The 72,089-nt window shown below is 38.1% G+C and overlaps 3 protein-coding genes across 6 annotated transcripts in view; 2 read left to right on the top strand and 1 right to left on the bottom strand.

Annotated features, from left to right (window-relative positions):
* Positions 1-15,898: 15,898 nt before the first annotated feature.
* NHLRC3 (NHL repeat containing 3) lies at positions 15,899-27,342 on the bottom strand. The gene is made up of 7 exons (XM_007960198.3): positions 26,943-27,342; positions 26,370-26,522; positions 25,943-26,090; positions 23,697-23,897; positions 21,527-21,618; positions 18,858-18,970; positions 15,899-18,335 (listed from the first exon to the last, which is right to left on the bottom strand). Exons 1-7 carry the CDS (start codon positions 27,024-27,026, stop codon positions 18,083-18,085), a joined length of 1,044 nt encoding a protein of 347 aa, XP_007958389.3. The 5' UTR covers positions 27,027-27,342; the 3' UTR covers positions 15,899-18,082.
* Positions 27,343-27,567: 225 nt separating this feature from the next.
* Positions 27,568-55,501, top strand: PROSER1 (proline and serine rich 1). 3 transcript variants are annotated; one of them, XM_007960200.3, is made up of 13 exons: positions 27,568-28,469; positions 31,450-31,515; positions 33,919-33,987; positions 36,195-36,289; positions 37,269-37,362; positions 39,191-39,301; positions 41,023-41,106; positions 42,448-42,526; positions 43,155-43,205; positions 47,807-47,851; positions 51,194-52,964; positions 53,414-53,564; positions 54,151-55,501. In XM_007960200.3, exons 1-13 carry the CDS (start codon positions 28,425-28,427, stop codon positions 54,271-54,273), a joined length of 2,784 nt encoding a protein of 927 aa, XP_007958391.3. In that variant the 5' UTR covers positions 27,568-28,424; the 3' UTR covers positions 54,274-55,501. The 3 variants fall into 3 exon arrangements, with proteins under 3 accessions (XP_007958391.3, XP_072869647.1, XP_007958393.3); XM_073013546.1 differs by having other exon boundaries at positions 43,155-43,250; XM_007960202.3 differs by lacking the exons at positions 27,568-28,469; positions 31,450-31,515; positions 33,919-33,987 and adding an exon at positions 35,101-35,122 and having other exon boundaries at positions 43,155-43,250.
* Positions 55,502-68,688: 13,187 nt separating this feature from the next.
* The window catches only part of STOML3 (stomatin like 3), a 23,928-nt gene continuing 20,527 nt past the window's right edge, over positions 68,689-72,089 (top strand). For both annotated transcript variants that reach the window (XM_037986778.2, XM_037986779.2), the window contains exon 1: positions 68,689-68,850. In XM_037986778.2, the coding sequence (XP_037842706.2) occupies positions 68,799-68,850 (52 nt within the window). In that variant the 5' untranslated portion in view covers positions 68,689-68,798. The remainder of the gene's footprint in view (positions 68,851-72,089) is intronic.

Below are 72,089 nucleotides of genomic sequence, written 5' to 3'. Positions count from 1 at the left end.
TTTCGTTGTGTAGAGACAAGTTTTCAACTGATATTATTTTCTTTCAGCCTAAAGATCTTTCTTTAATATTTTTTATAGTATAGGTTTGATGGGAATGAATATTCTCAGCTTTTGTTTGAAATGTCTTTATTTTCCTTCACTTAAAAAAAGTTTGCTGGATATAAATTTCTAGGTTGACCAATTTATTCTTCTTTCAGCAAATTTCAGACATTATTATACTGTCTTATGATTTGCAGGGAAGATTCCATTCCTTGCCTCTTCCAGCTATTGGTAGCTGCCGGCATTCTGTAGCTTTTCACAGTCAAGTTGACTTCTCTGCTGTCCTGGTTTAGGAAGTGAATATCTTGTAAAGCCATTATTTAGATTACAACAACTACCTATTTCTTTTTTTTTTTTTTTTTTTTTTTTTTTGAGACGGAGTCTCTCTCTGTCGCCCAGGCTGGAGTGCAGTGGCGCAATCTCGGCTCACTGCAAGCTCCGCCTCCCGGGTTCACGCCATTCTCCTGCCTCAGCCTCCCGAGTAGCTGGGACTACAGGCGCCCGCCACTGTGCCCGGCTAATTTTTTTCTATTTTTTAGTAGAGACGGGGTTTCACCATGGTCTCGATCTCCTGACCTTGTGATCCGCCCGCCTCGGCCCCCCAAAGTGCTGGGATTACAGGCGTGAGCCACCGCGCCCGGCCAACAACTACCTATTTCTTTTCTTCAAGTAAAATATTTCCCGTCCTTTCAGCTTCACAGAATGTCAGTTGGACACACAAAACTCAGAAGTTAGAAAACAGCTTCATCCCCAAGGTGATTTATGGGCACAAACAGTAGGAAAGAAAGTTGGAGATAGCTGTGTAAAACGTAATGTAGGATACAGAATATATTTGAAGTTGCTTTGAAAACTCAATGTTTCAATATGAGAAAGGATTCTTGAATATATTTAGATGAAGAGAAAGTGAGAGGTAGCATGAAAATCATACATTCACAAAGAAAAATGCAACACAAAAAAAGAAGGCAATGCTGAAAGTCACCATATGCATCTGGATATCACAGTGAAGCCTAGGATACTGCAAAAAGAAACAAACCTAGAAATGGGAAAGAAGAGGGTAAAATAGTGATGGGTGAAGAAAGGCAATAAGAAAGGAAAAAAGAAGAAAGGAACTAGGTCTCAAGAAAGCAGGCTAGGACTAGTGCAGGCTGGTGGGTGGATCCTGCACACAAGTCTGAAATAGAATCTAAGCTGATAAATTACTAGAGATCATTTGACCTGAGAAGTTTAAATTGAATTGATTAAATGATATAGTGAACTATTAAAAGACATGAAACTCAACAAAGAAACTAAGCTATGACACAAGGTAATGAGATTCATTCACTTAGTCACATGTGACAAGTACTGACTGACCACCTACTATGTGCCAGGCACTGCAGTACTGAACAAAGCAAACTCATCTTGCCCTCACAAAGCTTATATTCCATTGAGGGAAATAGGTGATACAGAAATAAAAAAACAAATGAGCAGTGTTAGAAAATTATGAGATATAACAAAAATACGGCAGAATAAGAGAAGACAGAATGACAGGAGTCAAAATTTATTTATCAATAGAGCAAATGTTCAAGGTGCACCTCTTTGATGAGCTTTATCTGAGCAGAACCTGAAAGAATAGAGCCATCCTCAGTATCTGCAGGGGACTGGTTTTAGGAACTCCCTTAGGCACCAAAATCCATGTCAAGTCTCTGATATAAAACAGCATAGTATTTGCATGTAACCTATGCACATCTCTGATGCTCAAGTCTCTTGTTATAAAATGGCAAAGTATTTGCATGTACATATATGTACATATATGCACATCCTCCTGTATACTTTAAATCTTATCTAGATTGCTTATACCTAATACAATGCAAATGCTATGTAAATAGTTGCTATAGTGTATTTTTTATTTGTATCCATTTTTGTTGTATTATTTTTCCTCTCAAATATTTTCAATTTGCAGATACAGAACCCATGAATATGGAGAGCCACCTGTATGTGGACTGAGTCACAAAGATTTGGAGCAAAGGTGTTCCAGGTAGAGAGAAGAGCAGCTAGGTAAATAAATGGTGGTACTATTTTGAGGTGAGGAAAAGAGATCAAATATCTATTTTGCACATGTTATGTTTGAAATAACGATTACATGTGCAAGTGGAAATGTCAAGGAGGTAATTGTCTATCCAAGTCCATAACCCTAAAGAGCACTTTGGATCACAAGTGTTAGTTTGGGAGTCATTTACATTTGGATGGTAATCCATTTCATCAGACTGATGTGGTGGGATGAGTACAGATAGAGGGCAGGAACAAGCACTGAGTCCTGAGGCACTCCACCATTTAAAAGTCAGGATGAAAGAAGCAACTAAAAACAAAGACACTAGGAAAGATTCTGTGAGGTAAGAAGAAGTCCAAAGAATGTGAAACCCTGGAAGCCATGTGAAAAGTGTGTTTCAGGGACATGTAATTCGGAAAACCAGTGTCCTAACTTTATAGTCAATTTTGTAATTTTTACCAGTGAAACTCTCATATTCAAAATAATTCTATTCTGAATTATTATGGAGTGCTAAGATGTAGTGGCTTTCAGAGAGGCATGGGAAAGGAAAAAGGAGAAGTTGAGGGAAGTAGCCAGTATTAGTTCATTCTTACACTGCTATAAAGACATACACAAGACTGGGCAATCTATAAAGGAAAGAGGTTTAATTGACTTACAGTTCCACAAGGCTGGGAAGGCCTCAGGAACCTTAATATCATGGCATAAGGTGAAAGAGAAGCAAAGACACATCTTACATGGTGGCAGGTGACAGACAGCGAGCGAGTGAAGGGGGAAGAGCCCCTTATAAAACCATCAGGTCTCATGAGAACTCATTCACAATCCCGAGAACAGCATGGGAAAAACCACCCCTAAGATCCGATCACCCCCACCATGTCTCTCTCTTGACACATGGGAATTACAATTCAAGATGAGATTTGGATGGGAACACACAGCCAAACCATATCATAACCCAAACAAATGTGCCTGGAAGGGTTCCATTCTAGAAGGGTAATTTCCCCCTTCTGCTTTATTGAGTGTGATTGCAAATGAGGTCAAAATCCTTTTGGGGTACATAGGATGATACCTCTCTCCTGTGATTCTGCCATACAAACAGTACCATTATTATCATTTTGATCTCTCCTGGAATTTGTTGGTGCGATGAATAGAACTTTAGTTCTACATGTACACTCTGAAGCTAGATTGCCTGATTTCAAATCCTTGCTCTTCATTTACTGTTGTTAGACTTTGACCTTAGTCTATCTGTAGCCCAATTCCTTCAGATGTAAAATGAGAATAACGATGACAACTACTCACAGGATAATTTCTCTATGATAATTAAGTAATACACAATGCTTAGAACAGCACCTAGTTCAGAGGAAGTACTATGTACATTGTTATTTAGTTATAACCATATTAACATAATGGACATCTTATAGTCTTACATTGATTACTACAAGTCTTTCGCATTTCATGTTGTCATAATCATTTTCCGAGTGGTTTAATACTCTTCATAATCATTTTTAAAGCCCACACACATAAGGGTCAATGTAGAATAAACAGACCATACATTATTCATTGCTGTCTTGTAACACCATGACTTCTAAATTTTTGCTACTTAATTAACAAATATCACAGTTTGAGATATTCCTTAATATAGTCACGTTTGTGCACATATCCCTCTGAGAGAAGCAGACTAGCATCATGGTTGAAGCACAGGCATTACAAACAGACCACAGGTGGTATGACTCCCAACTCCCCTGTTTACCAGCTGGGGCAAGTTGTTTTCCTTGCTGTGATGCAGTTTTCTTGTCTAATAATGCTTACTTACCTCGAGGCCATGGTGAGGATTTAGCTAATACATGTTAAATGCTTACAGCAGTGCCTGCCAAGTAGAAAGTACCTATTCAATAAATGCCACCTATTATTTCACTTGAAATATTTCTCAAAGCAGATCACTTTGTTGAAGTACAATTATTAGCTCAGAAGTTATTAAATGTTTATAGCTTTTAATACATTACTAAACTAAATCATTAAAAGATGGTATTAATTTATACTAACAATATTATATAAGAGTACCATTTCAACACATCTTAATCAGCATTCACCACCCAAATTACATTAAAAATAATAATTTAACAATAATTCCTTGTGGATTTTTTTGCATGCACTTTATTATGCAAAAAATTTAATTACATTTAACTGCCAGTGCCTTATTTTTCTAATCCTTTATTTGCATTTCCAAAATAGTTACTTGATGCTAGTATGTCATTTCATCCTTTGCTTGTCTTAATTCAAGACCCATTTTACTCAACTTTCATTTTTCTACATCTTGAGGTAGCCTTCTTTCATATACATATATGATCATTTTATTCAGATTTAGGTATGTTTCAAAATATACAAAGTGCTTGGGTACAGTGCAACTCTCTAAAAGATAATGAAAACCTACTTAAGTTCTACACCTACTCTGTGTAAAAAAAGATTGCCCAGAACAGGAAGAAATGTGATATATATGATTAATCATTCATGGATCGCAATCAGTACAATCTGGTTTTTTTTTTGAGACAGAGTCTCACTCTATTGCCCAGGCTGGACTGCAGTGGTGTAATCTCAGCTCACTGTGACCTCTGGCTCCCAGATTCAAATGATTCTCCTACCTCAGCCTACCAAGTAGCTGGGATTATCGGCGTGCACCACCCACCTGGCTAATTTTTTTGTATTTTTAGTAGAAAAGGGGTTTCATCATGTTGACCAGGCTGACCTCAGGTGATCCGCCTGCCTTGGCCTCCCAAAGTGCTGAGATTATAGGTGTAAACCACTATGCCTGGCCTACATAATCTTTTAATCAGGAAAAGTATCACTGAACAAGGTAGTAGGGATGAGAGACCACCTGAAGTGACAGAACACTGCTGAAGGGATAGATCTGGGCTCTACTCTCAGCTTACTCACTAACTCTTGCCTCTCACATTGCTTATCTGAAAAATAAAGGGGGTTAAACAAAATAAGAGGTATCTTAAAGACTTCTGCTTGGCTTCATGCTCTTCTTCAAAAGTCCAAATTCCACTTATCATTCCATATTGAACTCAGATGTCCCCTTATGTATGAAGCCTTTCAATATTCTCCACATTCTCATATTTCTTTTTCTTTGTTCTAATATTCTCAGCCCATACCTCTACCTAAGCACTGCTCAACACTGAAACAGAAATATTTGTCCTCCCTTAAATCACCAAAGGTCCTGAGGGAAGGTACCATATCAGTGCCTGCTATTAAATATGGTACTGGAAGTCCTAGTCAGAGCAATTAGGCAAGAAAAAAATAATAAAAGGTATCCATATTAAAAGGAAGAACTAAAATTATCTCTGTTCACAGATGACATAATCTTACATGTAGAAAACCCTAAAGATTACACACACACACACACACACACACACACACACACAGAATAAACAAATTCAGCAAAGTTGCAGGATACAAAATCAACACAAAAAATTCAGTTGTGCTTCTGTATACTAACAACAAACAATCTGAGATGGAAATTAAGAAAACAATCTCATTCACAATAGCATCAAAAAGAATAAAATACTTCGGAATAAACTCAATAAAGAAGGCAAAAAACTTTAACTATATAACATTGCTACATGGAAACACATTCCATGTTAATTGACTGGAAGACCTAATACTGTTAAAATGTGTGTACTACCCAAAGCAATCTACAGATTCAATGCAATTCCTATCAAAAGCCCAATGGCACTTTTTTTTTTTTTTTTTGCAGAAATAGAAACAAAATATTTTAACATTCTTATGGACTCTCAAGAAACCCTGTGTTGCCTATACAACCTTAAAAAAGGTTGAAGATTTTGTACTTCTTAATTTCAAAACATTACTAAGCTATAGTAATCAAAACAATGTGGTATGTCCAAGCACAGTGGCTCACACCTGTAATCCCAACACTTTGGGAGGCCAAGATGGGTGGATCACTTGAGGTCAGGAGTTTCAGACCAGCCTGGCCAACATGGTGAAACTCCATTTCTACTAAAATACAAAAATTAGCCAGGTATGGTGGTGCTCACCGGTAGTCCCCCCTACTCAGGAGGCTAAGGCAGGAGAATTGCTTGCACCTGGGAGGCAGAGATTACAGTAAGCTGAGATCGCACCACTGCACTCCAGCCTGGGTGATAGAGCTAGACTCCCATCTCAAAAAACATAAAAAACAAACAAACAAACAAAAAACAATGTGGTACTAGTATAAAGACAGACAAATAGACCAATGGAAAAGAACACTGAGTACAGAAATAAACCTTCACATATACAGCCAAATAATCTTCAACAAGGGTGCCATGAATACACAGTGGGGAAAAGGACAGCTTCACTGACAAATGGTGCTGAGAAACTGTATCTCCACATGCAAAAATAAATAAATAAAACTGGACCTTTACCTTACACTATACAAAAATTAACTCAAAATGGATTAAAAATATAAACATGAAGACCTAAAACCAGGCCAGGCACAGTGGCTCACACCTGTAATCCCACCACTCTGGGAGCTAAGGCAGGCGGATCACTTGAGCTCACAAGTTTGAGACTAGCCTGGGCAACATGGCAAAACACGGTCTCTACAAAAAAATACAAAAGAAAAAAAAATTAGCCAGGCATAGTTGCATGTGCCTGTAGTCCCAGCTACTGGTAGGGTTGCTGAGGTGGGAGGATCACCTATGTCTGGAAGGCAGAGGTTATAGTGAACCTAGATCATATCACTACACTCCAGCCTGGGCAACAGAGCCAGACCCTGTCTCAAAACAAAACAAAAAACAAAAAAAGGCCTAAAACCATAAAACTGCAGAAGAACACACAGGAGAAAAGCTTTATGACATTGGTTTCACAATGATTTTCTGGATATGACACCAAAAGCACAGGCAATGAAAGCAAAAGTAGACAGAAGGTATGGCATCAAATGTAAAAACTTCTGCACATCAAAGGAAACAATTAACAGAATAAAAATAGGCAACCTATGGAATTAGAGAAACTAATGGCAAATCATGTATCTGATGATAAGCAGTGAATATCCGGAATATACAAAGAACTTTCACAACTGACTAACAAAAAAACAAGTAACCTAATTACAAAGTAGACAAAGGACCTTTATAGATATTTCTCCCAAGAAGACATACAAATGGCCAACAAGCACATGAAAAATACTCAACATTACAAATTATTAGAAAAATGTGAAGCAAAACCACAGTGAGATATCAAGTCATACCCATTAGGATGGCCACTGTCAAAACCCAGAAAATAATAAATGTTGATGACAATGCAGAGAACCCTTGTGCACTACTGGTGAGATTTTAAAACAATGGAGCAGCTGCTGTGGAAAACAGGATGGTGGTTCTTCAGAAACTTAAACATAGAATCACCATGTGATCCAGCAATCCCACTTCTGGGGTATAAATCCGAAAGAAGTGAAAGCAGAATCTTGAAGAAATATTTGCACACCCATGTTCACTGCAGCATTATTCACAATAGCCAAGAGGCAAAAGCAGCCCAAATGTCCGTCGACAGATGAATGGATGGCATGCATGTACAGTATATTATTCTTTTTAAAATAAGAAAATCCTGTTATATTCTACAACATGGATGAAACTTGTATGCTAAGTGAAATAAGTCAGTCACAAAAGGACAAATACTGTATGATTACACTTATATGTAATATCTAGAGTAGTCAAAATCATGGAAAGAGTAGAATTGTGGCTGACAGGGAAGGCAGGGAGGGGGAATAGGGAGTTGTTCCATGAATATGGAGTTTCAGTTTTTAAAGATGAAAGAGTTCTAGCTATCTGCTATACAACAGTGTGAATACTGTTAACATTACTGACCTGTATATTTAAAAATGGTTAAGATGGTAAACTATGTATTATTTGGTTTTTGCTAAAATTAAAAATGAAAAATAAAGCCAAAAAATCTCACTGCCTGGCATGGGGCATCTGTTAACAAAAAACATAAAAGGAATAAACTCTCTCCTCCGCAAGGCTGATAACATGGCTTTACAATCAGATATAAGAAGCGACTACAGAAACAAATAAATGTTTTGTAATTACTCAGGAATAAGGAGTCCAATACTAATCATGCCAAAACAAAAACTACCGAAAAAGAGGGAGATTTTTTTCTAAAGTTCAAATAAAAAAAAAAAAATACTGAATAACTCATTCATAGGCCGATTTGTTCAGTTACCTACATTTTTGTAGCTAACTTAGTCTGGGTGTTACTCAAAATTAGGTCACCTTGTAAAAGCAAAGTGTGTAGAAGACACCACCTTCTCCTAATTTTTTTCTTGGTTAAAATTACCTCCATAAGGACTGAGTAGGTAAAGATTTGTGCTGTTTATAGTCTGGCATGTTAGTTCAGAAACTCAGTTTGGTCTGGATCCAAAATGACTTTTTAGAAATTACTGATCTTCTCCATCTGCTGCCATCCCCTTGGGCTCATAGCCACACACACACAAATGTAAAATCCAAACACCCCCCACAACTCCAAATTTCTAAGCATGAAGGTCACATTGGATAATATGTTATATTAAGGGGCTGGCAGAAGGCAAATTACACAAATGAACAGGGGAATTCAGTGAAAACAAATGATTTATCATCATTACGAAAATCTAGTAACCTACTAAGCTATCCAATATAGTAGCCAATAGCCACATGAGACAATTTAATTAGAAATATGGTAGAAAATTCAGTTCTTCAGACACACAGCTACATTTCAAGTGTCCAAAAACCACATGAGCTAGAGCCTACCCTACTGAACAGCAGAGATATAGCATATGACATATATGTATAAGATATGAAATATAATATTATCATCACCACTTCTATTGGATAGTGCTGAAAACTAGGCATCCCGTCTGTGGTGTGTGTGCCAAATATGAATGCTTACTGAGTTACTGATTTAAAGACCTCTTCCCCTTTTCATGTCATTCTTGACTTTTCATCACATAAAAAAATGAACATTTCTTTCTGTTATATTACATTTTTGTTTAAGATGTGTTGTTTTGTTTCACTGACAAGGATCCATGCAATGAAAATAGAAAATATTTTGTGGAGGGAGAGGGACAAGATGTCTGACTTGATGCAACTGGGAAGTGCCTCTCCCACCAAGAGAAACCAAAATATCAGGTAAACCATCGTGATCTCTTGAGTGGAAAAACGGAGGGCTGATAGAAGGGTGATATAGACATTGAGGCGGAAGAGGAAGTTGGGAACCCTGCATGGAGTTGCCAAGCACTGGGACCAGCTCCAGGCCTTAAATAGGTCGTGAGGAAGGGGTGAGCGAAGGAACTGCAAGGCAACACTCTCCTGCTGTCGACCTACAAGATGCTAGCTACAAGAGCTCCCACCACCCTCACAGATATTCGGATTGGCAAGGGGAGCTGCCCAGAGAGTAGACAGAGGCAGAGTTTGAGCCTGCATAGAGCCCAGAAGGTTTTGCACGGGGGACAGCTGCAGCAAAACACGACCATCCACAACCATTTCCCTGTGGCTCTAACCTCTGCCGACCACCAAGGCCAGTAGAGAGCAGGGCTATCTTTCCCATGAGACCAGGGTGACTCTAATCTGCCACGCCCCTTTCTCTGCCGGCCCCTCCCAAGTCTTCTGGCTGGCTGCTCCCATAAAAGCATACACATAGCACAGCTTCCACTGCCCCTCCTGAGTGCTTTGCTGGTGGCCTAGGAGCACTTCAGCCCCCCTGCACAGCCTGTGCTCAACCCCAGGAGGTCAGAGGACAAAGCCATAGGTCTGGTCCCAATCCCCCAGAGTTCGGACACACAGCTGGGAAATATCCAACCGAGATCTGTGGCCAGAGCTAGATTGGGGTAAGAGCCCCTACTCTCCAAACACTGAGAAGTATAAGGTGTGGGTTCGTGGGCTGGAGCAGGAGCAGAACATGCTTCCGTCTGCAAGACCAGCCAGGGAAAGGTGTAGCCGGTTGGTCAGCCATAGCCTCTGCCAGAAGGAGCCCCACAACCCAGAAGAACCAACAGCCCAGCAATCTGGGTGCAGACGGAATGGGACAAAACTAGCTGGTCAGGCCAGCTACTAGGATAGACACTGTAAGGAGATCCCATTGTGGGAGCACAAGTGGAATGGTCCCCACAGCCATCTGCTAGGGGAAAAAAACCCAGGCTGCAGTCACCACAACAGCGGCACACCCACAGCAACACTGCCCTGCCCAGGGATCCTCACCCTTGACCTACTGCATCAAAGGGCCACCTGTTGACATATCCCACAACCTGCTCTGACTCTGCCAAGCACAGAGGACCAGTGGGTCCCCAGGGACCTGTGGGTCTCCTGGTAACCTAAACTTTGGCTTGGGTGACACTAAGGGAAGGGAGAACACAACCTACCAGCACCCCACTTTGGGACTAAGAAAACATGAGCATGGCACCAGTGATTGGAGGGGGCTCTCCAAGACCCAGGAATGGATTTGGTGAGGAGGTTATCTCTTGCCCACCCCGTCTAACTCACCCCAGAGTACTGCTGTGAATGCACCAAAATATGAGAGGCATATGACTGACAGCCTATCTACCAGCCCTTACTCTTTTTTAAAAATTATTTTTTTTATTTATCAGCCTACATCATGCTTTTTCTTTTTTAACGATTTTTTTAAATTAAAAATTCTTTCTCTTTGCCCTTACTCTTAAGAGCCACGTACTAGATCACAGCCTTAATTAAACCACCAAACATAAATTCTTTCACCATACATCACCAGTGAAACCCAATGCAGGTATCTAACCACAAAGAAAGATCCCGCACAGAGCCTTGACCCTCTGAAAGCACTCAGGAATGAAGTCAATAGACTATAGGCAGCATACTCCAGTCAAACCCTCAAGGGAAATAAAGAATATAAAAACAAAAAGCCCCATCCAAACAACAGCCATTTCAAAATGATAAGGCAACACCAGCCCTCTCATATGAGAAAGCATCAGCGCAAAAACTCTGATGATTAAAAAAGTCAGTGTCTCCTTACCTCTAAATAATTGCACTAGCTCCCCAGCAATGTCTGGTTCCTAACCAGATTGAAATGGCTGAGAGAGATGACAGACATAGAATTCAGAATCTGTATGGCAAAAAAGCTCAATGAGATATAGGAGAAAGTTTAAACTCAATCCAAGGAAGCCAGTAAAATGGTCCTGGAGAGATGACATAGTAATTTTTAAAGACAGAAACAAACTGAACTTCTGGATTTTAAAAATTCACTACAAAATTTCATAGTACAGTTGGAAACCTAAAGAACAGAATAGACCATGCTGAGAAAAGAATCTCTGAGCTCGAAGACCAGTCCTTCAAATCAACCCAGTCAGATAAAAATTTTAAAAAAAAATTTTTTTTAATGAACAAAACCTGAGAGAAACATGAGATTATGTATCAGGGGAAACACCCCCACAATATTTTAACATAGGTTCTTTTCTATTTCCCTAAGTGTCAGCCGGTCTAAGAAACAAAGGGAAAGAGTACAAAAGAGAGAAATTTTAAAGCTGGGTGTCTGGGGGAGACATCATATGTTGGCAGGTTCCGTGATGGCTCCTGAGCCGTAAAACCAGCAAGTTTTCAACAGTAATTTTCAAAGGGGAGGGAGTGTACGAATAGGGTGTGGGTCACAGAAATTACATGCTTCAAGGGCAACAAGAGATCACAAGGCAGAAGGTCAGGGTGAGATCACAAGGTCAGGGCAAAACTAGAATTGCTAAGGAAGGTCCATGTCCTGCTGGGCACACATGGTCACTGACAAACATCTTAACAGGGTTCAAGAGCAGAGAACAGGTCTGACTACAATTCGCCAGGCTGGAATTTCCTAATCCTATCAAGCCTGGAGGTGCTGCGGGCCAGGGTGTGTTTCATCCCTTATCTGCAACTGCATAAGGCAGACACCCCAGAGCAGCCATTTCAGAGGCCCCCCCCCCCCCGGGAATGCATTCTTTTCCCAGGGCTATTAATTATTAATATTCCTTAATGGGGAAAGAATTCAGTGATATTTCTCTTAGCTGCTTTTCGGTAATAAGAGAAATATGGCTCTGTCCTGTCCAGCCCACAGGCAGCCAGACTTTAAGGTTATCTCCCTTGTTTCCTGAAAATCGCTGTTATCCTATTCTTAAGGTGCCCAGATTTCATATTGTTCAAACACACATGCTTTACGAACAATTTGTGCAGTTAACGCAGTCATCACAGGGTCCTGAGGCAAGATACATCCTCAGCTTCTGAAGATGACGGGATTAAGAGATTAAAGTAAAGACAAGCATAGGAAATTATAAGAGTATTGATTGGGGAAGTGATAAATGTCCATGAAATCTTCACAATTTATGTTCTTCTGTCACGGCTTCAGCAGGTCCCTCCGTTTGGGGTCCTGGACTTCCCACAACATCTATATAAAGAGACCAAACCTACAACTCATCGGCATTCCTGAGAGAGGAAAAGAGAGAGTAAGCAACTTGGAAAACATATTTGAGGATACAGTCCACAGAAATTTCCCCAATCTCACTAGAGAGGTAGACATGCAAATTCCAGAAATCTAGAGAACATCTGCAAGATATTATACAAGACAACCATCCCAAAGACACATAGTCATCAGATTCTCCAAAGTCAACAGGAAAAAAAAAAAACATAAAGGTGGTTAGGGAAAAAGGCCAAGTCACTTACAAAGGGAACCCCATCAGGCTAACAGCAGAGTTCTCAGCAGAAACTTTACAAGCCAGGAGAGACTGAGGATGTATATTCAGCATCCTTAAAGAAAAGAAATTACAACCAAGAATTTTATATCTTGCCAAATTATGCTTCACATGGAAAGGAGAAATGAAATCCTTTCCAAACATGCAAACACTAAGGGAATTCATTACCACTAGACCTGCCTTACAAGAAGTACTTAAGGAGAGAGTTCTAAATGTGGAAAGGAAAGAACAATATCTGATACCACAAAAACACACTTAAGTACATAAGCTACAGATCCTACAAAGCAATTACATAATTGAGTCTACAAAACAACCAGTTAATAACAAAATGACAGGATCAAATCCTTACATATCAATATTAACCTTGAACATAAATAGTCTAAATGCCCCATTTAAATGGAACAGGCTGGCAAGACCCAACCATCTATCTTCAAGAGACCCATCTCACATATAACACCCATAGTCTCAAAATAAAGAAATGGAGAAAAGTCTATCACGCAAACAGAAAGCAAAAGACAGCAAGGTAACTATTCTTACGTAAGACAAAATAAGCTTTAAACAACACAGTCAAAAAGGATAAAGAAGGGCATTACATAATGATAAAAGGTTCAATTCAGTACTACTTAACTATCCTAAATAAATATGTACCCAACACTGGAGAATTCAGATTGATAAAACAAGTACTTCCAGAAAGATATCAAATTAATAATAAAACATTGCCCCCAGAGGAAGTAGAAAAACAAGAACCTCAATGCTAGCAGAAGAAAACTAAAATCAGAGCAGAACTGAATGAAGTTGAGATGCAAAAATACATACGAAAGATCAATGAAACCAAAAGTTGGTTTTTTGAAAGCATAAACAAGATACCCTGCTATCTAGATTAATAAAAAGAGTAACAATACAAATAAGTAGAATCAGAAAAGACAGACATTACAGCTGATCCCACAGAAATACAAAAGATCCTAAGAGACTAACTACTAAAACATCTCCATGCACTCAAACTAGAAAATCTAGAAGACAGCCTGTGCAACACAGTGAGAACCCATCTTGACAAAATATTAGAAAGTTAGCCTGTCATGGTGGCATGCACCTATAATCCCAGCTACTCAGGAGGCTGATGCAGGAGAATCACTTGAACCTAGGAGGCGGAGGTTGCAATGACCCGAGATTGTGCTGCTGTACTCTAGTCTGAGTGACAGAGCGAGGTTCTGTTTCAAAATAAATAAATAAATAAATGAAAGAAAAGGAAGGAGGGTAGGGAGGAAGGGAGGGAAAGAAGGAGAGAGAGAAAGAAAGAAAGGGAGAGAGAAAGAAAGAGAGAAAGGAAAGGAAGAAAGGAAAAGAAAAAAATCTGGAAGCAATGGATAAATTTTTCATCGCTCAAGTTCTATTCAATTCTTATACACAAAAGGAGCATCTACATGTCATTTAGTGTTTAGAGGATTAATTTATAAACTCATGGATTCCACAGAGTAGTTGATGAAGAAATGACTTAAGAGCCTTTATAAAAAACTTATTCTTCTTATTTGTAAAATAGCAACCACAAGGTGAAATTGTTTTATTTTTTTAAAAAATAACAATGACGACAACAAAAAACACCTACTAGGGAAAAAAAAGAATTCCCCACTAATACAAATTCATTCTCTATTGTACTAAACTTACACATTCAGATTATAGTTTCACCTTCGTTTAAAATAATTCACTTCTGGCTGTTAGTTTGAATTACTGAAAAGGTTTAAACTTTTCTTTTTAATTGTGGACAAGTCCAATTAACCAGTAAAAAATTTCCAACAATGCTTGGAAAATGTTTCACCCATAAACCAATTTCCTCAAGATGTAAGCAAGTTGTGGAAAAAAGAAAAACAATGAAAGTATGGTGAACATGGTAGCTTCAAAAAAAAAAAAAATCAAACTATGAAGCTTAGCTATTTGATTTCAAGAAATGCTTATAAGCAGAACACTACTGACCTCTTGTGTATCAAGAATGTAACATAATGCAAGTGCCAAAAATGGTACCTCCTAAAACTACTGAAAGACAAGGTTTAAGTAGCTTGTTTTCCCAACCAGGTAGGGAACTATTAGAGCAGAGGATACCTGCCTGAGTGCCTTTATATGTTTGTTGTCTCAAAACTTTTTACTGAATCAATAAAGCTGATTAATTTGATTTTTTTATTGTTGCTGAAAATATATAGCAGATAATACAACAAATTAAAGTAATACATTTAGGACTTTTAAAAACTCTCATTTATTTTGGTGAGCCTAAAAAGCAAAACTTGGAGAGTTTCCATTTTAGTGCTGACCATCCAATCTGTCCTGTCTTCAAATGCAGAAGTGCTTAAAACCAGCAAAGGCAAAACAAGTTAGGACTTTACTGCCTTAGCCTTGCACTACATTGCTGGAAGCAGTCTTTTAATCTGTTAAGTGACCTAAGAACATAATCCCAGCAGTTTGGGAGGCTGAGGCGGACGGATCATGAGGTCAGGAGATCGAGACCATCCTGGCTAACACGGTGAAACCCCGTCTCTACTAAAAATAAAAAATAAAAAAAAATTAGGTGGGGGTGGTGGCGGGCACCTATAGTCCCAGCTACTCGGGAGGCTGAGGCAGGAGAATGGCGTGAACCCGGGAGGCGAAGCTTGCAGTGAGATCATGCCACTGCACTCCAGCCTGGGCGAGACTCTATCTCAAAATAATAATAATGATAATAATAATCGTTTATGGTAAATCTTTGTTGGCCATCAGATTTCATCCAAGTTTTCTCTGCTTGATAAATATTCCACTTGAAAGACCGAATCTGATGGTACAGGTAAGGAAAGATATAGCTAAGTCTATAGTCTTTGGTTTTCTGGTTTAGAACACTTTCTCCCCTCCCCTAACTCCAAGAATAGACCTAAAAAGTAGAAGTATAAAGATGTTCCACTTTTAATGCAGAAATGTAGACAATTAGCTAGTTAGTACTGTCAGTTGTACCCGCCCACCACCTAAAACAAGCTACATTCTTTAAATGTTGTAAGCAACTTCTAGTCATATTTATGCATATCAGCTTACACCCTAATGTGTGAAAAGCAGGATATTCTTTCAGCATCAACTTGTGATTTCATAATTGTTGAAATTCTTTAAATGAATAAAGAGTTATAGACTGCTTTTGTGACAATAAAATCAAACTTTAATTGTGGAGCCAGATAATATTGCCTTTTCTTGCCAAAATTTTAATTTATACTTTTTAGTAGAAAACATAACACATTTCTCATTCATTTAACTAATTAATCCAAATGAAAAAAGTGAAGTATTATAATCACAGGTATACTAATAAACACTTTTACAAAGATATTCAGAAACATTTGCAGCAGGTTTTATAAGACTCTGATATAAAACAAAGTAAAATAAAACATTTTGAATTGGCAAAATCAGTTTACCTAGCCCAAACTGCTTCAAAGAGGCATTTGCACTTCTTGTCCTGGCTTCATTAAACAAAGTAAAATAAAACATTTTGAAATTTCAAAATCAGTTTACCTAGCCTAAATTACTTCAAAGAGGCATTTGCACTTCTTGTCCTGGCTTAAAAACAAACCCCGAAATTACTTTCTTTTATCCAAATCAATTGACCATATTAGCTAATCTGCATAAAGTCTATGAGGATATGTTTTGATAAATGCTATAAACACAAAATTAAGACAAATCTGATAGCTATTGTCAGATATATAGCACATTTAGAAGGGCCTTTGTTAATAAAATGCCTCTAATGTATCCAGAGGTATAGAGTTCAAAGGGTATCTGTTGCACATCTGATTCTCACAGCATTCATGAAAGAGGAGACAATGATGTTCCCATTTCACTGAAAACTAAAGTGACTTGTTTAAGGTCATATAGTCCGATCAGTGGCACAAAGACATTTATCGAAGGCCTTAGAATACAGAGTACAGGGCTTCCTGTTGGTAGATTTACCTTCTTAACCACACGGAGATGTGATCCAAGCATCAAAACAAGTGTGGGTCCCTTCAGGTCTGGAAAATACTCCAGCCGTAACAGGTGAAGAGCAAAGTCAGCTCAAGATCTGTCATATGCTACACAATTTACAGTAAAACACTGGGAAAAGAGGAAGCTGATGCGAGGAAGAGGGAAGAATGATTTGAAAGATTATAAAATGGCAAAGTTCCTCCAAAACCTATAATAAGCTAAAACAAACTGAAAAAAAAAGGTCTTAGTTGGGAAGCCAATATTCAGACCAAAGGAGGGGGTGGGAGGAGAAGATGTAGAAGGAGGAAAGCAGGAAATTATCCATCTTAACAGCTCAAAGGATTTGGCACATATCTATGTTATCTGAATAATCTTGAAATTTCTTTGAGGTAGACAAATGTTAGGAATAAGTTGAGTTCATGTAAAACAAAAAAGAAAGAAAGAAAAAGAAAAAAAAAAAGAGAAGGAAGCTCTACAATCCTTGGTTATCTGTAAAAACCTCTTTTAGTAAAGTGCTTAGATGCCAGCCATTTTATTCCAACATTTAAAGGCTGATTGACGTTAAGTATCTTATAGGTAATGGACAAAAGCCAAGTTGGGCTTTAAAAAAAGCTTAAAGCCTACCAAACTTTACAGTACGTTTCTAACTTTTTATACCTTCTTTACATGGAAATTATTGTTTTCTCCTCCTTGTTCCTTGGTAAGCTCTTCCTGTTTTCAAGTCTGAGCTCAAATTCACTTCTCCTGCGAAGTATCCATGATTCCTCAGTCAAATGCAGCGCTCCTACTCCAAAAGTCCCACTATGCTCCAAGGTCGCTTTTGCTGTGTTGTGACTGTTTGCCCACTTGTCTCCCCACTGGACTGGAAGCTACTCAAAAGGCAACCCTGCTTCTTCATCTTTACATGGTCAAGACACAGCACTCTGTGGGTACTCAAATTAATCAATAGTTCATCCTATTTACAATCTCTCAAGCAGCTCATTTTATGTTAGTTGCACAATCTGGAGGTCTGGAGTTCTTCACATGAAATTTAATAAATTATCCTGCAAGCTCATTTTTATTCCCATTTTTTTTACCCAGGGACAATCAGTCTACCCGGGCAAATAATGAGGTTGCGACCTTAGTCCCTATTCCCAACCTCATTTTTTAGTTACATTCCTTTCATTAACATGTCCTTATACACTTACAAATAAAACTAAGTCCCAAGAGGGCAACAAAATGTATGATTCTTAATGATATAAAAACTAATCTTTCTGATACTAGATCTTTTATACTAGAAAAGTAAATTCTTGTGCTTGAACAACATTTTTAAGCACTTAGTGAATTTGAGAATCTGAACTGCCACTTGAAATATTCGCAGGAAAGAAACATTATGAACCAAATGCAGGAACATAGCTATTCAAAGGGACATATTTTTGTACTTGTTTTGCTCCAATTTCTGCTACATAGACCGCTCCAGTCTTTCTGTCGACTTCCAGGAGATGTGGCAAAACTTGATCTGCTAGTTGGATTGTGCTGATCACAGAACACTCCCCAATGCTTCCCACCGGGGGTGCTGCTACAACTGAGAGCCTGCTAAGATTCAGCTGGGCCACAATCAAGTACTTCCCATCAGGAGTAAATCTAAGGAGAAAGACATTTAACATAATAAATGTCTGTGAAATAAACATAAGGGGTTATTTTTTTTCAACATTTTAATCCCCTACTGTGCCAAACAACAGTAGGCATCTACTTGCTGAATGATTCTTTTAAGGAGAATTTTAATTTGATCTAATTCTGTTTATGAGGGAATAAGATGTCCATGATGGTAAGCAAAGCCAAAGATTAGCTTAAAGTTTTTAAAAGTATCAATATCATAGTCCACAAAATGAAACTAATGAAGAACTGACATTAGGCTGGGTTTGATTTTTGTCCTGTGTTTAAAAATTTACTAAGTAAAGGCTAGAGGAGAGGTCTAGCATGTTATTTCTTGTGTTCACTTTATCTGGGATCTGAAAATCTCAGATATCAACTTTCTCTGTATATTTCTATTTTCCCCTGATTCAAAATTAACAATAACATTTTAAACTTTCAGCTAGCTATTCAGAGAAGTGAGATATGTACACTAACTAAAACAAGCATTTGGCAATAAAATGAAACAATTACCTGACTGAAGAAGGTCCCTCTTCTGTGAAACAATTATTCCATGCTCCTAACCACTCCCCAGTGTCTTTATCAAATACTTGGATTCTTTTATTTCCTCGGTCAGCAACCCACACCTGAGAAACACACAAAAAAAGTCAATTGAAAAATATCCATAATATGAGAAAAAGAAAGGGAAAAGAACATTTATTTTCATTAGTTTCACGTACAATATCTCACTTAAGAGGATTCCAAAGAAGGTAGTGTAAGTCCCATTTTCAGATGAGGAAAAACTAAAGTTCAGAAAGGTTACCTTCTCTGAAGTGAGCTTACAAGTGGGAGAGGCACAACCCAAAGTTGTCTTAACCCAAAGCTTGTAATACTCTGTCTACTGTTCTAAATGTGTGAATAACTAAAAAGCTGGAGTACTCTACCATAATGCACGGGATCAGTAGATAATGAAAAGTGACAACATCCATTCATTCCTTTAACAAGCATTCATTTTTCAATGCGTGCTACTGGCTTGTCAGCTCCTGGGCCAGGCAATGTGACACACAAAGGCAGCCTTACTTCTCGAGAGCTCAAGATAGCAGGATGTGAGGTATTCATTCATATTGCAGTATCATTAAACCCATACCTGCTATTACCAAGGTATGTACAGAGTGCTGAACCAACTAAAGAAGCTTGAGATATTTTAGCAACACATAAAGAACGGTAATAGGTTTAATTTAGGTTTGTTATACACCGTAATGGGTTATTAAGGAACTTGTTATAAGACAAGAAGTGAGACGCATTCTAAATGATATTTCATGGCTACATGCATGCAACTTAAAGCATAAAGGGAAATGGTTTTTGATGACTTATGGCCAGGGTTGTAGAGAGGTATGAAATAATGCACTGGGAGTGGGTCAGTCCCATTTACTTCTACCTCCCTGCTTTTGGTCCTTTGGATTTCTTGGGTTTATGGATTGAGATATTATTTCTTCACCAGTAACCCTGACTACAACTTCATCAATGTGTGTGAATTTTGGTAGCCATTGAATTCATCTCCAATCAGAAACAAATCAAAACTCACTACACCATTTAAGCAACTTTATTAATGCCAAAATAAAGCAATTTCTCAAGGTCTTTTCCTGATCTATGATCTTTTACTAAGGATGGGTTTTCTTAAAGATTTTGAGATTAGTATCCCAGACAAATGACCAAGGAAGAAGTACAGTTTACACCCTAGGATGGAATGATACTTTACATTGTAGTATTATCTTTCCTGCTCAACGCTCAGTGAATTTTGATTATGGGAACTCCTGTTTAACACATAACAAGAAGTCTGGAACTGACTAATCCTTCATATAGAGTCATGGTGATGATTAAATGAGTTAATTATGTAAAATAACTCAGAATAGAATTGCTATTGTTATAAAACAATTGTGTATAATTGACACTCTTTATCACTCAGGAATGCCAGAGTACCCCCATCAGATGATAACCAAGGCCTTTTAGGAGGGTGTTCCTCACCATGATGAATTTACCTGGGTCAAGGTTTCCCAGGCTCTGAAATTTGATTTTTTTTTCTTAGCACACAATGAGTCACCCAAGCTCAGAAGGATAATGTGCAAAAGTTTAATTTAAACTTTCCAGTTCCCAATTTACATACAAAGTTCACATGGTTGATTAACATCTTATGGCAGATCAGAAGATTTAATGATCAAAACATTCTCATTTTTGTCAATCAATTATGATTAGGAAGCCAAGTCATCATTAGAAGTTTGTTTGCTGATCACTGAATCGGAAGTAGAAATGGATTAAATGCCTAATGGTATGAAGGCAAGCAGCCTAATGTATCCATTGTGTGTCAAGACATTTAGTCATTTAATAAATAAATATGACTACGATGTACTAGGCACTAAGAAATAAAGCAAAAGAGATTCAGTAAGCACTCTCAACAGCCTAACATCTATTAGGGGAGACAGACAAATGATTATAATATAGCATGATAGTTACTATGATAGGAAGTACAGGCTGCTATGGGAAAAGGAGGAGAAACTAATATACAAAATTTTTGGTGGGGGTTTTGTTGTGAAAAGGTAACCTCAGAGAAGTCAGATCTATGCTTAGAAGTTGAGTAAAGGCAAAAGAGATAGTAGTGAGTAGGGCAGAAAAGAGAGAAATTGATTGAAATTTGTTGGCTAAAGCTTTCTGTTCCCTAAACAAAGTGGAGCTAGTGAGAACAAGAGTTTGCCTAGGTGACTCTTTTTCAAACATCCAAGATTAACCTCTCCCACTCCACTTTAGATCAGCACTTTTTTTCTTGAGAAGTGAAAAGATATTCAAACACTTTTAGTGGAGTTTTCCCAGTAAGCAGGCAACTTTTTCTTTCAGGCAACTTTATGTTCAGATCCATTATTTGTTCCTTCTATCCTTTTAAATGGTATAGGAAATCCATTTTGCTCATTTCTAAATATTTGGGGAACCCCCTCACTATATGACTCAAACATTTGTACAGAAGTATGTGTGCACACCCAGCCCCAGAGTAATTACCCAGACATACCCACTAACATACGTCTGCACATGCCCAGACACACATGTATACCACAATCTATATATACATGCCCAGACACACACACACACAGACACACACACGCACAAACATATTCAGACGCAGAGTCCCAGATACAATGACACTGTATTTTTACCCGACCAGCTGAATCAAGTGTAACACTGTGAGGTATGTTGAACTTAGCAGGCCCTGTCCCATTTTCTCCATGCAGCCAAAGGATCATGAAATCTATAAATGGTAAAAATACATAGTCAGAGCAACATATAGAATGTCTCAAGGATTTGCATATTTTGTGAAACAGGTTACAAAGAACTATTTAATTACACCGCTGGTTCACTTGACTATGCTTTCTCAGCTTTCCTGTCTATATGGCCACTTGCCCATCTCTTACAATTAATTTTTTTAAAGTTCCTTCTCTGCTTTAGGCAATTAATCTACTTCTTTAATTATTATCTCCACTAGAATTTTTCATGACTGCTTCAAAATCATTATTTAGGGTTTATGCCATCCTCTCCCTAAAACTGGTTCCCCTTCCCAACTTATCTGTTACTTGATATTAGTATTCCACAGACCTTAGAAATTCACATTATGGGCCGGGCGCGGTGGCTCACGCCTGTAATCCCAGCACTTTGGGAGGCCGAGGTGGGCGGATCACGAGGTCAGGAGATCGAGACCATCCTGGCTAACACGGTGAAACCCCATCTCTACTAAAAAAATTCAAAAAATTAGCCGGGCGTGGTGGCGTCGCCTGTAGTCCCAGCTACTCAGGAGGCTGAGGCAGGAGAATGGCCTGAACCTGGGAGGCGGAGCTTGCAGTTAGCTGAGATCATGCCACTGCACTCCAGCCTGGGCAGCAGACAGAGACTCCCTCTCAAAAAAAAAAAAATTCACATTATGATTTTACCGTCTATCTCCTTTATTATCCACTATGGTGGGTTCAACTGTGGTCCTTTAAAAAGATGTCCAAGTCCTAACTCCTGATACCTGGGAATGTGATGCTATTTGGAAATAGTTTTTGCACATAAAATTAAATTAGGGATCTCATGAGATCACCCTAGATTTAGGGTGGTCCCTAAATCCTTATTAAGAGAAAGAAGGGAAAGACTGGAGGCACAAAACCACACAGAGAAGAAGGGGCTGCCATGTGAATATGGAGACAGACATCAGAGTAGTTATGCTGCCACAAGCCAAGGAATGCTTGGGCCACCAGAAACTAGAAGCGGCAAGGCAGGGCCTTTAGACTAAAATGAGCACGGCCTACCAGATTTCTGACTTCCGGATTCCAAAACTGTGAAAAGAAATTTATGTTGTTTAAAGCCATGCAGTTTGTGGCAATTTGCTATGGCAACCACAGAAAACTAATACACCCATATTCAATCTGTCTCCTAGATTTTGTTGTTTCTTTCATTGAAATTTTTGGATTCTTGCTTTAACCTTACCCTATACGTCCCTTTTAACTGTTATCAACCAAATTCAGTTACTAAATGATAAATTGACTACATAGCCTCCAAACGAGAGCTCACTTGGAATAGATCCTAAAAGAATGTCTTATAAAACCTGCTGCTGTAACATTATTTTCCTACTAAGAAAACCTCAATAACTTTATAGGCAAAAACATTGGCTTTAATAATCCTTAAATAAGACTTCAAAAGCATCCCAAATTGTATTTTATGCTGCTGAAAAAGTGCATCTTCACCTTCTTTCCTGTTAATAACAGCCTGTAGACTATGTATGATAAACCCTCCATGAATGTTCCATCCATCCTCCCTTCTCTTCCCACCAAAACCAGTTTAGTTCAACAACTACTTCCTTCATGACATCTGGTTCTATTTCTCCAGGCCATTTAGTTTCTCCTCCTAAGTCAATTTTGCTTTAAGAATCAATACCATAGACTACATTGCATTGTTTCATACATAACAGATCTGCACCTCCTGATACTAGAGAGGACAGAGAAAGGGCACTCAGTAAAATGCTTGCAGATTAATCAGCCTGTAGGATACCTGACTCTGGACTTCTAGGTTTCTAATTTCTACACACTTATCTCCTGAGCCCACTAGAAATTCTCATACTGTTGCCAGGTACTTTTGGAGGAATCTCCTGGCCTTTGGTGAAGAAAGTCGGCCTGTTATCAGGATCATTTATTGTGGGCAATCATACTCATCTGTTTTTCAGTTTTCTGGCAGTAATGCACTTAGCTCTTTACACATCGCTTCACACACAACACTGAAAACATTATACCAAGTATCAAACAAATTCAATCCAATTTATAATATTTTTATAATACCATAAACAATTAAGTCATGTACCTTGGGACAGTTTGATCAATCTGTTATTCAATCCTCCATCTCCATCCACAATGTAAATATCTCCTGTGTCCTCTACATATAATTCTGCTGGGTTATCAAACTGCAGAGGATTCAAACCAGTGCCTTTTTTGCCTGGAGTACCCAAGACTTGAACAAGATCACCAAAAGAACTGTATTTTTTAACAGTATGACCAAAGAATCCTATAAAGATAGATATGTACATCTCACAAATAAAACCACTATACAAACATTCAGATTTTTCAAGTAAGCTAAGAGCAAAAATTTGATAGAATTAAACAGTAATAAATAGTTGACAGACTTAGGAAATTACATGTAACTAACAAGCACTATAGCTTCTTTGTAAATTATAGCCAAATTTGATCATGAATTAAAATCTCCATTAGCACAAAATAAGCGGATTCTAAATTCAAATAAATAACATCCCCATAATTGACTCATTATACAGGAAACTCAGAATGTTAACAAAGTATTGGGGCACCATTTTCTTTTTTAATCTTTTGACCTTGAATAAGCATTGCTTATGAAAGGAAATCAAAAGGGAACAACTTATATTTGAAACTGTTACTTTAATCATTCACATACAGATCTTAAATTTCAGTCAGTCAACAAAAACGTTCTCTATGGTACAGATTTTTTTTTTTTTTAACTGCATTTTCACCTTGTGGAGACATTCAAAATGCAACCCCTCAACTTTTCTTTGCTAAGAAAATAATCTCTGTAAATTATGAGTATCTTATTTTCTCACGTTAAAATTTCTTTAAGTTAAAATTAACAAGCAAGAGCATAAAGCAGACTATTAATAAGGGAATATCATAAAGCAGTTAACAGAAATCAGTTTGAAGGTACATATACCCAATTAATTGATAGGTATTCAAAAGACACACTGGATACATTGAGCTTACCAGAAAGAAAGTGAATCAGCTTGCATTACAATTCTATGTTAAATTATTTATTTATTATTATACTTTTGGACAGTTGAGCTAAAGTTTATAGCAATAAAAAACATAAGCCTCCAAGTTTCTAACAACTAGCAAAAAAGACTACCAATAAAAAATTCTTTTTACAAAAAGGCTAATTTGTAGCCATATTTTTCATTAGAGGAAATTTATTGCTTTGGGAAATAGGAACATAAAACTGTCTTCAGATATCTGGGTAGAAAATTAGCTGTAATGGAAAAAATGAAGAGATCATCTGTGCTCTTTTTATTTCTGGGAATCAATGAAGTCTTATTTTTAAAAATCACATGAATAAAATGAACTAAAAGTAATGGTCTTTAACAGTGGATCTTCAGGAAAAAAGTGAAAATAGACTCTCATTACAGTATTACAATTCACTCAGTGATAATCTATAGATTTTTTTTTTGGTTGAACCAGAATCTTACTATGTAAAACACAGCATGAAATAAATAGGCCATCAGCTGAGGTCCAGAAATCTTATGGGTTCTGAGAACAGCTGCGATAATGGCACGACTTACAGAAACTGAGAACTCATTATCTCTAAAAAATAGCATCTGAATCAGCCAGGACTGTAGAACCAGGATGTCCCTGAATTCAAGAACACAACTGGGCCAAGGAATGCCAGAAATAATGTCTTTATAATCCCATTTCTTTCTGAATTCCTAGGGTAATGCCAGGACATCTCAGGTATTGCCTTAAGCTACAGCCACAGGTGAATTGTTTCTCTGAAAACTTTCTCCATAGCTGCCATTCAGCTGTGCTCACTTCATTCTTCAGCTTTTTTGTACTCAACATATTTGATGGCAGGAAGATTTCAGACATACTTCAGTCAGTAGAATTTCAAAAACATTAACACCAATTTCTGCAATCTTTGCACTTTGAGCAACCAAACAGTTACGATTTCACAATCTTTTATGAAAGAGAACTGGAAAAGGAAAATAAGAGTCAAGGATTCCAGTCATTGCTTTTAGAGACTGCCACTTTATTTGGCTTCAGTTTAGAGTTATTTAATCTGAGAAGAGCAACTGATGCTTTAAAGAGGACAAGTCCCTAGACAAGTTCAAGGAAAGATCACATTAACAGGCTCCTTGTCAAATTTCTTAATTCCACAGAAGCATAATATAAAGTTTGTTAAAAACATGTGATTTCATGAATCGTTAAAGAAATTACAATTAGATTCAGCAACTCTGATTGTAAACAATACAAACAAGGACATGTGCAAAGATGCGATTTCCAGTAAGATAATGTAATAGATATTACTATACATACCACTTCCTACATCCGTGATCCAGATGGATTGTTCATATAGAGTACTGGCTGCAAATATACCATGAGGTGTGTCAACTGTATAATTCCAGGCTCGTAGGAAATAGCCATCCTCTGTGAACACTAATATCTTTGGGAGGTTATCCCCTCTCTGAAGATATACAAAAAATAACTTGTTAGGATCAGTTTTAAGGAAAGGTAATCTGTATCTTGGCGAAGAAAAAAAATAAACTGAGAATTTTACTAATATTTCAAAAACCACTTTCAAAATCTAACATATCTTTCACATTCGAAACCAAAATACTTGAAACCAACTCAAAAATAAATTGCACAATTAGCATGATATAAACGCATATGGTCAGTTACTACAGCAAGAGAGGAAGGTTGTTGTTTCGTGTTCATAGTTTCTTTAACTCTCTATTTTACTTACTTGACCTATGTAAACCAATCCGTTGAGGGAGTCAACTGCAACACAAAATGTTGTTCCGGTAAAATATTCTGGGTGCTTAGGCCAATCCACATCCAGCCGGTAAAGACTTTTCTCAGTTCTCCAGGAAACTGCAAAAGTAAAGTTCCTCAAAACCTTAAATAAAATCAGACAATTCAGACTTAGTTTACCCTCTAGGTAAGAAAAAAAAAGGGGGAGGGGCGGGTGGTAACAGGGCTTATTGTTAAGCATGCCTTGACAACTAGAAGTTTGCTGGACTGAAATAATTCCAAAGAAATGGGCTTATGTGCCTAAAGATCAACACGACTACAATAGAAGTCTGCAAATTATTTGAGGGTGTAGTAGGAATTGGGAAAGAGGAAAATGGCGATGTAAGATACACAGATTTTTAAACTCAAATTTTGTAACAGTCAAGGCAGTTCGGACCCAGGTGCAAGCTTTGAGACAAGTTACTGAGGGAACCGGGGCCTGCCACCTCCATCCCACGACCGTGGCGACGCCTCCCAACAGGGCTATCCGCACACCCGACAGTCATTTCCTCACTACCCAACTCACTGGAGAGCCACAAAAACGCGAATGCAAAACCAGAAATGCAAGAAAGAAGCCAGCACCGGCTACGCAGACCCAGAATCTCGCCATGACCAGACGGGAAGCCAGGCGAGGGAGGGTCCGCAGGTGTCTGGGGGAGGACCTGACAGCCTCAGGCCCGAACGGTTTGTAGCGGCACAGAGGGTCTGCCCGGGGCCCGAAGACCCTATCTCCGGTTTCCCCTCCCTGGAGGCACGAGCTTTGATGTACGAAAGGGAACAGAGACTAGGGCGAATGAAAATCAAAGACGACCAGTTCCGGACTTCGTGTGCATTTCGGGGTCCCCGCCCTTACGTCAGGTGCTTCGGGATCACCCAGTGACCACCCTTTCCCGCCCTCAGGGCAGTCCTCGCCGGTGACTTCCCGTGGCCACCAAAGTATGGGCGCCCGTAGATATGCCTTAATCGCTCGCCATTTATTCTTTTTAATTCAGACGGCAAAATCAAAAGATCGCACACCCAAACACGAGGTATAGTGGGGATAACATTCAAAATAATGACAGCTAGGCTTCGGGAAGGATTTTTGCCACATCCTATTCCTACCATCCAGGCATCCGCTATGGATGCCTATGTTCCCACACCAGGACCCCACCTCTGGCTTTCAGGAAAGAGGGGCCCAAGCTGGCGGCGCAGTGTTGAGTTTACTTGGGCGCGACTGGCTTTATAGTAGGTCCCCATGAGCTGGTGGGGGCTGTAGGGGTAACCAGGCAGGGCGCCTGGCGCTGCTGGGGCTGCGTTTTTCCGGAGTCCCCCTATGCGAGGCCGTGCCCCTCTTCGCCCGGCTCCCGGTGCTCTCCAGCCGCCGGCCCGCTCCCGGAAGCCGCAGCAGCTGGTAACAAAGAGCCTGCCGGCCCGCCTGCTGCCGGGGCCGAGGTACCCAGGAGTCGAGCGCAGCGGCTGGGGATGAGCGCGAGCCGGACCATGCGTCCGGGTTCGCGGCGGTGAGGGTCGCGGCCGGCGGCCGAGGCGCAGGTGCGGGTCGAGAGACCGGCGCCTCCCTCCCCGCCGCCCGTGGACTCCGAGTGCAGGTGTTTCTGCTCTGCCGGCCGCTCCACCTGGGCAAGCGGCTTCAAGAGCTACCTGTGGCTGCACCTGGCCCTCAGCTGCAGGGAAACGGCACTCAGCCCCGCCGCGGAGCCCGGGTTTTTCTGCAGAACTCAGGGGACCTGGCTCTTGCCCGAGGTGCCCTGAAGCATTGTGTGAATAAGCTGGGGAAGCCTGACTGGAGTGTTTTTTCTTTTTAATAAAAAAAGTTTTTCTGAATCTCAGTTTTTAGAATTTTTTTTTTGCGAAGTTTGCAATACTCTCTACCTCTTCGCATCCTCTCTTGCTCGTGGAGTCTTTTTCCTCCTCAGCTATAAATATTTTTACTATCGGCAGAGCTGACCAGGGATGAACGTCTTGTAATTGCAAGTATAACTGTTAAAACCACGTCGGGGTAGTAGTCAAGATGGATAAAAAGTCCTTTGAAATGGTGCTGGATGAAATTAGAAAGGTAATTACACTCGATTCCAGGAATTATTTTATGAGATGAATTCTCGTGGTTTAGACTCTTTGAGGTACTGTGTGCAGATTGTGGAGAATGAGGATCCTAGGATTGCCAAATTGGTTTGAATTCTCACGTGTAATGGAGGAGTTTGTATCTTGATACGTTTCCAATACAGATAGAAATTAAGTTACATTAACGCCGAATTTAAGACTCAGCGCGGTGTCGTGGGAATGATATTCAGACAGCCCTCCGTTCCAAAGCCTGCTTTACAAATCCTTAATAGCTCTGTACTTTGGGGCAAGTGGCTTAGTATTTTTTTTATTGCCTCATCTTTAAGTAACACAAGAGTGACTGGAAACTAGAGGTAATACGCAGAAAGTTTCTTTTATGGTAGTTATTATGATGGGGTTTTCAAATCTAAGCATAAGGTAGAGTGTATTTGTTGCGTTGGCCATGCAAAATTCGTGTCCTGATGTTAAGTGTGGCATTAAGTTTAGAGTCACGTTCTTAGGAACTGGCCGTCAATAACTTGAGGTTCAAAATGTTTTCTCCTGCTTTCCAAGTTTTTGCTGCTTTTTGAGGCTGTTGTGTGGATCCCATCTCCCAGAGTGAACCAGACAGCAACAATTCTGGAAGGTAGTCTTGAGCCTAACAATATCTCAAGCACAAAAATACCGAAAATTTACTTATTTTAAAATGTAAGGACTTGGTGTACCATTGTTACATCAACACACGGTGCTTTCCTTCGGCCTTCCGGGCAATTCTTCTTCCTCACCTGCATACCTTTAGGACCCTTGAGTGAAACGGAAGAAATTGTCCCCATGTGCTCTGGTGCTTATTTCAGTTTACGAAGGTGTTATTGTCTCTGGTCTTGCACTTTTACTTTGGTTTTATACAGCTTTTTTCTTTTTTCAAATGGTCGTGTTTTAGTTTTCATATTTGTTAATACTGAACGTTCTTTTTTGAACAAGTTCTGCTTTTGCAAATCCAATGTGTCCAATTAATTTTTGAAATAAAATGTTGGTTTGCTAACTATATGCCTAGGAATTTGTCAGAATTTGTTCATGAACTGATTTTTAATTACTTTTCATGAGAAAATAATTGGTGAGTCCAAGTAGACCAGCAGATTTTTACTTTTGGAAGATATAGGGTCTCAGTGTGCATATTCCTAGTGTCATAAAAATGTCACAGTAAATTCTAAAGAGGGGAACAGGGAAATTTTCCAGATATGAAAGTCCTGTTCACATGAGATGGCAACTTAAGTCTATATTTCTGGTCAGCAGTTAAAACATATCTTCTGCTGGCTTTGCCGAATGATTAGATACATGAGCATTGTCATGGTCTATTAAAATGGAATAAACTATTGGCATATCTAAATATGAGCATTACTATTGATTTTTTTAAAAATTACTCTTTGTAAATGTAAGTCAGTTTAAACCAGGTCATCTCTTGAGTATCACAGTGAGTTTATATAATAGATAATACTGGTTGTCATTACTGTCATTTGCAACTAGTGGCATTTAAGAAGCCACTAGCTAGAAGAACTGGGAAAGGGAGTAGAAAGGGGGAAAAAGCAATGCTTGATTGATTACTCAAAAAGGAGGGAGTAATAGCTATTAATTAGTGAGCACTTACTTTGTGAGCCTGTTTTTAAGCACTTCTCCAGTCATGATTTGTTTTGATTCTCCTTACAGCCCACGAGGTGTAGGCACTGTACTTCTTACTTAAAGCTGGCGGCCTACTCTCTGTGAGATTAACTAGTCAGCTCAAGACTCCCCAGGTGGGAAGTTGGGGGCAGTGGGCCGTATTCAAACTATGCTTGCAGAGCACCATGCTGTCCTGCCTAGGGTTACAGCTGGGCCTCTGAGGCATTGATGGAAGAATTGAGATATGGCTTGGCATCAGTACAATCCAAGACTTTGTTCAGAAACTTGTATTTGACTGTGTCCGATTATTATATTGATAGTAAAACTCCTAGGAGTACATTATTTAGAATGCCTTTTTCTCCCTTTTCAGTGAATACTGAACTACTGAGCACCCAGGATACTTCAGTTGACTGGTCATAATACTTTTTCCTAGCAGAATGATATATGTGAAAAAGATGATTATAATTATTTTGTAGTACAAGCAAAGGGATTAGTTCATTTTTAATGATTAGTGGCTACCGACTTAAGATAGCTGTTTCCATCTCTAAGATGAGCAAATAGCTGCAAGGGGAGCCTATGTGATTTAGTGAGCTGTAGATAGTGCTGCATCAAAGCCACCAACTTCTCCGTCACCCACTGACAGATTCCATAAAGGAAAGGAACCATCACTTATTGATTACCTATTACGTGTCACATCTAATGTCCGCTATTATAGTTTTCATAGTAACTCTTTGGGGTTAGTGAATGGTGTTCCCTGTATGAGTGAGGAAACTCAAAGGGAATTCAAATACCTCTCAAAGTCTACACTGCCAGTTTAGTGGCGGGCACAGACAACGAATTCAGGGCTTCTTGCATTCTTATATCCCTATAGAAATAGTGAGAGCCTCAAGTAGACCTTGTCTTATTCTTGCTTCCTGTCACTTAGCACATAGCTATTCAATAATTGATGAGTAACAACCTCTGATATGTTTAATCTTAAAAATGACAATGTGATTGGATTTGGAATGTTTTGAAACTCTTTAATTACGTATTTAGGAATTCTAAATGTAACGCGTACTAATGTTGAATCATGTCTATTACAATTGTATTCCCTTTCCTTGTAGAAGCGGGTAGGGAAGCCCAGCAGATCTTCCTGCTTGCCCAGTGTGTCCCTCACAGTAGGGAACCTGGAAAGGTGGAAGGAAGGGCCTCTCACCACAGTGACCTTAGTTCCTCTGCATGACAGGGCTGAAGTAGACCTGTCCCTGTTGAGTTGCTTAGGCAGTTTTGATAGATGCTTATTACTGTGCTGTTTACATATATTAATGCTGTTTCACTGTGTGTGTGTGTTTTTTTTTTAGGCTGTTTTGACAGAATACAAATTAAAAGCAATTGAATATGTGCATGGATACTTTTCTAGTGAACAGGTATTCCTCATTATTTGTTTAAACAAAGCCGCCTTTTTATACCAATGTTCTGGTTAATGTCTGTCTGCTGGCCAAATTCAGAATTGCTTTTACCTTTTTGCTGTATTTATTCAGGAACTCGAGAAGCTCTCAGTTTTGGCAGAAAACTTCGCAGAATTTATAATTCAGGGACTAAGCACCTGTCCACTTTCACCCCAATTCCTATTTTAAAATGATTTTAAATATAGGGTCTTAAAGCAATTCAAAGCGTTTATGGTTCTGGGCACAATATCAAAGGTTTAGAAAGTTGTAATGGTAAATTTACCCAAATTTTTATAGTTATATGTAAGACAATTACAAAATTCATCATGTACTATAAAAGAAAATGTGAACAAATAATGAAATGTTTTTGTATGAAGCCACTAGATAAAAATTTCAACAGTAAGAAAAATACACAGTGTTATTAATAAGTAGTTGCTGTAACTGCCGGAATATTAACATTTTAAGCATGATGGTTTAGTGAAAACTTCATTCCACCTTAGGGGCAGTTTGCTAATTAAAATAAATGTGTGTCACACACACAAGGGGGCATGTTTCTGAGGGATAGTTGGAAAATTCCTGATAGAGAAATCAGACATAAATATTAATAAGAATGTCTGGAGAACACCTCAGGGAAAGGATGGACAATAAATTATATATTGAGTTAATAAATGCTCCAATTGAGTTAGTAAATGGTCCAACTTTTCATTGCTTTCTCAAGAACTTCAAAACTTGAAAGCATGAATGACCTTAAGCCTATAGAAGTTCTGCCCACTAAATTCTCAAAAGCTACTTTATGATTTGCATTTGTTGTCCTTATGTCAGTTTTTCAGCTTTCCCATTGCTTTACAAAGTTACTTTATGCTCTTAAAAATTTAAATGTTTTGGCCAGGCATGGTGGCTCTCACCTGTAGTCCCAGCACTTTGGGAGGCCGATGCAGGTGGATCACTTAAAGTCAGGAGTTCAAGACCAGACTGGCCAACATGGTGAAACCCCATCTCTACAAAAATACAAAAATGAGCCAGGCATGATGACTGGTGCCTGTAATCGAGATCACTTGAACCCAGGAGGCGGAGCTTGCAGTGTGCCAAAATCGCACCATTGCACTCCAGCCTAGGTGACAGAGCAAAACTCTGTCTCAAAAAAAAAAAATTTAAATGTTTTAAAAAGATTTATAATTTCTTACAGGTAATAGCATTTTTTTCTTGGGTATATGTGATGTACCACCCTGAGTGATGTTTCCACTTTGCTAGTCATTACAGAGTTTATTAAGCCTACTTTCTAAATGAACTTATTGTATTAAAGATTTTTCTTTGTATCTTAGATATGGTGGCTTGTAAAATTTTATGGTTGGTAAAATATAGCATTTATTAGATATTAAGAACATTATTCCCATCAAAGTTTTAAGGACATACACTTTTATCAAATTAACTGGAAAGTATACGTAATACTTATTTGCTATATATGTATCTCTTTATAAGGAGTAAAAAAATTTTTTTTTTAAAGCATATTTTCAGGAACTGTCTTCTTGTATCGCTTTTTTCCCCCTTTGGAGCATTCTTTGGAGGCAGTGAAACAGGGTGGTGATGATCATGCTGAGACCTCAGTGTCCTGATCTTTATGCTCTGTGCTCACCTCTTATTGGCTATCTCATAATGCTTCCCTCATTTGTTTGAAGTTCCTAGGTGGTAGTGGGAGCTGGTCTGAGCTGCAGTCTGAGCTCTCAAATGATGTATCATTTAGGGGCTGCTGGAGTAATTCATGTTGACTCTTGACATTTTTAAGGGACTAGATTTACGATTTGAGTTTATGCCCTCCAGATTCAAGTTAAAAGACCTACTAGGACTAAAGTTAGTGGACCTACACTAAAACATACCACTGTGCCCTTGTGAGTGTTCTTCTCCCATCACATTGAAAAGTTTTCCATTCACAGTCCATCTTTATATTCCTAAGCCGACATTTGATCTCCATCTAGTACTTTTGAACCATCCTTTTCTTATTAGGATACTTTGTTTTTTCTGTATTGTATATTTTTCTTTCTTCCTAGACCAGTGCCGTCTGGTAGAACTTTTTGTGATGGTAGAAATGTTCTCTCCTGCAGTGTGCATTATTGTAGTTTTCAGCCTCACGTAGCTCTTGAGCACTTGAAATGTGGCTTGTGTCACTAAGGAACTGAGCTTTTAAATTTTATTTGATTGTAAGTGATTTAAGGTTACGTAACTGCATGTCGCTATTCTGTTAGCACAGTTTTCAGACTTTATTGCCACCTGTATCACCTGGGCCTGGGCTGCACACGTTGAATTATAATGTCAAGTACTGAAATAAATCTTATAGAAATGTTTGCAAACATGCTGTCATTAGAGCTGTTAGTTCTTTGTTTTCAGGTGGTTGATTTGCTGAGATATTTTTCCTGGGCCGAGCCCCAGTTGAAGGCAATGAAAGCATTACAGCATGTAAGTAACTTATTTTTTCCTTTAGAACGTAGAATTTAAGTATTTTTAATTCCCCCAGTTGTCTATAGTTTATTTCAGTTGTAGTTTATTTGCATTAGAAAAGCAAACTCTAAGCATTATTGTACTTTGATTCAAAATAGCTGTGTTAAAAAATTAACTTTTTCCAAACTGTACATTTGAATTGTATGCCACTGTATCCTAATTGGCAAGTTAGAGGAAAACTTCACCGGCAAGCAAAATATGGGATTTGAATTCTTAATGATTTTTTGCATTTCTGTTTTTTTAATATCCATCTTCACCATCTTTCTATTTAGTCTTAGAAAAGTTAGCACTGTCCAAGTAAATTTTCAGTGATGATGGAAATTTTTATATCAGCACTGTCCATTATGGTAGCCACTTGAATGTGCCTCATCTGAGGAACTATATTTAATTTTATTTAATTGTAATTAGTTCAAATAGGTACATGTGCTTAGTGGCTACTATATTGGATAGCACAGCTCTAGAACCTAGGTCAGCAGGAGTATCTAGATCACACAGGAGTATCTGCCTGTGTAGGAAGATTTTTGAAGCAATATCAGGCCTGGGTATCTTCAGTGAAATCAATTTACGGATCCTTGACTTTCTAAACTGATGAGCCTAGGAAAGTATCTGGGTCTGTTAGTGCTACTTTCTGACCTCCTCTTTAATATTTGCTTTTTTACTGCTTTACTAAAGAAAGAGTTACTGCTCCTGTTCTCTGGGGGTGAAGATGTTTCTCCAGGTTCCAAAAGGACAGTGCTTTGCTCTTGAGAGGGAGAGCAAAGCAAAGAGGCTCTCTAAGAAATACTGATAAGGGGCTCAGGGTAGTGGCCAAGCCTGTAATCCCAGCACTTTGGGAGGCTGAGGGAGGAGGATCGCTTGAGGCCAGGAGTTCTAGACCAGCCTGGGCAACGTAGCAAGACCCTTTCTCTACAAAAATATAAAAACTTTAAATTAGCTGGGTGTGGTGGTGTGCTCCTGTAGTCCTAATTACCCAGGAGGCTGAGGCAGGGGAATATTGATGAGGGCTTTGCTTTATTTTATCAGGATAACAAACTCATGACAAAACTCTGAGGCCTGCTTGCCTGTCTCCCTGCCTTAGACTTAAAATTCAGAGGTGAGAAGGGTATCACAGGGACAACTCAATACACTTACTTGAATTAAATTAAGTCTGACCTTTTCTAACAAAGTCAGTCTGATTTGATTGTTTTCTCACTGAAGACTTATTTCACCAATTAGTTTACATGATAAATATTTCCATAAATTAAATGAGCTAAATTAGTAGTTTCAAAGTTCTTACAGATACATAAATGTGTTTAAGAAAATCGACCTTTTATGAGTATTTAAACTTCTGATAAAATTGTTAGGTATGAATTTAAAAATATGCAAAGGGGCATATAGTTTTATCAATTCTTCTGGTAGTGCATAAATAATAGTATGTGAAAACCACTGTTCCAAATTTTAGGAACTCTTGGATATTGATTCTAGCCAGTCTTCTTATGTTGATGTTGCTTTTAATTTTCCTTCACTGTTAACATAAAAATCCAAATTGGCCAAATCTTCTGGATGTTCTTCAAAAATAAAGGTACCCTAGTCAAATAATCATGTTAACTTTCCACACAATCTTTTTGCATCACAATGCACATTAAATTAAAATAAGACTTAAAGTTCTGCAGTACAGAAACCTGTTTAACCCTACCTTACCAGCTTTCCCCCTACCTTATGTGGCTAGTGTAACCTTTTTCTGTAATATGTTTAACACCATGGAAGCACTGATCTGTGGCATACTTAGCCCCCTGAGGAGCACAATAATGTTTTTCTAACCTTTGAACAATTTAATCTCCCATATGTATGAGTATAACCTTTTTATATAACCTTTCTGAGGAAAGTAATACTTCTGATTTTTTAATTCTGTAAGTGAACACGTCGTGAAATGTGGATTAAAAAAGAGCTTGTAGGAGAACTTAGATCTTCATTAGATCTTCAGCTGAAATGGTTACATTGATAGAACATAGTATAATTCATTTATTTTTAGAACTTTCTTTTGAGTAAGTGGTTTTCACCTAAAATGTGATATATTTTATCTAAAATGTTTATATTAAGAGCATTTAACTATACTTCCAGAAAAAGGTAATTTCTAGCATGAAAATTTCACATGTTAAAAATAAAATTATTTTTTATATTAACAGAAAATGGTGGCTGTCCAGCCGACAGAAGTGGTCAATATACTCAACTGTTTCACTTTCAGTAAAGACAAACTAGTTGCTCTTGAACTGTTAGCCTCGTAAGTATTTCTTTTTCTTTTTACTTCATTGAGAAAAAATGTGGGAGCCTTTTAAGTGTCTAAGTAGTGTGTGTTACTGTGTCAAAATTCTAATAGTAAAAGGAACTCTAACAAAATACAGTCAAAAGCATAGGGATACAGTCTGATTTCTTCATGAGAAAAAGTATCTAGTGTACTTATTACACCTATGGTTATAACTTATAAAGGGGCTTAACAAGATTGTTTAATTTGATTTTTTGTATTTCAGTTATTTGCTTTGCCTTCCTACTCTGAAAAGACAGGAATTTAAGAATTAGAGATTCTTTCACTTACTGCCACAATAATTTTTTTTTTTTTTTTGGCAAAGTGCTTATGTTTTCTGAGCCTTATTTGCCTCACTTGTAAAAATAAGACTCTTCCCCACTTAATAGGGTAATGAGCTCTAAATATCGGAAAGTCTGAAAGCACCTACCACAGCATTTGACAGATGACCGTAATGAATGTAAGCTCAAAAAGACAAGGAAAGAACCTACTACTTTGCGTAACTGAAGAGTGTATAAGTTATTTATTTGTAACACATACATTTTTAAGTCTTTTTTATATTCATAGGTGTCCATAAAAGCACAAAATTAAAATAAAGCACAAAATAGAACTTTATACATTTAGCATAAAATGACTTTTATGCATTTTACACATGGGTGGGTTCTCTTGCCATAGCTCTAACTGTCACTGAAGAGAGTATATTTTGAAAAATCTCAAAATAGTGATTTTTATTTACAGTATTACTGTTTTACTTTTCAGTAATCAGATAAACCTCAGTTGTTATATTTATATATAAACATGTTATTTAAATTGAGCTATTAAAAGTAAATAGTCACACTTTTCTCCCTATGTCACGGGGAAAGCTTACTCAGATATGTGTGTGCGGTAAACAAAGATTGCTTACCTCTATGTATGGTCAGGTTTTTAAACAAAAAGCTAAATTGTGTTTTCTTGGTAGGAACATTATTGATGCACAGAATTCTCGTCCTATTGAAGATTTATTCAGGATAAATATGTCTGAGAAGAAACGGTGCAAGAGAATACTTGAACAGGTAGTTTTCTGAAGATTGCCTTGTACTTGGTATGCTGGTTTTTCTGAACGTTGAAGGCGGAAAAGCACCTTCTTCTTACTAACTTTGGTGAATAACTTGAATGCTGTTGTACAGTGGGTTAAAAATGAGCATCCCTGTGGTCTGTGGAGTGGAAATAGAGCTGGTTGACAGGGATACTCAAGGGGGAGGAGATGGCTTGAGAGTGAGAAGTTGGTTGGCCACTCAGCTTGAACCTCATGGAAATGTTTGCGTCTTGGTCTCTTGGTACCTTTGTCATGGCTTCAAGTTTTTCCTTTAAACTTTATTTAGGAACTTAACTTTTCAAATTTGCTTTGTTATCCAGTTTATTTTAAATCAGATTCATAAGAGATGAATATTAAAGCAAGTTTATTAGTTAAAACTCCAGTTTATTAGTTAAAAATCTATAAGAATTGGAGCAATAGTACTTGTCCAACCCTAGAAAACTTGATTTGTCATCTAAGGTAGTTACTTCTAAGGTGGGATTGTGATGGCTGGAAGCTGAATTAATTAATTATTATGAGCCTGGCAGTTCAGTTGTATTTAATACTCACAAACTCCTTTAAGTCCAGGGATGGTAGGGAAATTTGCCTTAGTCATACATTGTTGTAGAAGTGTTAAGATCTGAGCCATGTTTCTTTACTTCAGTAACTTCCTTATCAGTTTTCCTGACTAAAACCTTTAAGGCAACATGGGTATTACTGCTGTAGTTTTCTCTCTTAGGAAGTGTTCCGATCATGTCACTTTCCTTCTCAGAAATTTTCTGGGCCTGAGTGTTCTGTGGAATAGGCCCTCTGGTCAATGTAAGTTAGTACAGCTTTTCTACAAGGTAAACTTGAAGAACCTTTAAAGTATTTATACTTTTCGGCCCCAAATTTCTACTTCTAGGAATTTATCTGAAGGAAATGTTGAAATATACAAATTTGTATATAAGGGCATTCACCTCAGTATTCTTTATTATAGTGAAAAATTCAGATGGTTTCAGGGTTGGGGTATTTAGTAGGGGGGCTGAGTTATATAGCTGATATACATATATGTGTTGTGAATGGACTTATACAACCAATATATAATACATATAACATTGTACATACTTGGGAATATATATACACACACACATATATCTGGATATTTCTATAACAATACAGATACATTGGAATATGTGTTGCCTAATACAGTGTTTTTTCATTTATTAATATATATCGAGCACCAACTCAGTATGTGTGTGGCATCATTTAGAAGCTGAGGATGCAGTAATAAACAGACCTAAATCCCTTCCCTTACTATTTCTCATAAATACGTAACAGTATGTTGAACATTATTACTTGGTTTTTCAACGGTATTTAGCTCTTTGGACCACCCAATGTCATGTTATTTGTTTATGTTGTCCTCCACTGGGTTGTAAAGAGCAGGGACCATGTTTCTTTCATGTCTGTGTCCTCCTTTCCTCAAATGTCACATGACCTTGGCGTTTGTAGATTTAAACTGTTATTTCTTGATAGTTGAAGAAATGGGACAGATTAGATAATAAAGACTTTTTTACACCATTTACAAAATCTGTTGTGAAGACATTCTTTGGGTCTGTTAGTTGCAACATTATTATGTTACCATTTTAATTGTTCCATTTAAATAAAGTGATTTTACTTATTACTTTTGGTCACACTCACTACTGTAAGTGCTGAATGATGTATGAGCAGATTGCATGTAGTGCTGTTCCTTAACTCATTTTTTTTTTTTTAGCTGAGCTTCCCAATGTTCAGAATACTTGACTTTAAGAATTTTTTTTCTACCCCTCTTCTTTGTTATATTACAGGCTTTCAAGGGGGGCTGCAAAGCTCCTCATGCTATGATATCTTCTTGTGGAACGATCCCAGGAAATCCGTATCCCAAAGGAAGACCTAGCCGCATAAATGGAATTTTCCCAGTAAGCATACTTCTATAGCTATATATGAAACTTCTCATGGTTAAGTATGGAGTGTAGAATAAGTTAATGGTATTTAAAGGAAAGGACTTTTATGTCAGTAACTTAATTCCTAGGCTCACCACTGATTGAAAGTTCATGTCTAAACTTCATTAAAGTATTAAGGGTATTTATATAAAATCTATAGAACAAGACAAATAGAGGATGATTTTGTTTTATTTTTCAAAGTACTTTAGAAGCACTGATTTACATTTAGTAAAGGAACAGTTCTCAAATTCTCAGTATTGTTACAATCTCAGTTTCATTCAGTGAAGTGTGTTTGGGAAACTTTGCATGTAGTGGTTCCTTCCTGGAGAATCACACTGCATATAAAGGCTCTGAGAAGTATATAAAAAAGAAACTTGTTTTTATATCATCTAATGTTCCTTGAACCTCTTTGTAAAACAACTTTCTCAAAGAATGTTATATTTCTGTTGCGGCATAACCACCCCACAGCTTAGTGAATTAAAGTAATAAACGTTTGTCACCTCACATGGTTTTTGTGGGTCAGGAATATTGGAGCGCTTAGCTGGGTAGTTCTGGTTCAGGTCTTTTCATGAGGTTCCATTCTTCTGAAAGTTTGATTGGAGCCCAAGAATAGGGCCTCAAAGTGACTCGTTTACATGCTTGGCAAGGTCGTGTTGGTGGTTGGCAGGAGTCCTTTGTTGTCCACCACAAGGACTTTTTTGTAATGCTGCTTGAGTGTCCTCATGACATGGCAGCTGGCTTCTACCAGAGCACGTAATCCAAGCAAGAGAGGACAAATGGAAGCTGCCTGGAAGTCAGATGCCATCCTTTCTGCAGTATCCCGTGTGTTACACAGGTCAGCCCCGTTCATTCTGGGAGGGAATCTGCAAGGGCAGGTAGGAGATGAGGATCGGTCAGGAACATCTTGGGAGTTGGCTGCCACGCTAGTATATAGCATTTAGCCACACACACTGTTAGGGTGATGGCACACTACAATAATCTATCAACTTACTCTGATCTGTACATTTTAGCAGTCTTATATAAGGTCTCATTTACCCTTGACAGTATAAATAATCACACTTAATCTTTATAGAGAACACCATTTTTTCTTATCTACTTTCAACTGTAACATAGGTACTCTTATTCTTTGAGGATTATGCATACTGTGGCATTGGAAGTTCATTTCTGATTGCTCCTTTTTGTGAAGGAAAAAAATTAGAACATACTGTATTCCAAAAAAAAAGCAGTAATATAGTAAAACAATGCAGCATAACAACTATTTACATAGCATCCACATTGTGTTCAGTATTGTAAGTAATCTAGAGATTATCTAAAGTAGATGGGTGGATATGTTTAGGTTATTTGCAAATACTATGCCGTTTTATATAAGAGACTTGAGCATCCATGTATTTTGGTATCTATGGGGGAGGCCCTAGAACCAGTCCCTCTGGATACTTGATCTTTTCCTGTCATTCTGTGTTTTTCATGTTCACTTCTGAGTACCTTTGCATGTGATACGAGAGTTCCATAGCATAGGAGGACTGAGGACCTTATGAAGGTCATGCCGCCAGGCGGTGCAGAATTGAAATGAGAATGCAAGTCTTTACCCTCTTACCAAGTCCTTTTCTTCGGTGTAATCCAGTGAGGTTGGTTATTGTTATTGGTTTGAGGGGTTTTGTTTTTAATTTTGAATTATCTTTTTTTTTTTTTTTAAATAGGGAACTCCTTTGAAAAAAGATGGTGAAGAATGTACTAATGAAGGCAAAGGAATAGCTGCACGAATTCTTGGACCATCCAAACCAGTATGTTTAGAAAAGGATGAAACAAACCCAAACTCCTTCCTACTTAAAGTTTTCTTTTTACTCAAAGCATAAGTTTTATTTTTGTGTTGCAAAGTTTGAAGTATTCTAGAAATTGTAGGAGAGTGAGAGAGTGAATGGTTGAGGGAAATATAAATATTTAACAGTATTAAGAGCCCCTTTGAGGTTAAGCTTTTTATTTTAAAGTAAAATCAGTCAAATTGCTTTCAGTTTTTTTCTCGAGACGCATTCAGCTGCTCAGTTGCAGATATGGAGTGTGAAGAGTTTGTTTTAACTAAGTTTGTAGTTTAGCTGAATTAGTGTTAGTGAAACCACAGTGAAGCTAGGAGGTTGAAAGTATTTACAAGATGGTGATTATAATGATTGCACTGTAAACAGGACAGGAGAAGACAACCCCATGGGTTGAAGGATCTTTGGAGTTGAAGTACTAGAGGCCTGCATACAACCACCTTGCAAAACCTGCCCGTCCACATGACAAGAACTCCAGTAGAGTTGTTTATGGCAGAATAGTCACATCGTGGTTCTTGCACAAGACTTCAGATAGGGCCACAATTATGGGAGCTGGAAATAATCTGACTACCTTACCACCAGGAGATCTTTCCCCTGCCTTGCAGGCATGCACAGGCTCTCTCTGTAGGTAAAAAGTAGAGCATGTATTTAGCTTAGCTTCAGGTACTTCCCGTTTTCTAAAGACCAGTTCTTTGAATGCTTTTTGTTACTTAGATAAGCTCCATCAACTGTAAAATAAGTACTGGTGGATTTATGGATTTCAAAGGGCGGAACAACTAACATACTGAATTCCTGATTCCAGTCTGCATTCTACTAGAGTTGTCAGAATGCCAAATGCTAAAGCAAACAGTGCTTTTTTTTCTTCCAAAAGGAGAAAAGAGGGTGGGAATGAGAATGAATTCCTGTCACTTTAGGAGGATGTTGCCACTGGGAGTTCTTGCGTCATTTGAGATTGTAAAACCTAGAAGACTTCTTGTCTTTGTTATGTAGGAGGAAACAGGAATTCTTGGTTTAACTTAGTCTGGGCCTGGGAGGAGTTTGCTGTTTACGATGAGGTCTAACCCCTTATTGGAGATGATTTTTAAAAATAAACACCTTTGTGACCATCTTTGGCAAGATCTACGTTTGGAGTTTAATAGCAACCACATTTATTAAAGCAAAGAAATTTCCGTCATTTGTCGTCGCATGTAGTCCAGTAGTTGGTATGCTGGGACATTTTTAGCATATTGTGACTAAATATTTTGAAAGACAAGTTGCCAAGGAGACGGCTTACTTGGTTTTCTTCTAACTGCTGTGTTTTCCCCCATCTTTTAGCCTCCTTCAACATATAATCCACATAAACCTGTTCCTTACCCAATACCTCCATGCCGACCACATGCAACTATTGCACCAAGTAAGGAGTTCCCTTATTTTTTACTTGTTTTTCTTTTTTGCTGTTTGTTTATTAAATTGAAAGTAAGTGCTGGTCTATGTGCTTGGGAAATCTGTAGCACCTCTGATATGCTACTGTGAGCTTAATTATGCCCATAGTTAGCTAGTAGTGTCCTGGCCTCCAACACTAGCAGACAGTTTATTTAGGATATTTTCTTTATGATAAATTACAGATTATTGTTAGTCGTTCATTATTTATGGGTTTTCACTTTGGTAAATCATCTTGAATTCCTATTTTGGTAGTTGGTGTTCGGAGGCGTCATTAATGCATTTAACTTAAAAAAGTCAAGTATATGTGTTTGGCAAGAAAGACAAATAATTTAAGTATAGCAGGTTCTGCCTGCCGTGCCATTCACTGAGCTTATCCCTGCAATGAGCATGCGGTGGGAAATAGGAATCTCTGGTTGTTTCATTTGGTGTCAGTTTTCACTTAACTCTAGACCTAGACCTCTGTCTAAAATCAACTCTATTAAATAGGAGTTTTTATAATGAATAGCTGCATTAATATAGTTTGAACTCCTAGTCACAGAACAATACTAGTCACAGAACAGTGCTAACTTATATTTATTTCTGTTGTGTTTTTATTTTAGGTGCTTATAACCATGCAGGTCTGGTACCATTAGCCAGTGTCATAGCTCCAGGTACGCCCCCTCCACCTCCATATACTCCTAATCCTGTAGGAACAGGTAAAGTCATGTTATTTGGGAGTGTTTAAGTAACTTACTCATACACAAATGTATATTTGGAAGGGACAGTTGTTTGGCATGACGTAATATTCTGACAGAGGGAACATAAGCTCAAGAGTCTGAAGGATCTGGAAGTGAATCCTTGGTAATATTGGATAGTTTTCGTAGTCTTGATGGACTTCACTTTCTCTATTTGTAGTATAGGATAACATTTTAATAGCATTTATTCAGTAACATATTTAATGAATATTAGATGATTCTATCATGTGCTGTGTGCTGTGGATACAGAGGTGCACAAAGAGTCATGTTTGCAAAGAGTCTAGTGAAAAAATACAGATGAGGAAAGAGAAGGCCATTTCAATATATTCTACATTATTGGTTCTGAATTGCACATTTTTTATAGTTTAATTTCTCTGAAATTAGAATGTGATTTATAGCAAGTGGCATCTTAGATTCAAAGAGATAAGTTGGAATGATCAGTGCTGTGATAGGGTTAGAATGCTATAGAAACTCATAGGAGAGGCATCCAAACCAGCCCTACTAAGGTAAATGTGAGCTGCTTGCTTAATATACTGCTAAAGGTTGTTGACCTAATAATGAAGCTGCCATTTAATTGAATTAAGTTGAGGAGGAAATGGGTAAAAACAGACTGATAATCAAATATGAGGAATGACAAAGCAACAATGAGGTGGTTTCTCTGTAGTCAGGAACTACCTGGGGCACTTTAAAAATATATCCTTAGTTCCCCACTTGTAGAGATTCTATTCAGTGTATTGTGGTGGGGTTGCCTGGTATTTTTATTTTTTATTTTTAATGATCTGGTGCTTCTTTAAGCAAGTTTGGGAAATGCTAGAATTTGTGCACAGAGAACCCAAGAGAGATCAAAGTATCAACTTTTTTTTTAAGGATCTTTATTAAGTGCTAGATTGAAGAGAGCTGGAGGACTTTCTGCCTCCAAACTTTTATTAAGAATCTTTGGACACTAGGGTAGGCACCTTTCTGACTCAGCAAAGGAGTTGTCAGAAACTGAAATTGATAGATGAATATGTAGGGAGTTGACAGCGGGGTAGCAAAGAATACTCTGCGCAATGGCAGTGTATCACATGCAGATTAGAAGAGTAATTACTTGGGGAGGGGGTGAATTGGGCACCCCGTGCCTGGCAGAGGTAGGGCAGGAGCTGGAATTCAGCCCGCTGTAGCCTAAGTTCCACTGCCAGTTGGCATGATTGTCTCCCCATTCACTTTGCTAATGACATAAAGACTCCATTTGAGTGGCTTTGGGCCACCTATGTAAACACCAGCTAGTTATGGGAAAAAGAACTGTTTCTCATGAGTGGTAAAACTTTGACGTGCAATGGAGAAGTATCATTGACTTAATGAATGCCACCATTTGGGTAAATTACTCCTACCATGGAGAGGAAGAGGTCAAAAAAAGCAGTGAGAAAGGACTGAGAAAGGACTAAAACACTCCAACACTTGCCAGGCCAACCTTTTTCACTGGGTGTTTTGGTAGTATGGGATATGAAGAATAAATGGTTTCCCATATGTTGTCAAACTGTTCTCCAAAAACCCTATACCAGTTTATACCTGTCCATAAGAGTATGTGAGAATACAGTTTCTTCACACCCTTTCAACATGGAAGATTTTCAGTTTTTTAACTTGGCCAATCTGGTAGACTAATAGCTTACATTTTTGTTTGTGTTTTTTTAACAAAAAATTAATTTTTATTTATATCAGTTGTTGTTTTACTCATGAGTTTGTATCTTGCTTAGGAAATTCTTCCTCACCCCAACAATATGAAAATATCATGTATATTCTCTGATTAGTTTTATGGTGGTTCTTTTAAATGTATAGCTTTTAGTTCGACCACCCTTCATATTTTTATGTGTGTGTGGTAGGAATAGAGCTTAATTATTTTCTTGTCCTTCCTAGAGACTTTTATAGTCGCTCAATAGTATATAATTATTTTTCTTTTTTACTAGCCAGGAGTGGATTCTGTTGAGTACACTGATGAAAGTTGCAAAACATTTTTTCCAAAATTTATCATTTTATTTCTTGCCCTTTCTTGTGGTACCTTTTGCCCTTAGAGTTTTGAGTTTTACACTTTTGCCTAGACAAAAACAGGCTGTGAAAGCAAAACTGGAACCAAGGCACCTTGGTTAAGATCTTCTTATCCCAGGGTAGTTCGGATATTCTAGCTCTTAGAAGATACCTACTCCATCTGGAATTTCATTTCATATAGGGGATGAAATAGAAGTTCATCTTAATTTTTCCCCAAATAGTGACCAGTTGTGCCAGCACCATTGATTAATCTGTCTTCCCCACTAATTTGAAATACCACATTTATCTTAAGTTTCATACACACATAGGTATGAGGTCTTTATTAAAATTCCACTGTAGTTACTTTATTTTATGATTATATCATACTAATTTTACTAGCAGATCTGTAGTGTGTTCTAATGTTTCATAAGTCAGGCTCCCCCTTACTTATTTTTGTATTTTTCTTATCATTAGAAATCTTACATCTTAACCTTAAGATCATTTTCTGCAACTTAAAACAACTGTGTGTATGTGTGTGTGTGTGTGTGTGTACAGAGAAAGAGAGAGATATTGTGCAGTGGCACAATCTTGGCTCACCACAGTCTCCGCCTCCCAGGTTCAAGCAATTCTCCTGCCTCAGCCTCCTGAGTAGCTGGGATTACAGGCATGTGCCACCATGCCTGGCTAATTTTTTTTTTTTTTTTTTTTTTTTTTTTGTATTTTTAGTAGGGACGGGGTTTCTCCACGTTGGTCAGGCTGGTCTTGAACTCGTGACCTCAGTTGATCCGCCCACCTCAGCCTCTCAAAGTTCTGGGATTACAGGCATGAGCCACCACGCCCAGCCTCTCCTTTCTAAAATCAATTTGTGTGTTTTGTTGGGATACTAGACATTTTTGCTTCTGATACCTAATTTCTTTAAAATTGCCTTTGATCATGACTTGTTACTGTTTCTTCTGTTTGTTTTATTCCTTGTCTTGATATGCCTGTTCTAATTTTCTTTTGGTAGAAAATGACTTTAAGAAATTTTTTCAGAAAGGACACATGTATAGAGTTGTGGATGGAAAATTCAATTCCAGATAATTTTCTTTATTGGGAACTTGGTCTTTTTCTGTAAGCTTACAAAGAATTTTTTTTATCTTTGGATTTCAGAAATTTTACCAGTATGTTTAGGTGTGTATCTTGTCATTCATCTTTTCTGGCACTATGTAAGTTCTTTTGATGTGAAAACTGAAGTCTTTAAAGCTTAGGAAAACTTTGTTTTTATTCCTTTAATTGTTGCATTTTCCTCTGCTCTTTTCCCCCTCCTCCTGCTACTCTTATTTTACATTTTCTGTATTTGCCTTCTAAGCCTATTACCTATTCGTTTATGACATTTTTTCCATTAAAATTTTTTTTTTGGCATTCTAAGTGATACTTGTTTCTTATTTCCAACCATTATTTAACTTTTAGTCATTTTATTTCTAATCTTTATTATTCTTCCCATTTATTAATTTGGAATCAGATTTTTATATGTAAAAGGCTTCTCTGCTAATTTCCCAGTAGTAGTAGCGTGTATGTGTGTGTGTGTGTGTGTGTGTCAGGTTTTAAAAGTCCTTTTTCTTTAATTAAATCTCCATTGTTCTGGTGGTTATTTGTTGTCAGCTCAGTCAAGCTCAGGAATTCCTTAAACAAGCTGTGATTTTACTTTGCTCATTATACCAGGACATGGAGGTTTCCTATACACTGTATGCTTGTCACAGTATTGGTTTCTTGGGCAGTTTTTGTCAAGCCAGAAGATGGTACATTTTTCTCCCTTTGTATCCTTGGCTAATGGGCTGTTTGGATAGATCGTTTCCCTTGAGGGGTGTGCTTTAGGTTGTCAGTCTCACAGGCTTCAAGTCAGCCTCAACTAGGCTAGTTCCCCATGGCAGTTCCTAATATAGGGCCTTTCCCAGAGCTGAGTACAGCAAATGGGCAGGACAGTTTCTTTCTGTTGGCTTGGGCAATCCACAGTGAATGGCAGTGAATTCTACACTCATTCATCCAGCTGCCACCTTTCACTTCTCAGCCTTCCCACTCCTGTAGGCACTGGTACTCAGAGGATCTGTCTGTCAGCTCAGCCAATGATAGTGGTCCTCGCTGCACTACAGCTGCAGGGTACACTTTCTCCTGGGTGGCACCCTTAGGCCAGCATCTTTCCAGAAAGTGTTTTTGAACACTGAGTGTATATGTAAAATTAACAGTGTGTATTTAAAACTTGACAAGCTAAGGTGGAGATGCTAGGGGAGGAAAGAGCAGTTGCTCAGTTGCTGGTAATCCTCTTACTCTTCAGATAGAGTAGTAAAGTATTAGTAGTAATAATAGTAGAGTTACTACTATTTTTATTTCCTTTCTTTTTCCGTATGTATACATTTTTTTCCTAACACGGTATACATATATTTATATCCTGTGTTTTTCTTTTTATCCAAATATCTGTTTATTATGGTGGCAAATATTTGATTAAAGTTTAAAATGAACTTTTATTTATTTTTATATAGAGAATGAAGACCTTTCCAATCAGTCAAAACCTATACAGAATCAAAGTAAGTACCAAATTTGGTCCAGAGATAACGGATATCTGTCATGGTTTGCTCTGTTATTCACTGAGAATAATTTGAGTATATTTGGAATTGTTATGTTTTAGGGAAAGTTTCTGGTTAAGAAATATAATTCATACTTGTTAAAAGTGGTTTACTAGTGTTACATGTTATATACATAACATGAAATGCATGTATTAACTGGATTTAAAATTAATCTTAGGACTTTCATACAATTTGCAAAACTTGTAGTGTAATATAAGTACTACGTAGCATTGCATTCACATTCACTTTACATTCTGTGATACTGGAAACCTTATTTGTGTTTTGATATAAACACATGGGATGATAAAAATCCTTTTTGACAAATGCTAGTTAGATTCTACTTTGAGTTCATTATTTCAATAAGTATTATTAAGCATATCTTAATATAGAAAAGAACAAGGGGCACCAAAGCAGAAAATGGAATTGAAAAATGAAAATGAAGTGTGTCCTACACAGTGCCTCCAGATGGCAGCAATGCTGCCATGTATTTTTTCCCCTAGGTGAGGATCCGTGTGGTCAGGCAGGAGAGACTTTCTTGTATGAGACAAAAACTGACATCAGTTCTTGTGCAGCAAAGTATCACAATCGCCTGACCATTGTAGTACATAGTTAGGAGTCTCAGTGGGAGAATTCCATTCCCTGAGAACAGTGCCTAGCAGGTGCTTCTCAGCTGTGGTTTCTAAAGGAGGTCCCAGAGTGGGGTGTAAAGAACACTAAGTGAAATGTCAGGACATCCAGTTTCTTATCCTGCCTCTGCCACCACCTAGTTTCGTGACCTTGAACGGGAAATTTAACTCCTTTGAAAAGGAGATTGAGGAAACTTGCAGCAGTTATGTTCAACTTTATTATTTTATGTTCAATTGTTTTTGAAGGGAGTAATCAGGTTAGTTGTTGTAAGTACCATTGGCAGGAATAGCATATTTTGTTTTCCTATATTGTATGATGTTAGCATGATTAAGATTTTATTTTTTCCTTTTGGAACTGTATTAAGAAACAGAAATTGGCCAGGCCCTGTGGCTCACGCCTGTAATCCTAGCACTTTGGGAGGCCGAGGTGGGTGGATCACAAGATCAGGAGATCGAGACCATGCTGGCTAACACAGTGAAACCCCGTCTCTACTAAAAATACAAAAAATTAGCCAGGTGTGGTGGCGGGCTCTCATAGTCCCAGCTACTTGGGAGGCTGAGGCAGGAGAATGGCGTGAACCTGGGAGGTGGAGCTTGCAGTGAGCCGAGATCGCACCACTGCTCTCCGGCCTGGGTGAACAGAGCAAGACTCTGTCTCAAAAAAAAAAAAAAAAAGAAACTAAGACAAACTAGTATACCAGTTAAAGATGTGGGTCTGAAAGACCCAGGCTCAAGTCTTGGCTCCACCATGTAGTATCTGCATGATCTTTTATCCGGTTGCTTAGTCATAGCAAGCTTCAGATTGCCCATCTATAAAATGAGGGTGTTAGTTTCTATCTCAGAGAGTTATTGTGAGGACAAGTGAAATGATGGGCCTAACTTAGCACAGGACTTGACAGATCGTGTTTTATGGTTAATAACCAAATTAGATGATTGGAAAGTGCTGTTTGTTATGGTATGTGGTTGGGATTTTTTAATTTTTTGTTCCTTTCATTTTTACCTGCAAGTGCTATGATTAATAATGCATAGCTTTTGCTTTTATTAAATAAAAAGATATCCAACAGAGGCAGCTATAAAGAATACTCTAGGATAGCTTGGTTTTGCCTTCAGATTTGTCATTAGCTACATGGTCTTCAGCATATAGTTTAATAAATAAGATAGTGAATTCTCAAATGGTACCCAACACCTACAGACTTAAATACCTTTTTGGTACATTTTTTACAAACATAAGATTAGGATTATATTCCTTATGCTTCTAGTTCTTAGAAATTAAGTACAAAAAAGGTACAAATCCATTTTTATAGGTACTGTAAGTTTAAAATGATAACTAGTCTTATTTTATTGCAACCAAATCACTGCTTACAACCATTAATATGGTGAAGACTTAAGAACTTTGGAGTTTCAGTTTATATACTTAAATATGACTGTTTGTCAATTTTCCAATCATATTTTTTTTCTAAGACAACTACAAAATTTGTTCAGCCCAATGTGACGCCCCTTGGCCTTCACGTAGTGCAAATGAATTGTGTGTGTGTCGTTTACTTCCATTTTCTTCCTAATGTCCCTTCCCATCTATGAGTAGCATAGTGTACTCGTTGACATAAGCTTGCTTATGTCAAAAGACTCTTAATTATACATAAATTTTAAAATGTGTTAATCCGTGAAAATATTTCTCAGTTGGTTATCACTGCAACAGGAACATTCTCTGTTTACAACTGAAACAGAATTTGATGTGGGTACAGTATCAGATAATGGTTGTCTTCAGGACATTAGCTACCTAAGTCATGGTTTCCTTTGACACCAAGATTATCACAGGTGGGGATAGCCATTGAATACTTTCAGAGGGGAGCCCACATCATCCCCCAAAATGCTTATTATTTTAGAGTTTATCAGAATAAAAATACTAGAGCAAACTAGAAATAGTGTTGGAAATAGTCCTTGAGTGGGTTTGGGAACTGTAGTTTGGGGGAATTATGTTATATCCAGCTCAGCAGACACTCATTAAGTATGCAGGTGCTGTGTTCTGTGCTAGGTAATAGGACTATAAAGATGAATTAGACATAGCTTTTGCCCCTAAAAGAGTTGCCAGGTAAAGGTTGGGGTTTAATGTAGTGCAGAGTGGTCAGTATGAGTAACTGTTTGGGGGTTGGGCGGGACAACACTACAGATTAACAATCTGGAATATTAAATTCAACTCACAAAATGGCAACAGACAGTACTGGAGAGATGGGCATGAATCCTGGAAAGCCTTGTATGGCCCTGCAAGGGAAGCCATGTTCTGAAAGCTCCTATGAGGGGGACTGACTTGTGGTTATTACTCTAGATAAGTAGATTGAGTTAGAGGTAAAGTCAGTGCAGCAGCACTAATCACAATGAAAGGAAATGCTTTAATTTTTAAAAAGTGGAAAAATATGAAAGGACACTTTGTAAGCTTCTCAAAACTTCCTGTGATTTGGAGAGCTATTTTGAGCAGAGTCTAGACAACAACTGAATCTGGCTCCAGAGTAAAGATCTGAGAAATGGAACCCAGCAATTTAGACATTACAAGAACCTATTATACCTGTCATTTTTTATTTGGTATTTGTTAAATATTACAAAGATGATTATGCTTTTTAATTTAAAATTTGACGTTTCAGCATGATGATACATTCTTGCCTTTTTTCCCCCTTCCATATAGCATTTTCCACCCCAGCAAGTCAACTCTTTTCTCCTCATGGTTCTAATCCTTCAACACCTGCTGCAACTCCTGTTCCTACTGCATCCCCAGTCAAGGCAATCAATCATCCATCAGCATCAGCAGCTGCCACCGTTTCTGGAATGAACCTGCCGAATACTGTCCTTCCTGTGTTCCCAGGGCAGGTCTCGTCAGCCGTTCACACACCTCAGCCATCAACGCCAAACCCAACAGTTATCAGAACCCCTTCATTGCCCACTGCACTTGTTACATCCATCCACAGTACAACCACCACTCCTGTTCCTTCCATTTTTTCTGGCCTAGTGTCACTGCCAGGTCCTTCTGCCACTCCTACGCCAGGACCTACACCACGGTCCACTCTTGGTTCCAGTGAAACATTTGCTTCTACTACTGCCCCTTTCACTAGCCTCCCCTTTTCCATCAGCTCTACTGCTGCTTCTACCAGCAACCCAAATTCTGCTTCATTGTCATCAGTTTTTGCAGGGCTCCCTTTGCCCTTCCCACCAACATCCCAAGGCCTATCCAACCCAACTCCTGTCATTGCTGGTGGCTCTACTCCCAGCGTTGCCGGTCCACTTGGTGTGAACAGTCCTCTTCTGTCTGCGTTAAAAGGCTTTCTGACATCCAGTGACACCAGTTTAATCAGCTCCTCTGCTTTATCCTCTGCTGTCACAAGTGGGCTTGCTTCACTGTCTTCTCTTACTCTTCAGAACGCTGACTCTTCTGCTTCAGCCCCTAGTAAGTGCTATGCCCCATCGGCCATCCCTCCCCCACAGAGGACTTCCACTCCAGGGTTGGCCCTGTTCCCAGGCCTGCCGTCTCCCGTGGCTAACTCAACTTCCACTCCCCTGACTTTGCCTGTACAGTCTCCTTTAGCCACCGTTGCATCAGCTTCCACATCAGCGCCAGTTAGCTGTGGCCCCTCAGCCCCCCTTTTGCATGGCCCCCACCCCGGTACCTCAGATCTGCATATTTCATCTACCCCTGCTGTAACAACTCTTCCTGTTATGATCAAAACTGAGCCCACGAGTCCTACTCCCTCGGCCTTCAAAGGCCCATCTCATTCTGGGAATCCCTCTCATGGCACTTTAGGTTTGTCAGGGACATTGGGCCGTGCATATACTTCAACATCCGTGCCCATCAGTTTATCTACTTGCCTTAATCCTGCATTGTCGGGTCTCTCCAGCTTGAGTACTCATTTAAATGGTTCAAATACCCTTTCTTCTATTTCCCTTCCACCACGTGGTTCCTCCACTCCCATCGCACCAGTATTCACTGCTCTTCCTCCTTTTACTTCTTTGACCAACAATTTTCCTTTAACTGGCAACCCATCTCTTAATCCATCAGTATCTCTCCCAGGGTCATTAATAGCCACCTCATCTACTGCTGCCACCTCCACATCTCTCCCTCATCCCAGCTCGACGGCAGCTGTTCTCTCAGGGCTTTCTGCTTCCGCACCAGTCTCAGCAGCACCTTTCCCCCTCAACCTGTCTACTGCTGTTCCGTCACTTTTCTCAGTTACTCAAGGACCTCTGTCATCTTCAAATCCCTCCTACCCAGGCTTTTCTGTCTCTAATACCCCAAGCGTTACCCCTGCTCTTCCCTCATTCCCGGGGCTGCAGGCACCATCTACAGTCGCAGCTGTCACACCACTACCTGTGGCTGCTACAGCCCCATCCCCGGCTCCAGTCCTCCCAGGATTCGCCTCAGCATTCAGTTCCAATTTCAACTCCGCTCTTGTTGCACAAGCCGGGTATGTGGATAGTTTGGAAATAGGATAAAATTATTCTTTACCTAACTTGTAGTTCACATTTCATTTCAAGTCATCCAAATGAATGTCAAAATCTAAACGATGTTTTCCTGGGCGGAAACTTTAGCACTCAAAAAAATGTTTTATGAGCCACGTTAAGATAAATATATAAAATATTAATGCCTGTTGACATAGTTTTTGGATTTGTATTTGGTAGTTTTATTAGACAGCAGAAAGGATTATATGCAAAACAGACTTACTGAATTTCGAATAATGTACTTCACAGAAAGTAAGTTTCCTATCGGTGAATGGCTGATTTTTATGGTCCTTCCAACAGAGGAATAATGTTTTTGTTTTGTTTTTAACATTTTAAGATTGTATTTGACAAATATGGAAGCAGTAGCTTTTATGTCTTGTCTGCAGTTAACTTGTTTTTCTGTCAATTGTTTTAGTTTATCATCTGGACTTCAAGCTGCAGGCAGTTCTGTTTTTCCAGGCCTTTTGTCCCTCCCGGGTATCCCTGGGTTTTCTCAGAATCCTTCACAATCATCCTTGCAAGAATTACAGCATAATGCGGCCGCACAGTCAGCATTGTTACAGCAGGTAAGCAGCAATGGCTGGCATAAATCACATGGCAACATGTATAACTCACTTCTGTAGTGAGAATGTTGCAGTATCATTTGCGATATCCCAACATTGGCCAAAAAATGGCTCTTAGGAGAATGCATGGAGATGTGATGATTAGTTCTCCCCAAATTTGCAAATTATGCTTGTCTTCTTTCAGGAGAGTTACAAAGGCGGTAGGATATAGACATCTGTATGAATTGTTTTTCCTTCCTGCTTATAGATTTTACTTGATAAAATTTAAGAATCTATTCATGACAGTTAAATGTTAACTTGTCTTCTATAATTTAAGCTAAATAATTGACCATTAAGCACATTATCTGTAGAAAACCTATTGACTTTTGAGAGAATATTAAATATTTTAATGACGATTCTATGCATCTCCTTCACCTGAAGAAATTGAACATTTTCTTAAAAATTATAGGTGACTGAGCAGACTTGATTGTGCCTCCGAGTTTTGTCTTTCTTTCCTATTCTGAATATCTCTGTGTGGCATGGGTAGAAGCAAGCGGAGGCTTGAATGAACTTGGCACTCTGCTAAACCACATGCTCTTCTTTCCATCAGGTCCATTCAGCTTCGGCTCTGGAAAGCTATCCAGCTCAGCCTGATGGGTTTCCTAGTTATCCTTCGGCGCCAGGAACACCATTTTCTTTGCAACCAAGCCTGTCCCAAAGTGGGTGGCAGTGAATACTTTTAACTTTTATTCTCCTTCAGAGCAACATCAGAATTGCCTAAGAACTGCAATGAACAATCTGACAAATGTGAAGCTGGCCAAAAGTCAGAAAATGAGAATGAGGATAATCCTGGAGAAATTATGACAACAATTTGAAAATTGTGGTTGCATTTTAAAAAATGGTTTTAAGTATGAACACTCCCCTATGTAAATATGCTGACAATAAATTGTATGGAGAATGGTATTTAAAAAGTGTTTGGAGACTTTTCACCTGTCCTATAAAATTTTGGATTGTGTATGTGATCTACATAGAAAAAGTATTAAAGAGTAGATTGAACTCTTTATAGCCGAATACAGCCTTAAATATGCTTGTATAGCATCCACTGGCAGAAGTAATAGTTGTGCCTCAGACTTAGGGGTTGCATGTGGCCCTGGGGGAGTTACTACCCTTGGTATGCATGAGCGGTTCCTATTAGCATCAGTGGGAACTCAGAGTACTCTATATGTATCCACAAAAGGGAACTTGAGACCCACAGTTATTCTTAATTTCTGATATTAACAACCATACATACTGCTGAATTTAACTCAATATATTCAGGTAAGTGGAAGTGGTGCTTAATGTAGTCTTCAGAATGACTTTCAGGTGTTTTCAACTAAAAGTATATATCCAGAACTACATCCTTATAAGAAATACAAGTAAGACTTAGGATAATTTGCCTTCAAAACAGTTCTCCTAATCTCAGCAGTATCCAATGAGTGAAGAACACTTGACTGACTCTTGGGCCACCTCTATTACTTACTGCACTATGGAAGCTCCTGGTGAATGTTTACAATTATGGGATGTAGTATTTCTATTTGTACTTTAAGTCAAATGCTTATATGAAATATGTGACAACAAATAGAGAAGACTGGCTCTGTTAGTAATTATGCAGTATGTACTCTAAGGATTGTGGTAGTTTAACGAGCGAATGTCATTAATTTTGGAGTAAACACTGCCACATGTGGGGAGTTAGGGGAGTAAGGAGAGTGAATTCCAAACCTGTGATTAAAAGTGTAAACTATAGACTCTACTGTAGTACATTTCAGGATCTAGAAGTTTTACTTTTATAAAGATGGTGTCTGGAAGATGTTGCTAATGTATTTTACTTCAACATAGGGAACAAACTTTTTAAGTATATTAATAAACCTGTATGGTTAGTTTTTAACAATTTTTTAAAATAAACTTTATGGATATGACAAATATTCTGTGTTTTGCTAAGTGCTTGGATAGGCTTTCTAATTTTGTATACGTGCTAGAGTTAATATATTGAACATTTTTATCCAAATTTAGTTTAACTCAGTTTATACTACTGATTGCTCATTCGTTTAAATGATATCTTAATGTAAACTTCATAACCAACACATGAACAGACTGATTTATGTCTTTAAACACACAATGTAAGCTATAGTTTAATCTGATAACAGTTGCTAGAAGTTGCCATTTGTTTTTCTTAAATCTATACCCATAAAACTTTTTTAAAGATTATATTGTGGTTTTTTTATGTGTTGACCATTCATTCAGAAAATATTGAATGAGTAGTCTTGATACAATATGATGCCACTACAAGGTGTATTTCTGCTATCCTATGAGCCCCTTGAGAAGAGGAGCTATATATATCCTGTTCATCTTATAGATCCCTGGCCTCACACATAATTGGCCATTCAAAGGTGTATTTAAAGTGAATGTTTTTAGAATCCTTGCACTATTTCCTGGAGGCTAGTTTTATGTGTATGTTTCCCAACTATATGGGATAAGTAACCTAATTCACTTACATCCGAGATATAAGTCACATAATAAGTAGTAAATCTGAATCAAGCATCTACTATGAATGCTTCTACTACCAAGTGCTAAGAAAACACGAGACATGAGGGGAGTATCTTACTACCTGAGGGAGTCTAGAAAGATTTATCAGTGGCATTAAAGTCTTAAAGAATTAGTAAGAATTAACGTGATTTATAAAGGCACAAAGTATGACAATAGCATAGCAATATAATGTATCTGGATGGAGCATAGTAGTTTTAAGGATGAAAAGCAAGAGAGGTACCTGATTATGAAAGACCTTTAAACCATGCCAAAACCTGGGGATTTGTTCTGTGGATAGTTTGGAAATATATTGGAGTGCTTTAGAAAAATCACTTAGGCTGCAGCATGGAGGTTGGATTAGAGGTTATTGGAGAAACCCAAAAATGAACTCTGAAGACTGTGTTCCTCTCTATCCCCTTTATGTGAAGGCCAGTAGCGTGTTTAAGATTTGCAAAAGCTGTTAGTTAACTCATAAAATTGGTGAACTTTAAGCCTCACCATTTGATTTGCCAGATTAGTTGTATATTTATAAAATATAGTTGGTGTCAGAATTGTAGAAAAGACTTAACTCCAAATTTAATGAGGACTTCAAATTTCTGTTGTTTTTAGAGGTGACACAACATATTGGCAAACTGGACAGTTACAAGGCTAAATATTGAACATTAGCAAGTAAGTTGGGAAGGGTAATCTAAATTGTCCCTGATAAAAACTCCAGCCAAATTAAATTTAAAGGCGTTTAATTGAGCATTGAATGATTTGCAAATTGGGCAGCCCCCAGAATCACAGAACATTCACAGAAACTCAAGTGCAGCCACGTGGTGGAAGAAGATTTATAGACCAAAAAAGAGGAAACGATGTATAGAAATCGGCAGTGAGATACAGAAACAGCTGGATTGCTTACAGGTTGGTGCCATATTTGAACACAATTCAAACACTCAGCAGTGGTTGAAGTATGGCCGCTGAGGTTGGCCAAGATTCAGTTCTTGTTACAGGCACATCTAAATTAGGTTTCCAATTTTGTCTGACTGTTAAGCTAGATTACAGTTCATTCAGAAGGACTCAAATATAGAAGTACGGAGTCCTTCTCAGGCCATATTTAGTTTGCGTTAACATCCCCCAAGGTCCTTTCAGTCAGATGAGGCATGATAGTAAGTTTTTAAGTATCTGACAAAATTTTGTGGTAAGAGCTAAAAGTCAGTGGTGTTTATCACTCCTAATTTGTAGAGAGGGTAATTGGAATAAAACATCCAAAAGACGTGAAGAAAGGCACAGACACGTGTAAGAAATAAGCACACGGTAAGACGTTAGTTAGGCTTTCCTGTACAGTAAGTCTTCATTTGGGTCATCAATAGGTTTTTGGAAACTGCGACTTTAAGAGAAACAGTATAACGCAACCAATTTTACCATAGGCTAATTGATGTAAGCAAAATTAAGTTCCTATGGAATGTTTCTGGTCACAAAAACTGCACCAAATGTCTAAAGACCCACAACACTTCTAATTAGACGTTGAAATAAATATGAGCTAAACATACATTTAAGAAAGAGTAATAAAAACTAGATACCCAATTTTTCGTCAGTGACTAGTGGTGGTCGAGGTGGTGGACTAAGTCAAGGTATAGGCGCACCTATCCTTTACAAAGCGAAAATTGTCAGGAACACCTCCTACCACTGTGGAGTTCAGAAACAATCAAACATGGCAGGCTCGCTGAGCCCGCTTAGGCACTGCATCATTTATTGTCACGCATTTGCATGATTATCGTGGACTTTACAAACCTTTATTTCACAATTTGTATTCATTGATTTTCCTACGCACTTATTCCAGTTCAGGGTCACTGGTGGCTGGAGCTGATCCCTGCAGCTCAGGATGCAAGGCAGGGATCCATCCTGCACAGGACACCATCCCATCCCAGGGCACACGCACCCACGCTCACTCAGACTGGGGCAATCTAGACACACGAGTAGACCTAACAGGCACTTTGGGATGTGGAAGAAACCAGAGTATGTGGAGACAGAGATAAGTGGAGAATGCAAAACATGCAGAGGAGGCTCAGCCACTCATGTTATAAATGAAACAATGTTGCACAAAAGGATGTTATTTGGGGACCTCCTATATTAGTAATCTCAACACTTGTAAATGGAAAGGAAGCTTCCATTTGAATGAATGTTTACAATTATGGGATGTAGTATTTCTATTTGTATTTCACGCCAAATGCTTATATGAAATATGTGACAACAAAGAAGACTGGCTCTGTTAGTAATGATGCAGTATGTACTCTAAGGATCTGTGGTAGTATAACATGAACGAATGTCATTAATTTTGGAGTAATAACTGCCACATGTGGGGAGTAGGGGAGTAAGGAGAATGAATTCCAAACATGTGATTAAAAGCGTAAACTATAGATTCTACTGTAGTACATTTCAGTAGAAAGTACTGAAGACTTTTCTGAGTCCGGAACTTTCAGGGATGAGTCGTTTTAAGGACACACAAACTCTTCCAATAGAAAGAGAGAGCACTCCTCAAGTCTTTCTTAAAGACCAGCTTAACCATGATACCAAAACTCAGACAAGGATAGTAGGAAAAACAGAAAATACATGTCAAGTTTACTCAAGAGGATAGTACAAAATCACAAATTATTAGCAATACAAGTAGAGCATTTTTTTAAAAAAAAAGATGACACACCGTGATCAAGTCGTGTTTATTTCAGGAGTGCAAGGGTAAAACAACATTAGGAAATCTAAAAGTGCAATTTGCCACATAGAGAAAAAACATTCTCGGTCTATGCATCAAAAACATTAAACATTTGATCAAATTCAACCACCACGATGGCTAAAAACTAAAACAAACAAACAAACAAACAAAAACAAACAAAAAAAAACTGTTAGCAAACTAGGTTAAAAATAACTACCAAGTAAAATAAATCTATAAAAGTATTGATGGCATACTTTATTTTTAATTATGAAATGCTAGAAATACCCCCTTTAAAATCAGATATCAATCAAGGAAAATAATTGAGCATTGTATTAGACATCCTAGCTAGTAGTAAGGTACAAAAAAATTTATAAAAAGTACAAGGATTGGAAAGGAAGATATAAAGCAGACAATATTCAGAGGTGACAAATTATTTGAATTAATAAAGCTTAGTGAGATTCAGATACACTATACTCAAAGGTCAGTTGCATTTTCAAACATGAGCAACAGCATCAATAGCATGTTCTGTTGTTGTTTTTTGAGGCAGAATCTCACTGTCACCTAGGCTGGAGTGTAGTGAAGTCATCACAGCTCACTGCAGCCTGGACCTCCCTGGGTCAGGTAATCTTCCCACCTCAGCCTCTTGAGCAGCTGGCACTACAGGTGCACACCACCATGGCTGGCAAATTTTATTTTATTTTATCTTATTTTTGTAGAGAAGGGGTTTTGCCATGTTCTCCAGGCTGGTCTTGAACTCCTGGGCTCAGGCAATCCACTCGCCTTGTCCTTCCAAACTGCTGAGATTACAGGCATGAGCCACCATGCCTGGCCAGTATGTTCTTTTCAAAAAAAGAAAACAGTGACATGTCATTAGTAATAGATCCGACAAAAGATGAGTAACAACTTTATGGTGAATTTGTTTTTAAACTTTATAAGCATCATTAAAGAAAACTTACTTAAATGGAGAATACACAATGATCATGTTTATGAATCATAACCTTAGAATATAAAATCTCTCAGTTTCCAAATTCCACACAATTCCAATCAAAATCCCAACAACGTTTTAAGAAAGTTTTACAAATTTATCCTAAAATGTATGGGTGACCAGAGGATGAAAAATAGCCAAAATTCTTCTGAAGAGAATGAATGAAGCAGAAGGACCTTCTCTACTAATTATCAAGGTTTGATATTTCAGTCTTTAAGACCTTAGGAAGGGAAGAATTTTTAAACAAGGCACACCGAGCATTAAATATATTGAAATTGTATATATATGATATCAAGCGCATCATTAAAAAGGTGAAAAAATAAGTGACAACTGGAAAAATATATTTGCCACTTACGTGCTGTCAAGTATCAAGTATTCATCAGTACATACAATGTATAAATATATATACACCCACACATTGTGTAGGTGTGCATATATTTATATACAGATTGAATATCCCTAATCCAAAAATCAGAAAATCTGAAATCTGAGACCCTCCAAAATCCAAAACTTTGAGCACCAACATGACACCACAAGTGCAATGTTTCACACCTGATCTCATGGACAGGTCACAGTCAAAATCCAGGCACACAATGCAGTTTATTCAGCATCAGCAAGGGGAAAAAGACCTTCCCAGCTTTTTTTCAGCTACGATGTATCTCTTCCATGCATCCTGAGTCCACACTCAAACATACCCACAAAGGGTAACAAAAATAGCACACGTGCAGGCCAGACACACTGAAGGCAGGCCCTCCATGATGCCAAAGTCCTATAGACGAAACCAAGTCCTATAGACATGGCTCACTTATTCTCTGCTCTGTGGTATAAAGGTATCGTTGAAAAGGTCAAAAAGGCCTGTAGACACCCGTATAAGTAATAAGAAAATAAGGAAGCACTTATGTTTATATATAGTTTGAAAGAAAGCCAAGCTGTTGGAGGAACTGGAGAGTTGCGGTAAGTGTGGGACATCTTTCAGAAGAGTATGTCATTGGAATGACCATCATATATGACTTGAAGAAACGAAAGGATAAACTGTTGAAGTTCTATGCTAAGGGTGATGAACAGAAGTTAATGAAAAATAGAAAAACACTACATACAGCTAAAAATGAAGATCTCAATTGTGTACTGGAAGAGTTGACTCATCAGTGTTACAGTGAACATGTGCTGCTTAATGGTATGCTGATTATGAAACAAGCAAAGATTGATCACGATAAACTGAAAATTGACAGGAACCACGAATACGCAACAGGCTGGTTGCAGAAATTAACAGAAGACACGGCATTCCATTTTTAAACCTTTGTGGTGATAAGGCATCTGCTGGTCACAGGTCAGTAAAGAAATTCATTAATGAGATTGTCAGGGTCATCACTGATGAAAATCTGATGCCAAAACAAGCCTATACTGTTGATGAACATCACTGTTTTGTCCTTACTGCCCTGGAAAGACACTGACTACAGCTGATGAGGCAGCCCCTACAGGCATTAAGGATGCCAAGGACAGAATAGCTGTGCTGGGGTGTGCTAATGCAGCAGACACACATAAGGGTACACTTGCTGTGAAAAGCCTGCACCCCTGGCTGTTTCCAAGAAATGAATTTCTTACCAGTCCATTATTCTGACGAAAAAAAAAAAGGCATGGACAATCAGGGACTGCTTTTCTGACTGGCTTCACAGACATTTCATATCAGCAGCTCTTGTTCACCGCATCCCGCTCATTCTCCAAATGAAATTCTCATCAACAACGTTTATGCCATGTACTTCCCCCCAAATGTGACTTCATTAACTCATTAGCCATGTGACCAGAGCATCCTCAGATAAACGAAGAGTGAAAATAGAAACGCTTTCTTGACCAGTATGCTAGCAGTAGTGAATGGAGACATGCGTGTGGAAGGTTTTCAACATGGTTTTGTCATGACAGATACCATATATGCTGTTGCGTTCTCTTGAAACACAGAACTAAGGCCACAGTGGTGCATGCCTGGCACAGCCTCTGGCCTGTGACTATGTTCAGTGAAGGTGACGAACAAGATGGAGACTTTGAAGGATTCCATATGTCAAATGAGAAAAAAAGTCTGACCTCCTTATATATGCAAAAAAAAAAAAAAAAATTCTTTCAGAGTCTATCAACAAACTGGAAGAAATTGATATTAAAGAAGTTTGTACCTTCAATAACGAGGCTCCAGTTTTTTATTCATTGATAGATTGTGAAACAGCCAAAATGGTTTTGAATCAAGGTGATCGTGATATTAGTGATGATGAAGATGATGTTGTTAACACTGCAAAAAAAGTGCCTCTAGATAACATGATGAAAACGTGTGATGGGCTTATTGAAGGAGTAGAGCAGCATGCATTCATAACAGCAGGAAATAATGTGAGCTTATAAAATCCAAGAGAGATGTCTAAGACAAAAACCATTGTTAATGAGGTAGATGACTCTGGAGGAAACAGTTTAAAAGACCTTCCAGCAGGACGCCTCCTCATCCCTAGAGGACCCACTTCCTTGTCCTTCAACTGCTTCTGATGTTTCTTCCCACCAAAAAAACAAACAAACAAACAATACAGTGTATTGTAACCTTTTAATCAAAACACAGAACACAGCATCACAGCGAGAGGCCGAAAGCCTGCCGTTGTTTGTTGTTGCTGCTGTTTAACAGCTGACCCAGGTATTCTGATGACGCTACTGTGCTGCTGAACACATTATTTTTTCACCGTGTTAATGGGCATCATCGTTTTTATTAAGTACTTACGTGTGAATAAGCATAAGAAAATGATTGCTTATTGGTAGCAAAGAAATTCAGTTGGGAATGATGATGATGCCAAATAACCACAGACTGTCCACATCGGTTCAATGTACACTAACTTTGTTCCATATAAAATTATTAAGTCTTGTATAACGTTGCCTTCAGGCTATGTGTATAAGGCATACATGAAACATAAATGAATTTAATGCTTAGATTTGGGTGGTGCCAACCTCAAGATATCTCATGTATAAACAAATGTTCTAAAATCCAAAATCTGAAACACTTCTAAGTCTCAAGCATTTTGGATAAGAAGTACTTGACGTGTATATAACAAGCATATATAAGTATATATAAAGGCTACCTATTAAATTAGCAAGAAGTCCAAAATAAGAGCAAAGGACATGTATGTGCAACTCACAAAGGAGAAAACACAAATCGTAAATAACCATGTGAAACTTGTTCTGCCTTATTAAAACTCAGGGAAATCTAAAGTCAGATTATAATGAAATACTATTTTACACTGACCAGTCAAGTATTAACAAGTGCAATCCATGATTTGGAACAAAGGGAATACTTGTACACTACTGGTAAGATTAAATTGACATAAACCAGTTTGGAAAACAATTTTACAAAGTCATTTACAATAATCTTGTAAAGTCAAATATAAAGTATAACAGTTTCATTTCTGGATGTATATATCTGGATTTTAGGGCCTTAGAGAAACTCTTGCATGTATACACAACCAGAAGGTATGTACAAAACATTCATGATATTATCATTTCTAATAATGAAAACCTAAAAGTATCCTAATAAATAAGTGAACTGTGGCCCATTTACACTTTGATGTATTAAATTGCACTAAAAATTAAAGAGCAACAGCTTCCTGCAACATAATATGGAATGTCAAAAGAAATTGCAGAGCGCTTTTTTTTTTTTTTTTTTTTTTTTTTGATATTAAGTCTCACTCTGTTGCCAGGCTGGAGTACTAAGGCATGATCTCAGCTCACTGCAACCTCCGCTTCCTGGATTCAGGTGATTCTCCTGCCTTAGACTCCCGAGTAGCTGGGATTACAGGCACACGCCACCACGCCCAGCTAATTTTTGGATTTTTAGTAGAGATGGGGCGTCATCATGTTGGCCAGGATGGTCTCGATCTCCTGACCTCGTGATCTGCCCACCTTGGCCTCCCAAAGTGCTGGGATTACAGGCGTGAGCCACCACACCCGGCCTACATGGGTATTTTTAAACAAGGCAAAAGCAAAACTAAATCATATGTGTTTTAGAAATGTATATATAAAATTTTTAAAGTTCTATTTTAAAAGCAAGTGAATAAACAACAAAATTATAAATTGTAGTTTTAGAGAGGTGAGGATGAAACCCAGGAGGAATACGCAAGTAGCTTCAATGGTATTGGTAATATTCTAGTGGTGCTGTTGTGTGGCAAATTGATGCTTGTTTACTTTATTCAATAAATACATACCTTTTAAATGTATCAACAGCATTCCATAATACAAATGACTTAATTCAACAGATTTCATTTTAATGTATAGAATATTTAATGGGGGACGTCCAGGTAGAGATGTTTCATCAGCTGATAGTTAAAAATATTTATTATTCTGAAGCGAGGTCTAAGCCAGAGTTGCAGCTTGGGGAGTTATCACTATAAATAGCTTTACAGATTTAGAGACCGAATTTCTCATTTAAAAATGTGAGAATTCGGCAGGGCGTAGTGGCTCACGCCTGTAATCCCAGCACTTTGGGAGGCTGAGGTGGGTGGATGGCCTGAGGTAAGGAGTTCGAGACCAGTCTGGCCAACATGGTGAAACCCCATCTCTACTAAAAATACATAAAAATTAGCCGGGCGTGGTGGCATGTGCCTGTAATCCCAGCTACTTGGGAGGCTGAGGCAGGGGAATTGCTTGAACCAGGAAGGCAGAGGTTTCAGTGAGCCGAGATTGAGCCACTGCACTCCAGTATGGGGAGTGAGACTCCATCTCAAAAAAAAAAAAAAAAAAAAAAAGTGGGAATTCAAGAATTGAATAAATGAGAATAGATAAGTTAGAATGTATGATGTATATTCATAAAAAAAAAAAAGTTAATGAGATCAGAGAACTTCAATTTAAAGAAAAGGGCATGTTTTCTTAGGAGATCAGCCACTGTCTTGGAACACCTGGATACATCTTAGCAAGAAAGGATGGTGGGTGATGACTGAAACAAGAAGCTTAGGAAAGGAAACAGATGGAAGTTTAGAAAAGATTGTCTCAAGAGAGGGTTTGTGCTATAAAATGAACAATCGGGGAAAAGCATATATACATACTTAAGGACAGATGTCCTGTATGTCAAGAGTGGGAATAGAATTAGGACTTTTAAAAACATAGCTGTCTTCAGCCAGGGTCATTGGCTCATGCCTGTAATCCCAGCACTTTCGATGGCTGAGTTGGGCGGATCGTTTGAGGCCTGGAGTTCAAGACGAGACTGGGCAACATGGCAAAACCCCGTCTCTACTAAAAACACAAAACTTAGCTGGGCGTGGTGGCGCATGCCTGTAATCCCAGCTACTTGGGAGTCCGAGGCATCAGAGAATCGCTTAATCCCGGGACTGGGGGAGTGGAGGTTGCAGTGAGCCGAGACTGAACCACTGCACTCCAGCCTGGAAGACAGAGTGAGACTCCATCGTTAAAAAAAAAAAAAAAAAAAAAAAAAAAAAAAAGCTGTCCTCCTCTCAGTACTTTCACTAGTGCAGAAATTGATAGAATAAAAGTGTAGAAACACTGAAAAGTCTTCATCCGGAGCATCTTCCAGAAATTCCCGTATCCTCCTTTCCCATGATAAGTGAAAGAACATCCACAGATAATAAGAATTCATCCACTGTGCTTACTAATTTATATTTTACAGACAAAGAGGGAGGAAACTTGAAAATGAGCTCATGTTTCATTTCCTGAGGCCCTGCTATGAGGATTCAGTTTGTCTGAGGTGCTCATTGCTTGCTGAAACACTTCTTGCTTTCTAGGCTGAGACTTTTGAAACTTTCTTTAGGAAAAAGAAAAACAGTTGCTTAGTCATCTTCCAAAGGGATGGACCGTAGCAAGCACTCTTGAGGCTCTTTGTAGCGGCTCCCAGGGAATAATTACTGTTTCTGTTGTTTTGAACCTTGCACCTCAGTGACTGGCAGTACTAGCATAAGTGGTATTTGGCTAATATTAAGAGAAAATGTATTTAGAAATGAGCTAAACTAGCACCTCCAGAACTCTTTACTGCATGACTATGGAGAAGCATCTGATTCAAAGGGAAAGGGGCGTTTAGTTCCAGGCAAAGATTATCTTTGGCTTAAGTCAGGAGAAATGATGGAGACAGGAAGTTTTTCTGTTGCCCTTTCCATGAGAGGTTAGTTACAAAGTGATGATGAGGTGGTGATAAAGTAGAGGCCAGGAAGAAACAGGATGGAAATTGACTAAATAGAGACCAGGAATGGGCCTCGAGTTTTCAAGTTTGTGGAAAATTATGGTAGCATTAGATCAGAGAGAGAAGAGAGTTGATAAATGTATTGGCATACCAAATCAATCTCTCTCAGTCTTCTTTTCACTTGAAATGAGGGGAAAAGGGAGACATTGTGAAAATTAACCCAATATTGCCATTGTAGAGAGACGTTAACTCAGTCCTTAAAAGTATAGCCCAGCTTCCATTCATGGTGATAATAGTTACCATTTATTCATGTTAGTCATTATTCTGAATATTTTACATGTAATTTTCATAAGATTATCATACAGGCAACTGAGCTTGGTAAATATTATATTACATCCGCATTTTACAGATGAGAAAAATAAAACACAGAGGTTAAATAGGTTACCCAGCATCACACACTGGTTCATGACAGCAAGGTTTTCTTTATATCTAGGCGGTATGAACTCAGAGCCTTCTCTCCTGCCCGCTGTGCCTCCAGCAACATTTCTACTTGGAGTTGTAAGCGAGGATGTTTAAGGGAGACGCAGAGGAAACTATCCTAGAGCAGACAGTTGCTGACTGTGTGCACACATTACGCATGTCTGTTTTAATCTGTGTTCTGGTCTCCTTCCCTAAATTTCTAATACTCTGTATTAATTATTGTAATTACAAACTGTGGATGACAGCCATAGTAGTTATTCCTGCAATTTGAGTTTGTGGAGAAGGCAATTAAGATTATCAAGTAGTTGGTATAAATAACCCATAATCTGGAAAATTTTTTACTTTTGTTTTTTTTCTTTTTTGAGTTGGGGTCTCGCTGTGCCACCCAGACTGGAGTGCAGTGGCGCCATCTTGACTCACTGCAACCTCTGCCTCCCAAGCTCAATCAATCTTCCCACTTCAACCTCCAGTGTAGCTAGGACTATAGGTGCACGCCACCGTGCCTGGTTAATTTTGGTATTTTTAGTAGAGACGGGGTTTTACCATGTTGCCCAGGCTGGAAACTGAGACAACTTTTAAGATGAAGTTGCTAAGAAGGAAATAACTAGGTGGTTGGCAAAAGAAAAACTAGAAAAGACAAGATGGCCAGGGAGAGATTAGAGCTTTTTTCTATTGTTTTGTTTTCACAAAATAATACAATATAATGTAATAAATGCCATACAATAAATATAATGGTATACAAAAGAAAAACAAGATATATTTGGGATATTGATATGAGAGAAATGAACATCAGAGAATTAGAAAATTGGTGTTCTTAGTATTGGAATAACCACAAAATGTTCTGTGGTTCTATGTGGTCTGATGAAAGAAGGAATCCTATTACAGGATCCTGAGGGTCTGGATTTGAGAAAGAGCTTTGCCATTTAAGAGCTGTTTTCATTTGTGATTTATATATTCATTCATTCAACAAGTATTGTTGAACATCAACCATGTGCCCACATTGTTCTAATTGTTGCAGGTGCAATGGAAAATGTTAGACCATGTCACTCTCCTCATGGAAATGTATAGTGTAAGGCAGGGGTCAGCAAACTTTTTTGTGTGAAGGAACAAACAGTAAATATTTTAGGCCTTACAGCTTTTATGGTCTGTGCCACAACTACTCAAATCCACAGGTGCAATGCAGAAGTGACCACAGACAATACAAAAACGAAAGAGCTGGGCATGGTGGCTCATATCTACAATCCCGGCAGTTTGGGAGGCCAAGGCTGGAGGATCACTTGAGCCCAGAGTTTGAGACCAACCTGGGCAACATAGTGAGGCCCCATCTCTACAAAAATAAAAAATAAACATTTGCCAGGTGTGGTGGTGTGCACCTGGAGTCCCAGCTATCGAAGAGGCTGAAGTAGGAAGATTGCTTGAGCTCTGCAGGTCGAGGTTGCAGTGAGCTGTGATTATGCCACTACACTCCAGCCTGGGCAACAGAGTGAAATCCTATCTCAAAAAAAAAAAAAAAAAAAAGGCAACAAAAGGACATGCTGTGTTCCAATAACACTTTATTTATTTTTTTTTTATTATTGTACTTTAAGTTCACACTTTATGTTTTAAAAACAAGTGGTAGATCAAATTTAGCCAGCAAGCTACAGTTTGTCAATTCTTGGTCTAGAAGAAGAAACAGACACAAGCCAAATAATTATGCATATGAAAACACGTGCAAAGATCCAGTGGCAAGAAGACACATCAAGCTTTGGAGGGACTGATAGGAGACCAATGGAGCTGCTTCAGGGAGAGGCACGTGAGTGAGGCTGGAAAGAGAGGAAGGGGCAGACCAGCAGGGTCTTGTAGGACACTTAGGAGTTTGGTCTTTACAATATTGACAGTTGACAATCTTGGATTATTTTAAGCAGGATGATGACATGATCAGATTTGAGTTTCAAAAGATCATTCACTGCAGTGTTAGGATGAGTTGGGTTACATTTTCTCATCTGAAACATAAAGATGGATATACTTGCCCTGTGTATTGAACAGGTCATTGTGTAATCAGTGATCACACAAGATTATACAAGGTGCACAGAAGTGTTTTATGAAATATAAATGCTATAGAAAATTACACAGTCATATTTTACAGGAAACAATACCACCATATGGTCATATGCTTTCAAGTTTTCTCTATGAACAAAGGCAATCTGAACTCATAAAAGAAATATTTTTGTTTATGTTATCAGGCTTCCCTCACCAGGGAAACTACTCCTTAGGGAGTTCACTAAAGAGAAGGAATGTCTTTCACTCTCTCATACTTTCTCCTCTCCCCTCTCCCAAGCACATCTGAGTTGCTGCCTGGACTTCACACTTAGCTCCAAACCCATGAAAAATTGCCAAGTATAAAAGCTTCCCAAGAATCAGATGGATTCTAGGGTGTCTTCACCCGAGAAGCAGGATAAAGAGAACTTCATGGGTAAGTTCCTTTTTCCTGTCTTAGGCTTGTTTTTCACATATATGGCAAAGCAGGAGTTGTAGCATTATGGAGAGGTATAGAGTAGGAGATATATTTGCAGAAATTGACTTCAATTTCATCTATAGCCCAGGATTTTGAATTCATTGCTTGTGCTGATTCATTTGCTTCTTGAACAGCAGCCTATAACTTGCTTTAGTTTTCATTCAATTTTTGATAAAATTGTTGTTTATCTTTGCATTTCTTCTTTTTATATTAAATAGCAAAGATATGTTGAAGAGGCTGACTTTTCTCCAACTTCAAATATTTTCTGATGATGCTGAGATTAAAAAGAAAAGTTGGTTTGAGCTGCATCATGTTTGATAAATAGAGAGAAGTTGAGAAAAATAAAACAACTTATAAGTACCAACTACTATCCTTAATACTAATGACTATTATGTGTTACAAAGCATTTTGCTTGCATTATCTCTTTAAATTTTACAATAATCCTGAGGTAGATCCTCTTAGAATCTCATTTTACAAATGAGAAAATTGAGCCTTGGAAAGTTTAAAAAGTTGCCCAGAAAGTGATTATGATGGTGTGTGTGTGTGTGTGTGTGTGTGTGTGTGTGTGTGTGTGTGATGGTGTGTGTGTGCATGTATGTGTATGACCTAACCTGTGCTCTATACCTTAAGTTGCCAAAACAGCCATAGTATATGTTAGAAATAGAGAACACATTTGGCATTATTAATACATAAAAGAAGAAACTAGGCTGCGTGCACTGGTGCGTGCCTGTAACCCCAGCACTTTGGGAGGCCAAGGCAGGCAGATCACTTGAGCTCAGGAGTTCGAGACCAGGCTGGGCAACATGGTAAAACCCTATCTCTACAAAAAGTACAAAATTTAGTCAGGTGTGGTGGCACATGTCTGTGGCTAAGTGGGAGGCTGAGATGGGAGGATTGCTTGGGCCCAGGAGGTTTAGGCTTCAGTGAGCTGAGATTGCACCACTGCATTCCAGCCTGAGTGACAGAGCGAGACCCTGCCTTAAAAAGAAAAAAAAAAAAAGAAGGAATAAAGAAAGAAAGAGGAAAAAGTATCCATTTAGAGACATTTACGTGAATTGGAAACGTAAGTTTTCTTTTGAAGTAGGCATGGAAACCTTGATAAGCTTGAAGGCGGTAAATATCATCTGGAAATGCAAGTGGGAGGTCTCAAGAGTCCCCTTATTTATCTTTCCTGAGACATTTAGTTTCCATTTTAACAGGTCAAGACATCAACTGGGTGGATGGCGTGACTGAAGCTGTATCATCAGTGAGAAACTTGAAAGTACTCATGAGTTTTCTTGGTTTTGATTTTTGAATATGAAAAACTGGCACTATCACAGAATGAACAGAATGGGGCTTATATTTTGCAATGTCTGATTTCCTGTGCTTTTGTAGTTTCTTAGGAGAGATGCAATGTGGACCATTCTCTAAGATTTGTGGACTAAGTTTGCCCTTGCAACTCAGATATATATAAAATATATATATTATACAATATAACATATATAAGATGTATCTTATATAATATATAATATATAATACATATGTAATATAGTATATATAATTGTATATTATATACTATTTTATATATAATATAAATATAGTATGATATATAATATGTAATTATATGTACTATAATATAATATATAATATATAATATAATTATATATTATATTATATAAAATATAATATAAAATATAATTATATATTATATATAATATAAAATATAATTATATATTATATATAATATAAAATATAATATATAATATAATTACACATTATATAATATAAAATATAATATATACTATAATTACACATTATATATAATATAAATATAATATATAATATAATTACATATTATATATAATATAAAATATAATATATAATATAATTATATTATATAATATATAATATAATTTATAATATGTACTTATGAATACTTGATACTTGACAGCACATAATGACAAATATATTTTTCCAGTTGTCACTTATTTTTTTACCTTTTTAATGATACGTTTGATATTAAATATATAAAATTTCAATATATAATATATAAAATATATGTTATATAATATAGTATATGTAATATATATATTTAAAATCTTTATATATATATTGAGCCAGTGTTATTCAGTCCTGTAAGCATTATAGACATTTCCCTTCACAAATGGTGAGGAAATTATTTAATATGTAAATAACTGAGCCCTTGTTGTCCTTTCCTGCAGGAACGTTATGTGAAATAAACTGCTGGCACACTTTATTTATTTTATGTTTAGAGATGGAGTCTTTCTCTGTCGCCCAGGCTAGAGTGGAGTGGTGCAATCTCTACTCACTGCAACCTCAGCCTCCTGAGTAGCTGGGACTACAGGTACGCACCACCATGCCTGGCTAATTTTTGTATTTTTTTAATAGAAATCTGGTTTCGTCATATTGCCCAGGCTGGTCTCGAACTTTTGGGCTTAAGCGACCCTCCAGCCTCAGCCTCTCAAAGTGCTAGGATTACAGGCATGAGCCACTGTGCCAGGCCTGGACCAGGTTTTGAAAGCCACTCGTGTGCCTCTTTTTCTAACTCCAAGCTCATGACACCACAAGGGTAGATTAGAATCACCTGAAGGAGTAGGTGATATTTGCACTGTAGAAATGCTATAAATTAAGGCTTTCTTCCTTTCCCAAGGGCCCGATTTTTAGACATTTATTATCACATCACTACTTAATAGCTTCTGACATTCTCTTCTGCCTCCCCTTTATTCTTTTTTGATTTGTTTTGTTTTCTAAGAGTTAAAGTGAATTGGAATCGAAATCACAGAAATCTTAGATGTTCTTCTCAAAATTAACATGTAAAAGAATCTTCCTGGGGAGCTCCTTAAAATACAGATTCCTAGTCTCTATCCCCAGAGGTTCTAGTACTTAGTCTATGTCCGTGTTGGGTTTAAGATTTGCACCCACACCAGCTCCTGTGAGCTGGCTTGGCTGCCAGGCTAAGAGAGCATTTTGAGCAGGACTATATTCCTTTTCAGCAATTCTGCACGTTCCTTAAAAGTGTTCCTTAATGCCAGCTGTGTGCATAGAGAAAAAGGAAGGAGGGAAGATGAATTACAGGGGATGAAAAGATAATGTTTACCCCTCGTGTTTTACTTTAGATTTCATCCGATAATCAAAGTCCTTCGTTCTCTAGAGAGAGAAGCAGAAAGTTGCTGAAGTTCTATTTTGCTGACTGTGTC

This window comes from Chlorocebus sabaeus, chromosome 3, assembly GCF_047675955.1.
Source record: "Chlorocebus sabaeus isolate Y175 chromosome 3, mChlSab1.0.hap1, whole genome shotgun sequence".
Classification (NCBI taxonomy): domain Eukaryota; kingdom Metazoa; phylum Chordata; class Mammalia; order Primates; family Cercopithecidae; genus Chlorocebus; species Chlorocebus sabaeus.
Note: the sequence above shows the minus strand (reverse complement) of the source record. Positions and strands in the feature narration are given on the sequence as shown.

What these genes read in the sequence shown, in the direction of transcription:
- NHLRC3 (XM_007960198.3), bottom strand. Translation starts at nt 27,026, where the DNA reads ATGGCGAGATTCTGGGTCTGCGTAGCCGGTGCTGGCTTCTTTCTTGCA. An exon ending in CGCGTTTTTGTGGCTCTCCA is followed by an intron (nt 26,523 to 26,942) that starts GTGAGTTGGGTA and finishes ATTTTATTTAAG; the next exon opens with GTTTTGAGGAACTTTACTTT. An exon ending in GAGGGACCTTCTTCAGTCAG is followed by an intron (nt 18,336 to 18,857) that starts GTAATTGTTTCA and finishes CTTTCTCCTTAG; the next exon opens with ATTTACTCCTGATGGGAAGT.
- PROSER1 (XM_073013546.1), top strand. Translation starts at nt 28,425, where the DNA reads ATGGATAAAAAGTCCTTTGAAATGGTGCTGGATGAAATTAGAAAG. An exon ending in TGCTGGATGAAATTAGAAAG is followed by an intron (nt 28,470 to 31,449) that starts GTAATTACACTC and finishes TTTTTTTTTTAG; the next exon opens with GCTGTTTTGACAGAATACAA. An exon ending in GATACTTTTCTAGTGAACAG is followed by an intron (nt 31,516 to 33,918) that starts GTATTCCTCATT and finishes CTTTGTTTTCAG; the next exon opens with GTGGTTGATTTGCTGAGATA.